A 72,089-nucleotide genomic window follows, 5' to 3' on the forward strand; every position below is an offset into this window, starting at 1 on the left:
ATTTTTTCCTGTTGCTTCAACTACTGAGAGCTGGTTAATATGTACAGTACTGCGCCAAAGTTTTAAGCACTAAAAGTAAAGTGAGGATACTTTAAAAAATAAAGCCATGAACAGTTTTTATTTATCAATGAACTTCATCCAAAGTGCAGTAAAGAGAAAAAACCTCAATCAAATCAAGCTTTGCTGGTACCACCTTTTGCCTTTAAAACAGCACCAGTTCTCCTCAGTTTCTTCTGTAAATTTAGGCTATCTCAGTGTCTTCTGTCTCTTCATGTAATCCCACACTGACTCCATGATGTTGAGATTAGACAAATATAGCAGATAAACTGATAGCCGATGTGGATGGGATATTTAGCCTTAATCCCATTTTATTTTCATTGATGTTCTGATTCACCTTGTATGTAATCACAAAAAACTGTCATTATCAGATACATTTGCAGTCAGGATATGCATTTCTTTCTTTTGAGTTGTCAGTGAAACTGAAGTTCATTTAGTGCCCTTGTGCCCCAGCAGATGTCAGTAGTGCATCATTAAAAAAAAAAAAAAACAACCCTGGTGTTGAGGAAAAGCTCAAGGACAAAGTAATGCCACAAGAGAGATTTGTCTCGCTGGCATATCCTTAGTGTTACTGTACTATTACTCTACATCACCTGCTATCAAGGAGACTTTCATTTTAGTCCTTATAAACTCTACCATTGGGACAAGTCAACTGTTAAGGCTGGTAAAGGCTGTTTAGTCATGGCTGCAATATCAGGCTATTGCATATTTTAAGGAGAGGATGTTGCCATTCAAATTAAACAGACCAAATTTGTGGTTGTAATGACCAGCAACATCTGTTAAAAGAATGTTTTTTTTAAAGCTATCACTTTAAGGGACACTTCCTCTTGCATTTTGGTCTCATTTGACCATTCAATGTTGCCAACACTATGGCTGGCTGGTTCAGGGGCATCTCATTTTAACAACAGGGTGATTTAGAATTCTTGCCATCAAGATAATTTTGGATGAAGTTTCAAACCTGTCAGCTAAAACATAAACAAACAAAAATTTAAAGGAATAAATTACTTGACTTTGTCCTGCCTATAACATATATTTTAACTCCCCAGCAACCAATTTGCAAAACACAATGAGTCATGTAGCTTACAATCTGAAAGCTCTGCATGGGTACTCTCACACTTAACACTACCACCGATGGCCTTAATCCTGCAACACAGACAAAGTAACAAAACCTGCCTCTGCTACCAAAGGATAGTGATGGTATACAAATTAAAAAATGGCTTATATATTAGATGTGAGTGTGTCTCAACTTATTCTTGAGAAGGTTGCAGGATGACACATCAGCGTGTTCAGAGTGTGTGTGGTCGTGAAATACTGAGTTGGTGTTAAGCATGATTAGTGTGGAGTTCCATCAAGCTGTGATGTCTTTCTTCCTGTAATCCTATTTGCTTTTGTGTTGCTTCAAGCCATTCTTAGGCAGTGGTTCTTTCTCTTTAATTACTATTATGCAAGTTTAACTGCTACATAGTGTGCCACATTCCTCTAGGTAGATGAAAAGCAGGCCAAGAGATGAGAGGAGAGCTGTTACTCTTTCATGGTATTTTGCAGGTGTACAACCCTCTGTAGTTCTTCATGTCCAGTAATCAGAGGTGAGGCAAACTTACTCCATCTTGGATATCAGTTTGTAAATTATCTTACATTTGATATACAAGTTCCAGGTTTCTTCTGCTTGCTAGGATGTACGATGAGTCAGGAACATTTATGTTTGTGTCCTTCACTGTGTGCCTTTCACTCTAGAGTGGCTGAAAATCCCATGCTATCACTTTCATAAATTCTTAATCCAAATGCTGTTGCCTTATTGAGCCCACAGGTCTTTTTACAAAGCCAGACATTGTAGTTGTAGGTCTTCTGTTTAACAGGTCCTTTACCTAAAGAAATAGTGCTTGTGGCAGGAGCTATACTCTCTTCCCAAATGTGGACCCTGCAACATGTGCAGATGAAGCACCTGAAGCAGTTGCCGAGGTGGATGCTGTTCTGCAGATCTGCACTCTCCTTCTGTCCTCTCTCTAACAGATTGACTGTGGCATGCTGGTTAACCAAGTGTCTTTGCTTTTTAGACATGGATCCACCTTTGTAACAACAGTTGCTTTTGCAAATGTTGCAGTTTGCAAACATTTCTGTAACCGAAAAAAAAAAGAAACAAACTGAAATGACTGATATATCTTTCATGGATATGTCCATAGTGCTGTATTTTGTCAGTTTAAAAGACCAAATAGATTAAAAAACTAAAAATATTCCTGAAGAGGAGAAATATAAAAGCAGTCTGGAACCAAAACTTCACGGTCACCAATTTCAATTTTTTTTGTCTGACTTCGTATTACATTTCTTTTTCATTTTTTGCCTGGGACACAGACAGTACATTGTGTAGAGTCTAAAGGCTTTGTGCAACTGCTATTTGGAAGAACTCACATAAACACTCTGATTCTGGCACAAGCTAACAAATAGTTTTTCCCTCAGTAACTGCAGGGGACCACGCAGAGTGTAACCAACTTTGCCGGGCTAAATCCCATTAGTCTGACGCTTAGTTGTCAGATGCAAAACTGATTGAAAGCACAATAGCATTTTCTCTCCACTCAAGCATTGATGCATCAACTGAAGGAACTATGTATAACCCACAGACTAATGAGCTAATTGGACAGTGCTGATTACTGGCTGATTGAAGGCAGCTGTGACGAATCTTATGACGGCAGGTACAGACCTGCAAAATGAATTAATTTTTGATTCTTCACATTTTCCACTATTAAACTACATGTTTGAAATGTTCCTATGCATTTAAGATATAGAATACTTTGATTGCTCACCAAAGTAGAGTCCATTGGACGCAAATCTGTCAGGCACAAAAAGCACTGTGTACATTATCGCTGAAGTATTTATACATATTAAGACATTAAGACAAGGGGCATAAGAATTTTTTCAAACCAGCTTTAATGGCTTTTAAATCCAATATAAAGCAGAGACATACACCACACACCCTGACTCATCTCAAACCAGGACCAATACATTAAAAATAACTATAGTAGCATGTCAAGTGTTCGTGACTGAGAAATGCCAAAGGAGGACAATATTAACTACTGATAGCTGCGATCATACTTCCTCAATTGTGGCACTTTTGTTGTCCATCTGGACTACATGTACATGCGCCTTGATGAAAGCCACACCAGTACTTCCACTGAGGAAAGGAAATCTAGTCCTATGGCACTTTCAATGAAACGCATAACAGGGGTGCTGAATCTAGAAAATTTTTGATGGGGTAGTAATTGGATGGCAAGAGGTTTGGGTAGGTAAATGGCAACAGAAAAGGGAATATAACTTTTACTGATTATGTTAGTGTAGAGGAATTTATATGAGCAGAGATAACATACCATGAGGTCTGGATGAAACTGTCATCACTAGAAAACATGAGTAATTTAGATTTAGATTTTGTAGTGTCAGTCTGTGTTTCAACAGACCTATCTGCCTTTTGGGATTCATGGTAGATTCCAGTCTTATGTTTTAAATTTTGGTTATGTGGTGATCCTTTTGTTAACATCTGGATTATGAATTGTGACGTTTAAGGCTTGTAATGATAATTTCAAGTTTTGATATGGTGTGTCTTCAGATGTCATCATCTAACTATGTTCAGCCATTTTCAACACTAGGGGGTAGTACAGGCCTCCGCATCAACACAGCCTCACTACAGCTGAATGAACTAGAAGCTAACAGATTCATAATAGCTAGTTATGGTGTTTTCTGCTACCAGCTGGCAATCAGACAGATTAGACAGTTTTTTGTCCTCGGGCTGGCACTGAAGGAAAGCTCATAGAGTGTCCAAAATGGTTCAGCCCCTGCCAAACATAATGTGCTTAGTTTAACTGAAGACAATCTGGACATTTGGCTTCTTTTTTACAAGTGCAAATGTGTAGTCTGCTTTTAACACAAGAGAAGGGATTAGGGGAAGAGTCTTCCCCTGGAGAGGATATCTATCTATGTCCAAAGCAATGGAAATACCACCATAGACAAGAATGTTAGAGTCCCTCTCCAGTCAAATACTTTTTTCACTTTTTGCTCCTTCACAGGAAAGTTTTTCTGTGCTCACCTTAAAATCTTAGTTTAAGATGTGCAAGTATGAGCTGTGAAATTGCAACTTGAAGCCAATTACAGTGCAACACTCAATTTACACAAGTGTGATGTGGAAACATGAAGCCTTCAGGTCACGTACATTGAAAATTGACCTTTCAGTGAAATAGGAGACATCTTGTGTCCCACTGTTAATTCTGCTGAATTGAAACATTTTTTGCATATTCATAGACTAGATAGATTTTTCAATGAGAGAAAAGGGGTAGATATAATTCAAGAATTTTTTGGCTAGACCGCAAAGGCGGGGGCCAGCCCTATAAATGCGAATGTTCATGTCCATGACTGAGTAAGTGAGAGAGTGAGTGCTGAAATTACACCATTGGTCGGCCAGCTGAGTGTTGGAGTTTCCCCATTGGCCGATGCTCCTTCAAAATGAATTGGCACAAACAGTTTCTATGACATCATCAGGAGGCATTTACAGGCAGTTTTGCCAAGTTTGCGTATTTTTCAATAGTGTTACCGACTTTTCACACCCCTTTAGCTGCTGTTTTAAAAAAAAACACGTAACGAAAAATATAGTGATTTTTTTGCACTAACCTTACCTACTTTACATAGAAAAGACTTGCCATTATTGCCTCCTGAGCCTGAGGTCATGCTTCCATCAGCAGGCACACCTGTCTGTGCATCTCATTGCCACAGCCCTGGCCTTGACTATGGTTTTTCCTTGTGTTTCCTGTTTTCCCCTGTTTCAATGTGTTTTCTGTTTTGTTTCCCCAGTTGGTTCTGTGTGTGTATGTGTGTCTGTGTCTGGGGTGTGGCGCTCCTACATCTCCCTCTCCCACTCTCTTTGAGTCACCTGCATTCAATCAGCCCACACACCTTCCTCTCATCTGCTCATCAAGTCTGCTGCATATAATGCCTTGTTCTGCACCCACTCTTTGCCAGAGCATTGTTCACATCAGTCCAGTAAACTCCTGGGCTGCTTAGCCCTGTTAGTAGTCTAAGTTTATTCCTTATGTTACTTTCTTGTGATTAATGTGTGTCTCTTTGTGTTCAAGATCATGTCTTGCGTCCTTGTCACTACAACCTGCTGAGTGCCATGCTCCAGTTCCTCTGCTTCCTCTCTCCATTCCTGCTTCACCATGAACAGTCTGCTTGCCCACTTCGCTGTCTCATCCACCTCCCCACAATCCTGCAGCTCTCCCTGCTTCACCTGGCAGCGTCTCCCAGCCACCCTCTTAACCCCCCCCCCCCAAGACTCTGTCCAAGACCTCAACTGGCAACCCCAGGCCCTGCATCCAGCCAGTACCACCAGCCTCTCCCTGTTTGTCACAGCCTCTGCCCTTCCCAACCCTTTGCCCTACACCTCTCCTGGTCACATTCAACTCCCCTAACTTTCCCCGCCCAAAGCCCCACTCCTTTCACTCTTTAAATAAACTTCCTGGTTCTTTATGACTCTGTGTAGCTGGATATTGCTTTTGGGTTCCGCAATCTTTCATGACGCGCTGATCATTTTACAAGTAAATATAGTCAAAATGTCAGCACGGCCATTGACTTGAACTTGTGTCTGGTGATTTTATTTTTTTTGTCGTGATCAACGTCGTGGTTATAAAATGAGAATTTTAGCAGAGCAGCGGCTTGAAAATGGCTTGGAAGTGACTGCTGGTTAATATGTAGTCTTAATATGTAGCTGTGTTTCAGTCATTATTTCATACTTGTTCTTTTTTCTGACAACAGAAATAGAAAAAAATGTAAATGAGAACAGCTTTATTGGGAACTCAGCTGTATTAAATTGCTGTACATGTGAGAACAGGGAGTAGGAGAGAAGCAAACAGATAAAAGTTGGTCCAGCTATATAGTAGGTTTTGATGTAGTCTTAACAAGTTGATTGAACTTTTGATGGAAAAAAACATGAGACAAAATATTATTCAATGCTGAGTATTTAATATATCATAAAACATTTCTGGAAACTATGAACATCCATGCCAGATTTAATAGCATTGTTACCACTTGCTGTTGAGACATGTTGCTTTGGACCAGTGTTATAAGGCTGTGCTTGATGACAGCTGGATACGCCAACCAACCATTTCCATCCCTGCAGTAAGAAAAGCATAATATAGTTTTCTGAAAAATATTGTTAGCTGTGATGCATCCTGAGAATCACTGAATGGTCATCAGCCTACACTGTTTTTAACAACCACGAAAGTGCTGCCTATGCAGGACAAGTTCCTAGCCTGTGTGTGAGTGAGGATGATTGAATGACCTGATCTTCAGAAGGTTGAGGTGAACATGAGAAGGGTCAGTAATCCAGCGTTTTAGGTTTCCTGTTAATCGCTCTTAAAGGAAGTGTTCAGAGGTTCCCACACACACAGGACAATGAGACCAGTCTTGGCTGCTGGAATGCTGGTAAAGCTACCTGCCATCTATCTATGCAGCCATGCATCTGTCCCCCCCAAGTCTTCATTCTTTCATTCCTCTACTTGCCTTATGTCTCTCTCACACTCTATATATCTCTGCAGGGCCTACTAATCATTTTGATGTTCATAATACATTTCATCCCTTGTGGACAGTTTCATTTAAATATGAGTGAGTCTCAGTCTCCAATGCTAGACATGCTCATTTAAACACTCAGCTTCATCAGGAAGTGATGTGCTTGACGTTTCTAGATTGTTTGGGTGGTAGCTGGTCACCGTGGGCAAGTAGACAAAGAAAGATGGATTGTGCAGAAACTCAAACCAGCTGCATCTGCACAGGTGAAGCTGGTTTTCATTGCTTTATATACTTTATCCATGGTTATGTAGAATCATCACATTTTACAGACTTTTTTTTAATGTAAAATCTTAATCTGCAAAGTAATAACTACAGCTGTTTTGGGTCTAGTGGAGTAAAGAGTCCAGTATTTCCTTATGTGTCATGGAATACAACTATAAAGTAGAATAATGTGGTAATACTAGAGTACAAGTACCTCATAATTGTACAATACTTAGTGTACCTGGATACTTACCACCAGAGGGGAGAAGACCAGTGAGTGGTGCTGCACAAAAACACAATTTCATATGGCACTTAGAGACAAGGATGCAAAAAAGAGGAAAAAACAAAACTAAAACGAAAAACTAAAATTATACAGTACAATATGATTATAGTACAGGGGAAAGCTAATTGGTTTATGGCTTTGGTTTTCCCACACTGGAGTGACTCATGTAGAGTGGGGGGGAAAAAAAAAAGTTTACCACTGCCACAGTGTCATGACAAGTTCTAAATTTAAAAAAAGTCATCATATAATGTCAAATGTTAAGATGTGTTTCAATGTTTTTGCCCCTGACAAAATAAAATGTAAGCTAATTTTACTGTTGAACACAATGAAAGAATTAAACTTAACTAATTAGCATATTTAATGGAATAATATTTATCTCCAAATATACTCAGTGTTTTTTGAGTGATGGAGAATAAATATATATTATTTCACTTAAGTTTAGTTCGAGTATGTCACATTCGGATTGAGGGGGTTTCAGATGCTGTACAGGAATCCCAGAAGCACTTAGTGCTGACAATACATCATATCTAATAAAAACTGGTTCTGGGGTCTACTGCAGTGGTTAGAGGTATTATTATGGAGGCTGCTGTGGTTACTGGGCTGGTTGTGGTGGTTATCACAGTGTTGATGTGTTACACTAATGTTATGGTAGATATTAAAGCAGCTATTGGTTTTGGCATTATTACAGTGTATTGGTGTGGTTATGTGTGCACTAATTGTTTTTTGCGTTGTTGTGGTTAGTTTATTAAGTACTAATGCTGGTAATTATTACACTATTGATGGCATGGCTCAGGGGTCAAGGAGTACAAGCACACCAGATTGGGGGGGTTGGACTCTTGCAGCAGATTTAACTGGGATGATGTGTTTGTAACCACATTAGTCTTCATTCTGCTAAAACATGGGATTACTGTAGCACCCTAAGGCAAAGACAGCACCTTTAACACTGTTGTCTGGTTCAGACTGCTCTAATCTCGGTTTTCACAAGCTCAGAGCAGCTAAAATAAGCTATGGCAAGCTTATTATCTCAGAGCTAGCCTTTGCCGCAAGCAGTCTGTGCTGGCGCTCAGGCCCCGGGTGACCTTTTTTAGAGGTCAAGGGTCAGCGTCCTCAGGTCACAATTGGGGGCTGGTGGGTACGAGGGCTGAGGATGGAAGTCTATACATGTTGTCTGACATGATAAACGTCAACTAAGAGGAACAATCGATGGCCAGGCTAACGGCCCCTCTGTGATCTTGATCTAGTTCATTGTGAAGTATAAATGTAGAGTAGCCAGCCAGACTAACTAACGTTTAATGAGGATAAAAAGCAGCATAGAGATGCTGGGGATGGGCAGTGCTTGGACCAAACTAAACCTACAAACTAAAAATTACCACCTTGTTGGCTGGCATGTACAGAAGAGGATCAAAGTTTTCTGACCATTTAAACATGAAATGGCTTGCACTAAGTTTACTGTAATGTAATCCTTAAAATTTCGATTCATGTTGATATGCCAAAATCCTTGGTTACCTTGGTAACAACAGGTGGTTTAATACTATAGCAAACAGTGCCTGACAAGCTACTTAATCAGAAATCCAGCGTCAGAGCAGCTTGTGTATCTGTTTCCAGTGCAGCCAAACAAACTCAGTTTGTTCTAATAAAGAAGCTAATAATAATCACAGCCTCCATCTGATTTCATGCTTCACACATAGCCAGTGGTTTTCTACAGAACAGCAGGACACAGTGAACGGAGCTGGTAATGTTGCTGAGGAGTTGAAGGTGTGCAGCCTGTCACCTGCTCTTCATCTCTCTTCATCTAACAGCTCACTGTGGCTGCTCCTCATTCTGATATGACTGCTTGACATCACTACAAATGATCTGCTGATGAAAAGATGCAGGACAACACTCATGTTGTGTAGACGCATGTTTCATGAATAATCATGTATGAATGATTGTTTCTCCCGTGGCTGCTTCACAATAAGCCAGCCCATGTTCTGCCAGTTGAAGTGTTTTTTAATGTGAATCAGTGGTTTTCAGCTCATTGTTTGTTTATCTGTCTGGACCACAATTTTACTGTTTTTTGGCTGCAGCAGCAGCTGTTTTCAGAGAGAAAGCTGTAAAAATCGACTCTCCACTACCTGCTCAGCAACAAACGGCAGACAGTCAGATACCAGCTGGTGAACATAGTGGAGCATTTAGCACTAAAGAACCAGATATGTCCCTCAGGAGTTGGTAGAATGATAGTAAACTGTCAGCCTGTTGTTGTACAGACTGAATGAAACCGACTGGAAGACCTCGAAGAAGATGAACCCATTCTGTAGAAAAGGCAGAAATACTGAGATTGCAGGGAGGTGGGAGTAAGACAGAAAGAAAAGGCAGAGAGAGAAAAGACAGAGGGAGAAGAAGATGGACAGCAAGAGGAAGAAAGAAGGAAGACAGACCAGATCAAGAGCTGTGTGCATGTGTGTATTTGTACTTCTCTCTTTGCGAGGACCAGTTTTAGTTATATACCTTACAGTATATAACTAAATAATAGTAGCCGGTCCTCACAACTTAGACTGTTTTTAGGGTTTAGGTTAGGGTAAGGGTTGGGGTTAGGCATTTAGATGTGATGTGTATGTGTTGGGGGGCAGTGGCTCTTGAAGCTGTCATGAGGGTCAGTCGGGCCTGGGATGTCTGTCATCAACTAGTTTTGAAATCAGTCCTGCACAACCCTGCAGTTTATATATAATATAATATAATATAATATATATTACACACACACACAACTTCCTTGGCAGTTTCAATTTTCAAGCATCTCTGTGCTGTATGTAACAACTTTGTAACACCAAAGTTTTTTTTTTTTTTTTGATCAGTTCCACAAAGCCTTAAGGGCAGGGTTGGGCTCTGAATGGAATTAAATTCCTGTAACCTCTGATGTCTATGTCCTACTAAAATGTCCAGTCACACCAGTTTGGCTTTGAAATCAGCCTTGTTCAGATGTGATTTTAGTCATTCACTGAATGATGAAGTTACACCATTGGTCAACTGAATTCTGTGTGACTGAGTGACTGATGAATTTACACAACTGGTTGACTGAGTGTTGGAGTTTCCCCATTGGCCATTACTCTGTCAAAGTGAACTGGCTCGAGGGGGTTGTTGCCAACTTAATGCCTTTTTGTTGCTACATTTACTGAATTTTCAGACCCCAAGAGCAATATTTTTTCACAAAGGCACCTTGGAAAAAACATTAGCTAGTTTCCATAGAAAAGAGTTGCCAGTATTGTCCTGTGAGCACAAGGCTGGGCTTTTCCTCCACAGGCACACCTGTGTCTCATTCAATTGCCGCACAGCAGCTGATAGACGTGAATCAGCTTCAAACTTTCTCTCTAGTGATTTCATAAGTAAATGTGACTGAAACAACACAGTACACCAGTTGTCTTTAACTTTAACTAGTCTTAATGGGCCACGTTTCAGTAACTATTTCATACTTATGAAATGACTATATATGTGAGCAAAGACAGTAGGAGAGAAGCAAACAGATAAAGGGCTAAAACTGGCTGACACTAGGATGAATGCAAATATGACACAATGATGTCATGATTATGCTAATTAGCGTATTACGTCATCTAGCGACATTTAGCGACTTTTCTGCAGGCTTTAGAAAGGTTACTGATCCTGACATTTTAATATTCATAGTCATTTGACCATTTTATGCCAGAAATCACGGCATTTAAATATCTATGCAGTTAGGGCTGACTGATCAATAGTGTTCATGTCTAGAGTCACTTTCAGACATGCACACAAAAGTCACAACGCCAGTATAAAATATCTGAAACATTTTTGTTTCCCGACACAAGTCTGAACTGAATGATGACTTATGACCGCCACAACTTAGGGTTGTGAAGCAGTTTGTCTTGTCAGTCTGTGAAGCTAACATTTACATTGGCTTAAGCAGCTTCGTCAGAGCTGTCGACAGTATCTTTACTCAAACATTAGAAATGCTTTAGTGAGCTAAATTGGTCAATTTTTCTATAGAAATCTGGGAAAAATATTTTGACTTTGACTTTTTTCATAATTGAATGGGTTAAAAAAGAATCTTGGCACATTTAAAACAATCAACTGCATTATTTTATCAGATGTATTGTTGTAAAAACTAAATATGTAGTTTAATTAATAGAAAAATAAATGTAATATAATAAAATATATAAAAATATAAATAAATAATTAATTTTAGTTATTTTTTGTAGTCCCTAAAGTTAGTTTTTTTTTAAGGTAGTTGTTTTAGTGAGAAATTTACAAAATATAGATTATTTACAGAATGAAACACAAACAAAAAAGTGAAACAAATCAAAGAAACAACAGCAACATCATGGCCAAATCAGACCCTACACTTTCTTCTGCATGCTTACACTTTCTTCTGCATAATAAGCTTAAAAAGCTTAAATACTACAAAAAAACTTTTTTTTTTTCGAAGTTTTTTTTGTCTTGTTGTTGCCCTGTGTGCCCAACAGTGCAGCAAAACAGGCAGGGCCACCAGGCCAGGCAGCCCAGGGTGCAGCTGCATGCTGCCACACGCACACACACACACACACACACACACACACACACACACACACACACACACACACACACACACACTCCCAGGCTACAGTGCCATGTTGTATGTGGAGTGTGCCACCCTGCACTGATCCTGGCTGTGGAGGTTGGTAGCTTGGCTGTCAACTTTGGGCTTTGAATGATAACCCAGACACACACACACACACACACACACACACACACACACACACACACACACACACACACACACACACACACACACACAGACAAATGCACACACACATTCCTTGCTTTCAGGTCATGCCAAAACAGTCTGCTTGCTCCATGTGGCTGATTGTCCAGCTACTTCCTCTTCCTTTTTCTCATCCTTTCTCTCCTCCCATCTCACTGGTTTTCCACCTCTGAGTCTGAATAGAAAAAACTATTAACTCATCCTCTCTGGAGAGTTAATTAACAGGTAAAAACTGGGAAACAGATACATTAACTTTTAAACATTTAGAGGTTTGATAATGGTGGTGGAGAGCTCTGTCTGACAAATGCCTCATTGGAGTTCAGCTGGGTTGAGATTGTGAGGAAAAAGTTGGTTTATCGAGTAAACTTCAACAACAAGATGTAGAGACTGTGAAGGCCATAGATCATATGATTTGCATAATTCTGGGAGCCCTTGTGCCCTTCTCCTGATGGAAACATCTTGATTCTCCACTTATTTATTCAGGATTGTTCTTTAATTTTTCACCTGTCGTATGCCATATCCCTATGTTGAATTTTTCTGTATACATAAATTTGCTTCATGCCTCATTACTTCCTTCACATGAGAGAAATCAAACTGTACTTACTAATTCTGAAATTGGGCAAAAGATGTGGGAGGTCACATGTTTAAATGTTTTAGCAACACCTGATGACCAGACAACATGAAATTTGTTCAAAGGCTAAGATGATATTATGTAAGCAAACAGTAAGCTAGTACACTTGACCATACTTAAAATTATTTACTGAATTTTACATTACAATGAATGCATTCTAGTCAGCAGTCACATTTCCAACCAAATGCAGTGCAAATTTAAAATGATTTCCAGATAATTATCAAAATGAAGTGTGTGTGTGTGTGTGTGTGTGTGTGTGTGTGTGTGTGTGTGTGTGTGTGTGTGTGTGTGTGTGTGTGTGTGTGTGTGTGTGTGTGTGTGTGTGTGTGTGTGAAGTCTTGTTTCCATCCTCTCCTGCTGTGTGAATATGAGTTGATTGAGATAGACAGCTGGTGGTGCTAATTCTGCAGTCAATGCCATTAAACCACTTCAGAAGAAGAGGACAAAATGAGGTCATTAAAAGAGCTCCAGTCAAAGCTCAAATGATGGAAACACGTGGAAAACAATGGTTATGTGGCTCGAGTAGACAGCTGTAGTATTGTTTAAAATATGAGCATATCTGTTCTGTCAGAAGCACGTGAAACAGATGATTTTAAAAAGCAGCTCAAAAATAACATTTTATTCCAATTTCAGTGTGTGTTTTTTACAACTCCTCTTGCTCTGTTGGCCTATATAATGATATAAATTAACAATTTTCTGAAAAATGTCTTTGGGCTATTGAGAATTATAGAAAGAATTACAGGACAGTTTCCCAAGTTTAAAGGTCTCCGTATGCTTAAGACAAAGTACTTATTGGATTATCTAACATCATCCGAACACCCAACAGCAAATTTGATGGGGGCTGCAATTAGCAAGTTATTTAACTTCCTGACACAGACAATCCTAAAATCACAACCACTTTACACTGTGATTTTCCATCTGTGTGGAGGTCTCTCAAGCTCTTTTTTTTCACACCTCAAACCTCAAGTCATTTCTCAAGTGTAAAGCCTAGACCATCAGAATTTTGTGAATGTGAGACTATTTTATTTCGGTGCTTGTACAGTTCCTTGCTTTAACAAAATTTTAACATTTGAGGATTTAGGTATTAGGTCTGGGTATGGCAATTTTTGGTACTATTTGTGAATACTTAAACCATGTAGATGTCAAATGGACTGCTCTTTTAGTCTTATCAACTCTAAGTGCTTTACACTACATCCCACAATCACCCATTCACACACAAATTCCCAGATCACCTTCAGACGCACACACTCACAAATACTGATGGCAGAGCCATCGGGGCAATTTAGGGTTCAGTATCTTGCCCAAGGACACTTCGAAATGCAGACACCCAAGAAAACTTAGACATGCAGACTGGAGGAGCCAGGGATCGAACCACCAAGCTACCAGTTAGTTGATGACCCGCTCTTTGTCCTGAGCCACAACCGCCACACTAGACCGGCTAAATTCATAAAAAAATCCTTTTTGTCCCTTTTTTGGCCCTCCATCTAGACCAAAATTTTTTTTTTCTCAACTGAAAACTGACCTTTTCTTAACCCACCTCAAGAGTGTATAAATCTGAAAACGCTGGCTACCATGTACAGGCAGCATACCTACCTAGGTATGAACATTAGTTTTTGTACGTTTTGTACTCAGTTGCTGTGAAACAGATCTAGACGAGGTCATCATCGTTGTAAACTGTACAAAGACTGGCAGTTTTGGATAAGACCTGGACAAACCAGTGCATGGTGGGACAATTTGTGAATAAACCTGTGGTCCCTGAAGAATGGCATGAAAACTTCAGACTGCCCAGGAGCTTCTTACTTTTGTCTGAGCAAGCTTGGTCAGACAACATAATTGAGATCACCGGGGAATGTAGTTTAAAAAGGTTGCTTGCGTTTTATAGTACCTAAGTGATGAAGGGAGACTCAGGAAAAATGCAGGTGCATTTGGATGATCAAGGCAAGTGGTGTCCAATATAATCAGAGAAGTGTGCAAGGGCATTACAGTACATCTAAGCCCAGGATATATCAAGCTCCCATGCAGAGGCTGAAGTTAAAGACCTGGTTACCAGCTTTTACCAAACTCACATGCCACAGTGTTTGAGTGCAGTGGATAGAAAACACATTGACATTACACAGCCTAAAACAAAGTCCACCGAATACCTAGACAGACAGGGCATATTCTCTCCGAATGCACAGGCTACTTGTGATTTCAGCACAAGTACAGAGTAGTGCTTTATAGACGTTGTGAAATGGCCAGTTAGTATTCATGATACCCACATATTTGTAAATTCAAAAAATTAATGGCTACTTGAAAGACAAGAGCATCCAACCTCAGAGACGAGCCGCAGTGGAGGGTGAAGCCGTCGTTTCTGTTTTTTTGCCGGGAGACCCTGCATACCCCCTGATGCCCTATATGATGAAAGAATGTTGGTGTGAACACACAAGAACAGTACTTTGGCTTGTCTCTGTGCATGTCAAGAACAGTCATTCATGCTCTTTTGGGTGTTTTGAAGGCAAGATTTCGAGCATTGTGCAGAGCAATGGACATACATATGGATGACCTGACCTTTGTTATTTATGCCTGCTTTGTGCTGCATAATTTCTGTGAGACAGAGACTGTCCCTGAGAAAAATGCAGGGCAGCTTTGCAATATAACAGAGACTATCAATCACCTGCTCATCTTAATAACTTCAAAACAGACTGCAATGAAATTGAGGCCAGAAGAGTAAGAAAGGTACTGAAAAAATTATTTGATCCTTAGTTAACAAAGCATATTTGGTTTCGTCTGATCTGTTGTTTGTCCCTGTTTTGACCACGATGGTTGCTTATTGATAGTTATAATTGTAAATACAATAAGACAACACTAAGGCAGACAGGTTTTTTTGCTTTATTTTTGTGAATATTTGGAACCAAAAAGCATGTCAATATTTAAAAGGTGCTAAATTGTTGTCATTAACTGTGCAAAGTGTAATTTTTCTAGTTGGTAGCTTATGTTTGGTGAAGTTTAATTAAAATAAACATCTAAATTTATATTAAAAAAGTAAAGGAAAAAATAACACAAGTGTTAAACAACCACCAACAAAAGAAAACATTGCACTGGAAAAAAAAAAAGTGCCTTTTACTCTGCAAAAACCCGTATCAGAAAATGTCGTGCCACATTTTGTTATTGCACACAGGTTTCAGTTAAAACCTTCCTTGTCCATTTCATAAGAACAGGACAGAACAGGCTCTGAGTAAAAAGTGTCCACTATTGCATTGTGGGACTGGTGTTGATGTTGGTGAGGCCATCTGAGGCTCTGTGTCTGTGTGTCCATAGCTTTAATGGCTGTGTGTCAGGTACGGTGGCAGTTATTTAATATGGGGGGTGTACCATCACCAGCCTGGTCAGAAAAATTCCTTCTGCAATTGAGTTGGTCAGTTTTTTTAAATGTTGGATATTAACCTAATCATACTGTCTGTAAACTCCTTTTCTGTGGCCTCCATTCGCTCAAATTTTTTTTTTCTTTATATACACTTAAATCCTCCCAGGCGAGTGCTATCAGCTGTCTGTTGTTTGGCCCTCTTGGCTGTAACTGGACAAACATGCGCTCAGTCTTTCTCGACGAGATCTGACCAGTGTGGACATGTTGATGTCATCAGCTGTTGCTTTGTCTACATTGTCAAAATCCAGCATACTCATAAAAACGGATGAAAAGGTCGAATGTTGTCTTAGCTGGTCACTGCAATCTTCCTCGAGTCTGTTGCTGTTCATGTTGCATGTTTCAATGCCACCTAGAATTTTCGTGTAACTCTTAAAGGTAGTTCAACCTTATTGTCTGTCCAGGCAAAGAAGTCTGATTTGCTTTTTTACAACACTGTTCTGTGATGAAGCCGTAACTCAAAACTTTCGCTGACTTTCTTGTAGTCTGCCAGCTAAAAACAATGCACAGAGCAGAAACCGATAGAGTGTGTTTCTTTTTCGCTTCTGTGGCTGGCTTTCTCATCTGTTGTCCACGCATGCCCAGTAGGAGAATTACCCACCCATTTTGGCACTTTAATGTGGACGGAGTTAATTGCAGAAGCAAACTAAAATGCCTGGTGTGGATGCATGCCATTTTTTCACGGATTTAGCCAGCTTAATGTAGATGTAGCCTTAATTATGAGCACAGTGTGATAAATATGGCCCCAGGTCTGTAAGCACCTTCAGGTTAGGATTTTTAGGGTCATGCCTCATGCTGCTTCAAAGGAGACTTTGATGATGGGAAATGAATAAATAGTTGGCATGGGTAACTGCGGTCAAACCACAAAGCACAGAGGTAAAACAGCCCTCCAAACATGGTTAGCACTATGGATAATTCCCAGAAGCAGTAGCTGGTCCACCTTTCTCTGAATGTAACAACAAACAAGCGACTGCTTGACCCCAACCTGCTTTTACACAAACACACACTGCATACATACCTCTAGGACACCATATGTGACCTCTGTGGTCCTTCTAACATTGACTGGGAAGTACAATGTTCAGTTAGAGGCATGACACCTAGACAGGCAAAAATAAACACCAGTGGCCCCTTTAAGACACACGCACACACAGACACACAGGTAAGTGGTTTCCGCTGCTGGTGGTTTCCTTCAGTTAGAGCAGGGGTCAAGCATGTTGGGATAAACTGTGCTTCTCAGATTGTGAACTGAGATTAGAGAGGAAATGCAGCTGCAGGAATCTCATATGTCCTGCTTGTTGTTTGATAAAGTTACAGGTCAAATAATGGACTCAAACGCACAGTTAAAAAGCTGCCTTACGTGACACCTTATATGATTGCCTTTGGTGGTTCATTATAAATAAATTGGAGAACTCTGTACTGTTTTAAAGAGGTATTCGTCAGATTATTTTTAAAGCCACTCTGTATAACTTTAAGCACATTAAAATTATTCTACGGAAAGATGTTTTTTGATTGTAGAAAACTCATACATTGTTGCAATCTGTGTGTTGCTTTCCACCCATTCATTTTAATTGAGGAATTGCTGTCTGCCCCAGTTTTTTTTTTTTCTCCCACAATGGGGTGGCAAAATCAGAAATTTTCAAATTTAGCACATGGGGGCTTTAAAACTACACTTATTAATATTTCTTCAATAACAATGTTTGACTTTTTGTAATATGAAAGGTCTTGCAAATACTGATGAGCCCACAGAGAATTCTCACCATACTCTGCAGTTCGGCTCTACCAAGCATTTTAGCTTCTTTCAGCTCATTGCTTTGTTTTCAAAGCCTGCTTGGTTCAGTGCTCTCATAATAACTGTTTCCAGCAGCAGCAGGAAGCTGTGGTCAGTGAAAAAGCTGTAAAAAGCCACTATGCACTACATGCTCAGAAGCAAACAGCAGACAGACACAGTTAGAGACCAGCAGGTGAACATAGTGGAGCCAGATATTTCCTTCAGGAGTCAGTAGGGACTAAAAACAGAGCTAAAAGAGAGAGGGGAATATACTGTTCATACAACCTGCATTGAAGCCACTCGTAGAATGCTGTCACAGGTTCATCTCTTACAACAGAGATGAGGCGATGTAGTGTAGGTTCAGTAATTTATATTTCTATTTATGTGTGAATATACTGTAGATGCTCTGATAATGACTGTTCTTTAATTCTCTTTTGTGTTATACAGTATAAATCTGTCAAACTGACATTTATTGTGAAACAAGTGAAACTTGTTTGAGGTTGTTGCTTTGTTATCTGTACTGCAGTTCACTTTTTCAGTGAATGGCCTTCTAATGAAACATGTCAGATACTGCTGGTCTGGTATCTGTATCAGCTGAATGTTGACATACACCTTATCAGAAAAGTCAAACCAAGGATATCAGTTCCCACCCCCAGCGCGTGAAGTGGCAGCTTGATGTAATACAAGTTTTATTCTCAGCGACATTTGTGCTGGAAACTAGAATTAATGCATAACCCACTGGGTGTGAATTTATGAGATTTTATTCAACCTGGTTTTTGAAGGTGAGGCAAATCTTTAAGTTGTTTTTTCTTTTTTCAGTACTTTTGAAAAATTATCATGATTATAATAATGATATAGTACATTCAAAAGAAGTAATTTATCCTAAGATATATTTTACATCTTTCTGAATGCATTTTTAAAGATTCTACTGACTCCTTTGAAAGATTTTCACCAAAGTAGTATTGCCTAGCATTATTGATAGGTGATCAACTGATACAGTATACTGATGTCAATATCATGTTAATTTTTTTAACCTTTTGTGGTTAATTTTCAAAACCAGGTTCACTGATCAGTTTTTACTATATCAAAGAAAACCTTTTTTTTCACCTAAGGACCAATTGAGTTTGCCAGTGTTAATATTTGTTCTAAGTTTTTTTCAAGCTTTCAGCCACATCTTGCCTTCCTTATGAGCAAATGGAGCTGGCTCAGATTTCTGTGACATGTGATTAAAAGCACTTAAAAAGATAGTAAGCAGACCTAGAGTTTAGAAGATCTAAAATAAAAAATGTTATCCTAAATTCATCAAAGCCACGATAAAGAGCATGTACTTAACTACTGTAGGGCCTAAAGGTGGGGACGGTGGTCAGTCAGTTTGTGTGTCTTTCCATCATGAACTTTGTTTCAGAGCCAGATATCTCAGTAACCAACAGATTGCCTATAGAGGAGGATTCCTGCAGTGTTTTTGGTGACCCCCCCATGACTTTTCTCCCATGCTAAAATTTCCATTCATACACAATAAATATCAAAACCTGATCAACAAATTGCCATCAAATTTACTGAGCAATCTGCCCAGAGGATGAATACTTTCTATTTTGGACACTCCATCAGCTTTTCACCAGCACCACTCTAAGGACAAAATGTCAAATAGGCACGCAGGGAATGATCTAGTTGGAAGATTGTTGAGTACAGTCATGGTCCCAGGTAGATAAACAATGGGATACAGTGATTGCCAGAACCTTTCCTATAGCACCATCCTCAGGACAAACATAACACTTTAAGCCCTACACTTGGAGCAAGATAACTGTCAGTATGTCCTTTATTCAATCTAACACTGGTGTATTGAGCATTGCAGCCTGTAAGGGCTGATACCAGCAGAGCTTTAGACTTGTTTAAAAAAAATCATGGGCAGTTATAAACCAAAACATCACAATTTTCTTAAAAATGACTTCTGGGCATATTCTAATGTATGGATTCTACTAACTTAGTAAATAGCATCACTGCGCAATGCTTACTATGGCGATTTTGGGGGGACTGGCTGTGGATTGGACTTTGACTGATGCCTTTCATGTATGATTTAAACTCAAAGGTGTTTGTAGGTCAACTCCACAAATTAAAATGTGGATAAAGTCAGCTTTAGTACATCCCTGCTCACACTGTTGTTTAAAGCCACCAGTGTTTGACTGTAGCTAAGTTTGCTGTCTGGCTTCAGTATTTATGTGCAGTTGTATCTTTATGCTGCCCTTTCAGCACACCAAGACACTGTGCCACTGCACCCACACACCAGCCTGCAGTACAGTAGAGTAGAGGGGCGACAGAAGGAGATGTGAGGCGATAGCCCCCTTTCTTCAGGGCAGAAAAAGACCCCAATTGTGTCTGAACGCCCTCCTCTCCCTCGCCTCGCCTCGCCTTGCAGGCCTCTGGAAGTGCAAAGAAAAGAGAGAAAGAGATTTAGAGAAAAGGAGAAGGAAGGAGGGAATGGTGGTTCGCTGTGCAGCTGCTCCTGCAGAGGCCTTTGGATTACATCAGAGTGGCTGAGAAGAAAGGAATGAGAGAGAGAGAGAGAGAGAGAGAGAGAAGGGAGAGGGGGCACCCACAGGAGGGTGTGAGGCACACTCCACAAATCAGACCTCCTTTTTTTCCATGCTCTCTCTACACTGCTCCCTCTCTCTCTGTATCTCTCTATCAAGGGTTGTAGTGGAGCTGCCCTCCACAGAGCTATCATTGTACAGAGTGAAGAGGACACATGACACACACACACACACACACACACACATACTCACAGGGGAGGAAGTAATGAGTTACTTTTTCTCTGGCAAGCCATTTTAACATTTAATCAGTAGCAGTAATAGCAATTGTATAGATCACCAATTGCTTTTTGACTAGATAGAATTTCAAGTCAACATATCCATAATGTAATTTTGACTGGTAGCAATTCTAATTAAAAATATCTGTATTTCATTTCTCACTGGTCAATTCATGATATCTTACTAGTGGAAAAGTTCATTGTAGATATCTGTAATTTAATTACAACTAGTTGGCTTGTACCATTCGTTTCTATTGAAAATCAGTGACATATCTAGAACTCAGTTTTGATGTTATAATTCCAAGTCGACATATGCAGAATGTTATTTTGAGTAATTGCAAATCTAATTAATGGCATTTACAACTCGATTTTCATTACTCAAATTGTTAATTATTGATATAAACAATTCAATTTTCACTAGTGTAAAAAGCCGGTTGTTTTTTTTCTTTTCTTCCTACTACCGGCAATGTTCATTACAGATATCTGCAATTGTTCTTACATTACAGATATCAGATATGTATGGAATTCATGATATCTAACATTCAATTCTGACTAGTAGAAATTCAATTATCAAGGTCAAGGATCAAGGTAATATTTATCATCTCCGAGGGGCAAATTGTTACACAGCCTGCAGTAAATAAATAGAGTAAATACAATCATCAACACATACCAACATCCACTCAAACAAATTATACAAAGAAGACAAAGAATTACATAATTCCAATTAAAAAGCCAATTGTAGCAATGGCAAATACATTTTCAAGTCTGTTGGTCCTGCACCTAGGCAGAATATATCTGCAACAAGATGGAAGAAACTTGTACTCATTTAACAGGGGGTGACTACGGTCAGCTAGGACTGAGTGGGCCTTCTTTGTGGCTCTGACTCTGTACAGTTGGGAGAGTTCTTCCAGATTTGTGCCAGTGGTTTTTACTGCACCTTCTTACAATGCCTTCCAAACTGTTCCTGTTTTTCAGAGTAAGTGACCCAAACCAGCAGATAAAAGCAATGGTTAAAACAGACTCAATAAATCGAGAATAAAACATTTTCGTAAACATTAAAACTTTTGAGGTTACGATAAAAGTATATACGCTCCATAAATGTTAGAGTCAAATGTTTCTTTGTTGTCGGTTACACCAGTCACTAAAGTCATCCATCACATGACCATGGTCAATGTCATCATCACTGAGCAGGGACCTGATGAAAATTAAAGAGCTGAGAGGACACACCCCTGGGTGGAGTCTGTTCAAATAAAAGGACATTAGATAAGATGCAATTGACTCTGACTTTCTGAGATCTATCAGTTAAAAAGTCCACCAGACAACATAGCAAGCCAGGGTCAATTTTGTGGATGTTGGTAAGACGATTTACTAAAATGTGAGGTTGGATACGGTTAAAAGCTGAAGAGAAGTCGATTAAAAGGTAGCCATGCAAAATTCTTTGTACTGTCCAGCTGACCCAGGACCATGTTAAATAGTGTGCCTATGGCATCCTTAACACCCCTAGCTGCCCTGTAAGCAAATTGGAATGGATCTAATTATGCCTGTTTCCCCCAAAATCTCATCTTTTATAATTTTCTCAAAGGTTTTCATTACCAGAGAAGTAACTGCCACAGGCTGAAAGTCATTGAGGGACTAGACAAGGAACCTTGTGAAGTTGGAGTGACTTCATGAAAATGAAGGAAAATATGTCAGCCAACGGCTCTGCAGAGTTTTTAAGAAGTCGACTGCCAATATTGTCTGGGCCAGGACTTTTCCTCTCTTTCACTCCCCTGAAGAGTTTAAAAAACATGTCCCTATAAACATATATCTCCATCTGCTCTGGGCAAGCATTTCTGATCACAGTTCCTCACTAAAATCATGAATATTAGAACAATTATAAAAGATGTTCAGATCATTAACAAGTTCAGGGTCAGACTTGCCAGGAAGGGTAATGGAACACCTCTTAGTTCGCATGGCCAATATAGACTTTACGCCCTCCCATGCAGGGTTTCAATTTTTTTCTTTATATCTGAGTTTAGCAAGTTTAAGTTCCCGCTTAACTTGTTTCTGCAACTCCCTGCTGCGAGTGATATCCCCCCTGGTTAAAACTGATGTTTCTCTGGTAATTATGCTTTTAACAGATTTGGAAACCTAATACTGTTAGGAAAAATATAAATTAGCTTCTTGGGAATTACTAAATCTTAGTATAAAATTATATATGCAATAACAGTCTCAGGTTTTATTTCCTTCAGGACAGGTTTGTAGGTCAGAGCTAAATAAACAACACTATGGTCGGACATGCCAGGAGGTGCTCTATGCAGGGATTTGTAAACTCCCTTAATTGAACCATAACAAAGGTTTCCAGGCTTACAATTAGTGAAATCGCCAGTGACAAGGTTGGGTCCATCCGGTGCGATACTATGTAGCCTGTGTACTGTTTCCACAATAACCCTTGTTGCAGCATCAACAATAGCCTTTGGGTGGATATATACAAGTGTAATAAATATCCGTGGAAATTCCCTTGGTAGATAAAATGGTCGTAAGGAGACAGACAAAAGTTCAGTGTTAGGAGTGCATAGTGATTCTCTGATCACAACAGTCCTGCACCAGTTTTTATTAACAGACATACACCTTCAAGTGATTTCCCAGTGACTGCTGGGTTTCTGTCAAGTTGCAGCAGTCCTCCAAAGCCATTGGTTTCCAGATAGGATTGTAGGTCCTGCTGCTTGAGCCATGTCTCCATCAGGGCAATAAGGCAGGCATTTCTGTATTCTGAACTTGAAATTTGCCTGTAAATTGTCAACTTTGTTACAGAGGGACTATCTAAAACTGCATTACTGATATCTGAAATATAATTGTAACTAGTTAAAATTATATTCATACTAGTAACAATTATAATCAGGATATCTAGAATTCCTTATATCTGAAAAGAATACGCTAATTACGATAACAATGACAGTGTGGTGATGTCATTTGCGACTCTCCCATCCTTTTCTGGCCACTGCAAGCACTGGTACCATAACAACACAGATAGACATGCATCAATATAAACATCCAGCAGCTGGCTTTTTGCAAGGGATGATTTAACCGCAGTATGATTACAAGGAAAATTTGGAGCGAGATGGAATTTCTAATACTGAGACAGCAGTTTCTGTTTTTGACAGCATTTTTAATGTGATGAATCAAGCCGGACAACAGTTTCTGCAGAGTGGTAACAACGACATCCTTGCTACTATGAGACGCCTGTCTCGTCGATCCTGACATCGACTGTCTGGTAAGCTAACTGTAACATCAAGAGCTAGCGATAGCCATCAGTTAATATTACTAGCTTGCTAATGGCGAACAGTTCTGACTTATGTTCTATGTAACTATAACACTAGCCAAAGAACAGCTAATATACAGATTAAAATAGCTAACCAGACTATAGCTAGATAGTGTCATTAAAAGGTGCTATATTTAGATACTTAATTTTAAAAGTTCTGTCACTGCTAACAAGCCCGTTGTTAGATTTTAAACAGCGAATTGGCTAACCGCAGCTGGCGAAGGTTGTTACTGTTGAACTACCATCACCAGCTGCAGTCCAAGACAGTGAAGTTACAGTCCGTCCACGGGATAACAGACCTGCCTGCAGGCAGGGAAACACGAGACAGGACAAGCCAGGGCTAGCTGGTTAGCAGCGACTGAACTTTCAAATTAAAATACTTACATTAAGCACCTCATAAATAAATAACAGCGCTGTCCCAATGTTCATGCTTTAAAAAAATAAGCAAAAAGTGTGATTGGTTTTGTTAAAATTTGTAAATAGAAGACAGCATTGTGGGCGAAGGATAGCGGTGAGCAGAGAAACATCCATAAGAAGTGTCAAAGTGTAGGAAAGATAAGTGACAACTTCCAGTCAGGACTTTCAGAATAAAATCCGAGTGAAAAGAGGATACACAGATTCATGAGTGGGGCCTTTAGCCTTGAGATGAACTGACAGGCTTTGTGTCCAGGCAGTCATATTCACAACTAATCATGTGCTCACATGAGTTCAACTAAATCTGTGGGGAGAATCGATCCTGATTCTACCCAAAAGATTGTGATATGATCTTTAGGCCAGATCGCCCACCCCAATGGGTAAATATAGTTAGACTACTAAAAACAAAATTAATGTCATTCTCACATGTAGCCAACACAATTAAAAGCAAACATTATTGCAGTGTTCTGGTTTTTAGTAATAAATCATAGTAACAAAGCCCTATTATTGTAGGGGCAGTTGGAAGGAGGGAAAACCCAGCATGGCATGTTGCTCTTTTTCTGCTCCCTGGTCCAAATTACACACATCTCCCAACACCAAGGCAGCGAGAAAAGCTTGCTCAGATTGGATTTGGTAAATTTAGGACTTTTGGGGTGTGAACCCATTGAAGCAACTCTTAATCAAAATGAGACAAAAAAATCTCCAAACTAATCAGCATATTTACTTTATAAAATGTATTTCAAAGTTTGCTGAATTTTTACATTAGATTAAACAATTACAGACTACAGCGGTAAATAATCTTTGCTCAATGAAAATTTTATTTTTACCAGTCCTCAAACAATTTTCATTTCATTTTAGGGATACAGTTGCATAAGAGCGGGAAGGACAAACACTCAGATTAAAGTGAGAGTGTTTGAGATTATTAAATCTGATATTATGCAACCGAGATTATGCAATCACAGCTGTGCTCTCTTATTAACTGAGATTAATCTTTGCTTTAGACATTGTTTGATTTCACTGGGCAAGAGGAAATGGCCAGTGAGATTTTCTGTCTTAAAGAAGCAACATCAACCAAAACACTCGAAAGCACACTGTAAAGATCCATTCAGCATTACATCGTAGGGTTTTCAATCCTCTATGTTCAGTGGATTGCTACACCTGCTGTACAGGTGAACAACTATGTCATATAGTACATTTTCATTTTCTGTAACTATGAAGCTTCTCAACACAGTGGATCTCACTGCTAATCAAATGAGCAATCAAACAAACATTTGATGGGACAACATCTTACAGGGTACTCTTCAAGCATCTAAACGCTGCCGCTTTGACCAAGGAGCAAAGCTGGATGTGATTTTTGACAACAGTGAAGGGACAGGAGAAGGGGCTGTGGATGATGGTGGGCCAACAAGGGAATACCTGCAGTTGTTAATGAGGGCTATACAGCATTCAAATATGATGGGCCTGAGAAAGATCTTTGAATGTTTGTTTATAAAATCTTTGTTTTTCAGTTCGTGAGACCGGACTGTCTGGACTGGGGTGGCTGTGGCTCAGGAAGTAGAGAGGGTTTTCCACTAACCGGAAGGTCGATCCCTGGCTCCACCAGTCTGCATGTCAAAGTGTCCTAGGGCAAGATACTGAACCTCAAATTGCCCCCGATGTATCATCGGTGTGTGGGTGTGTATGTGTGTATGTGTGTTTAGAAAGCACTGTATGTATAGAAAAGAGCGCTGTATGAATGTGTGTGTTAGTAGGTGAATGTGGCAGTAGTGTAAAGTGTTATCATCTTTCTTCAGCGTTTGCAGTGAATCTCAACCTCCTCATTCATTGGGTGAAGTAGGAGAACGCTCCTACAGCAAAAGATGATTAAAGGTATGCATTGGAATAAAGGTGAAAGTTGGTCATTTTCAGAAGCCTGGTTTCTAATCAATGCATTCAAAAAGTTTTCACACCAGATCATCTTTTTTTTTTTTTTAAAGTAAATACTGCCACCAGCTGCCTGTAAGGATGGTGATTGTTTGCAAGAACCTTGAATGTAAAACACTTTTTTTCTTCAAAGTAGGACTACTTCATTATTTTATTTTTTAGATAAAAAGAACTGAGACTGTCCATGAGGCAAATGATGCAATATAAGACACAGAAGACAGCTTGAGTATGATGGGATCTCTGAAGTAAATCTCATTATTGGAGCAGAGGGATTCCCTGGTCTAGTTTGCAGCAGATTACTTTGCGTGAAAGAGTGAAGTTGTTCATACAACATTGATTTGTAATGTTTTATTATGTGTGTGTTCCTCTTCAGGTTCAAGGAGGGTGTCAAACTCTTGGTTTCCTTGAGGAGCCTAGGGGTCACCCTGAAATCTTTGAGGCCATGCTCACTAATGTACCGAAACCACTGGAGGCAAAAGACTTGTCCAATTTGTTTTAAATTGACTCCTCAGCCCCTGGAAGTAAAAAAACATCTGGAAAATCAGAACATCTGTTTCTGGAGGGATGGTGTATTGATGATGAGGGTATGATATTTTAATATCCTATATTTTTTTTTAATGCCCTCTTGCTCTTTGAGGTACATATAAATTACATAAGTCTTTGTGTTTTTGGGTGGACCACTGGGCCAGGAGTTGGGGTGGGTAGGTCTGTCTGTCTGTCGATTATTTGTATCACTTCTATATCATTGTGCAATCACAGTTGCGCTAATATGCCACAAGGTAGCGTTAGGTATGTCGAACCGCTACTTGAAAATAGTCTCACACATCTATTGGAAGATTGTTTGGAACCTATTTTTCATTTTGGACCCAGACGATGATTCAGACACAGCAGTTGTAGGTGTAAAATGTGAATTTATTAAGAAAGCAGTTTCATGGAAGATTGAGAGGAGCACTGGTAATGGTAGGGGACAGGCAGGTGGAGGAGTAGAGGGAATGGCGGAGTCCAGCTAGAGGTTAGTTGCAGCTGAAGAGAGGCTGGAGGATATGTGGAGGACATGTGGGTGGCAATGGCTGGGCAGTAGATCTGGCACAAGAGGCAAGCAGGTTAGCGAGAGGTATTAAGAGTAACACAAGAAAAAGAACTCTAGAATGTGTATGGCCTCCACTGAACAAGCTGAACAGTCTGGCAATGAATGGAAGGCGAGTAGGAGTACTCGAACTGAGGGTTGTTGAGCTGATTGGAATCAGGAATTGATGTCTGCAGTCTTGATTTAACATACAGGCCAATTACTTAAAAGGCACATGTTTCTGTCTGTGCCATACGCTGTTGGGATGCTGAACTTGGTACACCCTTCTGGTCATGGTACTACTCCACCTGCGTACAGCTGCAATAGGATTTATCTCGGTCAACACGTCATGTACCCTGAATTGTGTAACCAACAGCCCCTCAGCATGCAAAAATCCTCTGTCTTAAGAGTAAATCAAAAACCTAACCAAAAATATTTGCTGCTAATTCTATTTGCAAGACAAATTAAAACAACATTTTTATAGTTCATGGGAACATATGATGATGAAGTCAATGACCGTGAACTCTTGTAATTTGTTGAATGAGGTCCTCATCTCTCACTGGCAGAAGTCTCAACCAAACATGCCAGCTATTTGCTTGTGTGTCTAACTCTATTGCCCTAAAATATCAGTGGCTAGTCCGCCACAGACTCCTGAAAAATAAGCAACAAACAGGATTAAACAAAATACTTCTAAATATATGTAAGTGCTATGAGAAGGTAACCAGACTTCCTTGAAGTTCTTGAAGTCGTTTCGCCTCTCATCCGAAAGGCTTCTTTGGTTCTACCTGAATAGTGTGGAGTTCCAGGTAAATATCCTCTGGTGAGATCAGCAACAAAAGTGAGTTGTTGTGGTCACATGAGTCGTTTACCCTCCTGGTCATCATTTGAGTTGTTAGGATGACATGGGTCAAGGTGTGGATGGGTGCTAACACCTTGAGGGTCGTTAGGGTGACAAGTGAGTCGTTGACCCCCCATGCCATCATGTGAGTTGTTGAGGTTACATGAGTCCTGGTGTGGATGGGTGTTCAGCTTTCTGGGGAGTGATGTTAGAACTGCATTGTCGGTGGCTGACAGTGGGTGTCTCAGACCACTTCCTCTGTTTAGTGACGGTTGTTCCACATTGACAAAAATGGCTTCTTTCACTCCTCTTTCAAACCATCGGTCTTCTCTGGCCAAAATGTGTACATCACTGTCCTGAAAAGAGTGTCCTTTGTCCTTAAGATGCAGGTGGACTGCTGAGTCCTGACCTGAGGAAGTGGCTCTCCTATGTTGTGCCCTGCACTTATGAAGTGGTTGTTTAGTTTCCCCAATGTACAAGTCTGTGCATTCCTCGCCTCATTGGACTGCATAAATTACATTGTTCTGCTTGTGCCTGGGTATTTTGTCCTTAGGGTGGACACGTTTTTGTGTGTTACTGAGCTTGAAAAGCACAGGGATGTTATGTTAGTAGAGCATCCTCCTGAGTTTTTCAGACAATCCAGCAACGTAGGGAATGACAATGCTGTTTTGTTTATTGCAGTTTTCTTCTTTGTCTGTTCTGCCTCTTTTTGTGGTTTGACAAAGGCCCAGTTGGGATAACCACAAGTTCTAAGTGCTTCCTTGATGTGTTAATGTTCCTTCTCTTTCCCCTCTGACCTTGAGGGAACATTTTGAGCCCAATGGTGTAGGGTTCTGATGACCCCCAGTTTGTGCTCCAGTGGGTGGTGAGAGTCAAACAGTAGGTATTGAACTGTGCACATCATGTTTTCAGAGTGGCTAGGCCTAACTGAAGGGTTCATGTAAACGTATAGTGTAAAAAGTGTAATTACTTTTGAAAAGTACTTGTACATTACCAAACAGAAAACCTCTTGGTAACATGCTGTAATCAACCACCTAGCATGCAAATTAAGCATAATGTACATTTTCATCACTTTAAATGAATAAATTCAACAATATAATCATGTTACTTTCAACACATTGTTGTTCTTGATTACTCATTGTCCTGTTTCATTTAGTGCTGTTCATGTGTTAATTTTACCAAACTGTATTTTATAGGAAGTAGAAGTGGATTCTGTCAGATGAAATGTAAAAGGCATTTTAATTTAAAAAGGTTATAGTAAGTATTGAGTTTGCATTAACAGCATAATGCTGTTACTTATGGTGATATTACCCAAATTCTCGAATTCACTAGTTATTTTACAAAGACAGTAATGAAGTTTTATTTAACAAGCTAGATTAGCACATCCAGTTTAGGATACATAAACCCCTGGTTAAAAAGTTTTTGACTCGCTAATCCAACACTTACCTGAACATACTCGACCAACAGAGAAGGCCACTGGGGCATCTTGTTGCAAATGAAAAATAATTTCTCTGATCCCCAAAAGGCTATCTCATAATTCATTTGCCGTCTCTGTAGAAAATTGGTCAGCATGGCGCATAGTTACCTCTGACCGCATACACCTAGTTTATATACCTGTTAAATGACAAAACATTTGGGCAGGATTTTAATAATCACTTGTTCCACCATGTTCAACTTCTTAAACTCCAAAAAAAAAATATTGCGCCAGTGTTTCCACCAGAAATCATACGTTTTCAAAAAGCCTTACCATTTGTTGAATCGCCAAAACATAGGCATAACCGTCTTGAAAGTCAACCAATGGCTTTGTGGTACTTTAATGATATGTACCCTACATATCCAAAATGGTTTTTCAGGAAAAAAATTTGCAAATTAGGGTGACATATCCAAAATGGTTTGTTGATATGTTGGATATATCAGAAATTGCAACTGTTGATATCTGAAATGGGAAATTACATTTCCACCTGTCACAATCCTTTTTCAACATGTGAAAATTCAATTAGATATCTGTAATCATTATTCTTGCTAGTGACAAACTGATATCAGACTTATTGATATCAATAATTAAATTAAGATATCTGTAAATCAGATTTTGACTACTTGAAATTTAATTTCTACATGCAAAAAAATATATTTTAACATGTCAAAATTGTTTTACAGATATCTTAAAGTAACATTTCAACATGTTATAATCACATTTTGACATGTTGAAATGTAATTTCTACTAGTGAAAACTAAATCACTGCTAATCGGCCCTACTTATTAAATGTTAAAATGGCTTGTGATACTTTTTCTCCTATTACTGTATTTGCTAGCTTCTGTTCTACTCAGCTGTAGAAAGCTTTGCCTAAGGATATAAGACAGGCAAACTTGGAATCATCTTTTAAATCTCCTCTTAAAACTCACTTTTATCTAATGGCTTTTTCTTAACTGATTATATTTGTTGTAATTGTTTTAATTATTTACACTATCTTATTTTAGATTCATGTTTTTACTGTAAAGCACTTTGTAATTGTGTTTTGAAAAGTGCTCTATAAATAAAGTTTTAGTATTACTGTTAATATTATTGTCATCATTAAGATTTTCTGCAAGTTGTGCCACAGTAGCCATTCTGGCGGTTGGATATGATATACTTTGTTGCCCTTGCGTATCATTGAAGTTAAGTTTTTGTCCCTCCTTGGACCATGTAAAGTATATACACCCAGTTGGCATGATGATGATGATGATTATAATAATATAGAAAATGTCACAGATGGTCTGAAGGTATATTCACTGAAATATGAATATAAACACACAAGTTGAAAAGATATCAGGGAAGTAGGGAGATGCAGCGGGGGAGGACAGTGTGGCAGGGTTTTCCTTCCACCTTCAAGTGTGGTTATTCAGATAAGCTACTTTTGCCTTCAGACATTGGCACATCATATGACCTTTATGACCATACATCATATGACCTAGATCTTTTGAAGCTTACTGAGACCTAAATGGCCACTGTGACGAATATTAGGATTCATTTTTGTATTGATAAATTGTTGTATATGTTGTAGGTTGAACCATGTTCTCTGGGAGTCTTGTGGTGGTGCTGCTCATCCTGCTCCTGTGTAGGCGTCTCCTGTGGCATGGATTATGCATCTTCATTGGCCAGAAATTGTTCAAGAGCCCTGCAAGGACTGGTGGAATTGCCAATAAGTGGCTGAGAATTGAAAAATGAATAATATGACCCTTCTGCATGTCATTCTGCTTTGCCTGCCCCCCCCAAAAAGAGACCCTTTTGATTATACATCAGTAAAAGAGCTACTTGCTTACCTAAATCAGATGACACAAAAAACACAGGGAAAGGCAGGAAATACTGCAGACTGTAGGAAAGTATCACCTACACCTCTGTGAGGGTGTTCTGTTTGCCAACTTCAGTGTCAACATGCTACTGTTAATATCTTCTTAATGTAAAGAAATCAACACCAGGCTAAATGAGTACATAATGTGATGATACATTTGTATTTTGAGACCTTTAATTGACTTCATGCAGTCAGGAGGTTTTCAGAGACATCTAGTGGTATTTTTCTGGCATCTCTATTTGGTCTTTTTCTTGTTTCAATTTCAAACAATCCAAACAGGTCACTAGTCGTAGAGCCAAAAATACATTTACACACATTCACAACTATGGGCATTTTCAATACCCAGCAGACTTTAGATGAATGCCGTTAAATTGTGGGAGGACACCAGGGTAACCAGAAGAAACCCACACAAGCCCTCCACACAGTGAGGACCAGGGTGGACTCGGCAGCCTCTGAACCTCCATGCTGCCCACATTTCCAACTAATCACATCCTCACTATTGGTTGCAAGTAGGGTCTGCTACACCTTAAAAAGGAACAAGCCTACATCCACTGTGTTTTATTGTACTTCACTGAGAAACACTACACTACACAAATACAGTTTGTGTGGAGCAAAGGGGAAACTTCATGTTTTGCTTCCATATTGGTGACTGCCATTGTTTAAACCTCCATTAGGCTCTGACTTATGTATAAATAATATGTCAGGTTTTTCTAATGGAACAAATGTGGAGTGATTATAGGTCACCAAATATATGGTCTGGTATACAATTCAGTGTTTATTGATAAGCAGATACATTATTTGTTTATTTTGATGTAGTACTTGATGATTGCATTCCGTGGATACCAGAACCCTGTTCTTACCCATGTAGAACATTATAAACAATACATTTTTTGACTCTCTCGGTATTTGTCCTGTCTTACTATGGTAACTTACTGGAGGTAATATATTACCCACCATATCTACCTTGATCACAACTGAAATATATCCCACTGTTGTTTTGTTTCTGCCACTCTGCTGAAGAACCAAAAAAAAAAAAAAAGACAGTCATTGTTCCTCTCTGCTCCTTTGCTTTCAAAGAGAGGAAAAGTGAAATTTGATGGTTCACACCTTTGTGTGTAAGGAAGAAGGTGTGAATCATTATGAAGCCATATTGCTCAGGTTAGGGACAGATTGCCATTTTTATGAGGTGTTATGGAGAGAAAAAAGCATTACTTTCAGTGGGTACTGACTGAAATCTCTGACTATTGGCCCTCTTGTTGGAGCTTTGTTTTGTCTAATGCTGCACAGAAGTTCCTTTATTTGGTATTGTAGGTACTTCCTAACATATGCGTTTAAGCCTTAATTGAAATCCAGATCTAAATGTACAGTAGTTTTGTTGAGCCTCTGGCGGGCCATGAATATCAAATTAATCTTACATGGATGGTCTTCACTGTCACGTGTGCATGTGCAGTGTTGTTAAACCTCTGCTTAGACTGCTCCTCATAGGTTAGGTTTCTGTATTGATCCATTCATCCGTCCATTTGCTAAACTGCTTATCCTCTGAGGGTCAGGGCTGAAGCCAATCCCCGTTGACATTGACCCATAGGTGGGGTACACCCCAAACCATTCGCCAGTCTATCACAGGATTTTTACTGTATTAAAAAGTTTTTAATAAGTCTAAAAGGACTACTTCAGGGGAAATAATGCACTTTAATGAACTTTAACCCACTGTCCTGTATGTGTGCTACATACGGAGCTGCAGCCAGAAGGCAGTTAGCCTAACTTAGCATAAGACTAGAAGAAGGGGGAAACAGACAGCCTTATTCCAAAAGACCCACTGTCCTGTATGTGTGCTACATATCGAGCTGCAGCCAGAAGGCAGTTAGCCTAACTTAGCATAAGACTAGAAGAAGGGGGAAACAGCTAGCCTTTTTCCAAAAGGCCCACTGTCCTGTATGTGTGCTACATACGGAGCTGCAGCCAGAAGGCAGTTAGCCTAACTTAGCATAAGACTAGAAGAAGGGGGAAACAGCTAGCCTTTTTCCAAAAATACTTATGCATGTAACTATTAGTGAGCTTTAAATGTGCTGGTACCGCAGGCATATTTTCTCACCTTGGACAGAGCCAGGCTAGCTGTTATATAATATAATCATTTAATAATTGATATATAATAATTGATATCTTAAAATGTTTTATTGCATGAAAATGTAACCAGTTTTTACCAAATTTTCCATGTATTTACATGGACAGTATGACATTATATGGTCAGTTATTCAATTACAGGTAACAACAGACTGTGTAGTACAGGAATATTAGTATAGTACCACATAAATAGGACCACAATTGTCACGTAGGAAACTATGGTTCATGACATTTTACAACTTCAAGTATGTAAGAATGTGTTTTTGTCATTCAGAGAAAAATTAGCTTTTTTGTGTTGAACCAGCATGTATGGATGAGGAGACATGTTTGGAATGTGGTGGACAGATGTCAACATAAAGGCTCTGAGCCCAGGAGAAGAGGAGGAGGAGGGGAGAGGAGGCATTAGTGGGGGGAGGTGGTACAAGGGGGAGCAGAGAAAGGCCTTGGTTCTTTGAAAGTGAATTTCCTTTCCTGCAGCTAGAGATTACCAGGCCCTTCAGTGCTAATGGCCGCTACAAATGGCCACAGATAAGACTTGGGGGACTTAGGAGGTTAGTTTAAAACAGTACTGATTTTGCTATCATTTTCATTTTCACTCCTCTTTCGCTTTGGATTTTCACATCACTCTTTGCTATCCGTGGCTCATCAGGTCTTTAATTGTTTGTCTAAATTACTTTCTTGCAGATTTGGTGATTATTTTATGTAAAATTCTGAAAACAAATCTTGTCATAAAACTCAACTTGTACAGATTCAGAACACTATAACAAAAATTAATAATTCACCAGTCACTCATAAAGGTTGTGATTCACTGCAATAAGAGGTCGTTTCAGTAGAGATGTGAACTGTTCTCTCTAGTATGTAATGGATTGAGTCTGTGTATTTGATGGCTTTTGTTCTGACAGGTTGTTTCATCTTGAAGATGGAGTTTTTTACATTTTGTGTAAGTTAGGTTTATGTGTTTGTAGCTTTAAGAAATTAGTGCATAATATTAGGAAATTTGACAACTGGTTTTTGCTTCCAAGGGACATGACTGCATCAGCAGCAATTCTCCTCCATATCAATCAAACATCTTGGATCTTGTTTCCATGGACAATGGCAATTCAGCAGCACATAAAATCCTGATGTACTGTTTTATCATATTTCATTTTAAATCTAGGAAGTAGACACAATGAAATTCAAACCAAATAATGTTCATTTTTGAACACACTAGACCCTCTTTAGCTTACAGCTCTAAAAACATACTCATCATCATTTTGAAACTTTATGATCTTTTCTAATTTTATGATAATTGCTAATAAAATGATTTTAAACTGATGATGATGTTTCAGAATTCCTTCAAAGAAAATGCCTCACTACTTCTGTTGTCTAGGGTCTCAGAGACCCTAGATATAAAATCTTGTTAACAAAAACAGCAATAATATACATTTCTTCATGCATATCCCATATAACATGTAAAACATTCAATATTTCCTTATTCGATTTAATAACATTTTTTTTATGGTCAGTTTAACATTTTGTCACCTTAATCTAATGTGTAGGGCAATTTTTTTACACATGCAGCAGTGGGTTCTGTGGGATCCCAGACAATCAGGAAATTAAAATAAATAGAGAGAAATGACACCTCAACCATGATGCTACCTCTTATTGTTTTTGTGTGATTTGTGCCATTTGTGACTCCATTTAAACAGTTTGGATCGAAAACTGGCAGCTTAAGGCTGTATGTATATGATTTATTATATCGGATATCTGTGTCTAACTAAATAAACCTCATCATCAGCAATGCATCTTAAATAGACTAGGTCAATAGACTTGACCATGAGTAGTGTGAGACAGTTGCAACTCTGACTTTATTATTCTGTTCACTAAAAGCCCTCCCCTTCAACACACATACACACACACACACACACACACACACCTCTTTCGTTGCCTTCTTATGTCTTTGTTGCCTCCAAAGATCGTTAAAACGCTGTTAAGATTCCTCAGATGCCACTGGCTGGATTCTGTCAGTGGCAGCTTTATCTGACCCCTGTGTATGTGTTTAAGTGTGCATTGTGTGCGTTTGTATGTATGCATATGTGTTAATTGTGTGTGTGTGTGTGTGTGTGTGTGTGTGTGTGTGTGTGTGTGTGTGTGTGTGTGTGTGTGTTCGCAATGTGTACATTGTATGTGTATGTGTGTCTGTCTGTTTCTAGCAAACTACTTTGAAGTACCAGAAATGTTGTCTTGTACAATGGACCCATTTAGCCTCAGTGAAGGACCATTTTAATACGTTTGAATAGAAACTGGTACAGAAAGTGGAAAACACCCTTTAACACTGTAAGAATTGCTTTCATTAGGTGAATAAAAGGGACCTTCTGAGAACAATCTCTGAATATGTTTTGCCTGTGTTTTGTTTTGAGTCAGAGTAATAGTTTAGGTCATCTAGGACGTCGGCCCTGTTAAGGAGCACTATAAAACTAATGGTCCTTAATGGGACCACCTTGAAAGTCAGGACCCTGTAGGCCTTCTTTAGACCTGCAACAACCACTATTCTCACTTTCCTGGTCCAACTGACACAGAGAGGTTGGGGAATGACATAAAATGCTAAGAATTCTCTGATTGAGAGGGCCCTGCATGGTTTATAGAGCAGTGTCTGTTATCCTTTTATTTGAGAACAGGCGGCGAGGAATGTATTCTTTGTAGGTCCTATTGCCCTGACTTACGGCATATGCAGTGGTAAAGTTCATTCACTGTCTCAGTCCTTCAACACTTCATAAGTGTTGGAGAAAACTTAATGTTGCGCCACTTGTTGTGCTAAACACAAATTCATCCAAAACATGTTAATAAAATCAACCAAGGACAAGATCCTCTGTACCTAAACATTTCTGGAATGAATTAGATGAGAATTTTGTGTTTTGGATCAAGCTATACCTCACATCCTGTGAAACAGTGAGGTTTATTTTCAACAAAACTCTTACTGGGGGATCCCATGAAATAACAAGACTAAGAAACAGTGCAGCTTTGGGCTAAATACTAATGTCACTATCCTAACATGCTGATGGTTAGCAGGTGTAATGTTTACCTTGTTCACCAGCATGAACAAGGTAAGCATTACACATTTGCTTATTAGCAGTAAAAACAAAGAAAAGCTGATGCTGGTGGGAATGTCATCAGTTTTGCAGGTATTTGTTCATAAACCAGTGTATTGGACAAATTAAAATGTTGACTTGATGATTATGCTAGATGAAAAGTCAGAGATATTATAATTCATCCTTAGTGGAATATGAATGACCAAACCACATTTCATCATAATCTACCCAATAGTTGTTAGGAGAGTCAAAACTTGTCAGAGGATCACCAAAGTCATTAAGATGTATCTTTTGGGCTCCATGGATATCTGTACCAAATTTTATGGTAATCTATCTAATAGTTGTTGAGATGTTTCAGTCTGGACCACAGTGGGGGACTGATTGACTGACCCACTGACTGACAGACCACCATAACCTTCCATAGAGCCATGCAGCTAGCATGGCTCATAAAAACCTATATGAGCAAACAGACACACAGAAAGTAACACACTTTAAAAAAAAAAAGCCTGCTGTATATTTGTTATGGTTGGATGAGTATGGTAAAAAGTGGGTGTGGTTTGGGATGTTCACAAAATAACTCAATGGTCTTAGACAAGCAAAGAAAACTCATACATTGAGGAATGTGGGAAGATGTTTGAAGCAGTGGCTAGAGAATGCATGAGGCTATGTTCAAAACCAGTATGGATGTCTAATGCATGCAGTGTGCTTAGTGACTCACACTCCTGACATCAGATGCAGATTTTTTGCCGAAATCCACAGAAAGGTAGTACCCAGTGAGTCATGACCTTTAAACACAAGAGGATGTATTTCAATGAAGTGGTGCATGCTCCAATTGCTAGCTTGTTAATTAATTACCCAGGCCCTTTGAAGTTCCCTTTGAGAGTTGGATCTCTTCAGGCTGTATAACTGTATAACCAGTGCACTGGATTGTTACATTGTGCATTTTGGTTTTCATAATACTATATCCTGAAGTTGTACCAATGGACATCTCTGCATGGAGTGTTGCACAGGCAGTGTTTCAAGGTACTGCCCAAGTCAGAATCCCAAAACAGATTCAAGGCTGGCCCTTGCACTTATTCTATACTAGCAAATTGTGCCAGTGCAGGCAAAATAAACAGAAGTGACTGTGAGCTGCCAAAGGGCCCGATCACACCATAAAGTGGAACAGAGAAATTAATTTTCCTGTCCTTTCAAACTGAATGGTGCTGGAAGCTTGGTAACAGAGCTTCTACTTGTACGTTGTGCAACACAGCTAATATGAGACTATCAGAGGGCAGATGCCAGAGGGGGGAAACCGGTGGAGAAAGCAGACTGACAAAGTCAAGTGAAACTAAGTCAAGCTCACCTGGTTTTCAAGTAAGGTATGCATCCTTTTCTTGTTGATTGACAACTGAGGCATTCAGTGTTTGTATGACCTGTTAGTAGCTTGTACAGCTTAGTGGTGATTAAATCCCCTAGACCTTAAAAAAAAATAATTTTACCCATACTGCCTGTGACGTGACACTTGCCTGTCAAAGATCAGAAAAGATACTTCAGTGCTACATGAAAGCACTGCATGAATTTACTTTGCTTCTAGAGGTGTGAACCAATTCATTGTAGCCATTCCATTTAATTTAATTGATTTTGGTCTGGAATTTTGTAGTTATACTGCTGTGAGCAAGGCCCAACAAACCCTTTTCTCAAAAACGTTGTAGAATGAGTCTTGAAGCTGGCCTGGTACTGCAGGTTTGTCCTAGTTTAGCATTCTTGTAGACCCGACCAGCACCCTGAATAAACTGAAAGATTGTCTCAAGCCCCTTTTATACAGCCTGTTGCGCCTTTATTCCACCTTGCCATTCTGTATAAAAGAACATTGAACAAGGGGCGGCATTGTTGTTCAGCCTTTAAACCAGCAGCGGAGGTACTCACAGAGCCGAATCAACGTCTGTGTAAAAGGGATTGTGGGCATGCTATGTAAAAGCACTCATGAGAGCAGTATTATGCCAGCTTTGTTTGGATCAGTGTAAACAAGAAAACCCAGTATAATGAAGGGTCTTCTTAATGGCAATACAGCGGGATCTCTGTTTAAAAGGGGCTTCAGATCCTATCCAGTAGACGGACTGCCAGCAGGAGTTTGTGAAGGTGAAAATAACTCTTTGTAAGTAGCCTGTTTAAACCTTACTTCTGTTGCTTCTGTTCCTATTAGTGTCCTTAGTAAGCAGTAACCCTGACTGAGTGATGAAGCGAATGTTGAAGTGTGGCCATTAGATATTGGTTCTAAAACATTTCTAGCTGTATTTCCCTCATTTCCTTTCCTATTCAGGAAGTCCAACACCTTCCCATAAGAAAGTTTATTTTAATTAAGTAAAATATCTTCATCAGCTGGATGGATTGGCAAAAATGTTGGCACAGGCATTCTTTGGTGCAAACATTCATGTTCTTTGTAAACTTTAGTGATCTCCTCACTTTTTACCTAGTGCTATCATTGGGATACAGTCTGTCAGTATTTTGGTTCATGCTGCTACATTTCACCCTCTCCCTCAAACCACTGGCTCAGTAAGTCAGACAGCATCCATCAGGGCTCCCCATCACTTTTTTGTAATACAGAACAACGGATATGTCAAAATGAAGTCTGGAACTCAGGGGAAAGGATCCAAAAGCAGACACACAATATAGGCTGATGCGGTTAGGGTGTTTAATTAAAAAAAAAAAAAAACAGGCTTACAGGTAAATGGATGGATGAACAGGTAAGTGAGTTGAAAGGCAAACCAGCAGGAACAAACAATAGGATACTATACACAAGGAACGCGAGGGATGATACACAGAAAAAATATCGAGGAGTGAAAGGAACACACAGTTGACAGGCAAACCAGCAGAACAACCAAAAGGATACTAAACACAAGGAACACGAGGGATGATACACAGAGAAACTGGAGAGGAGTGAAAGGGGGACACAGTCTTAAATACACAAGCGCAGCAGGGGTAATTGGGAGCAGATGAAACAAATCAGGGTAGGGCAGACAATCACAGAAGCGGGAATAAACAAAGACAGAGAGTAAAACAACCATAGAAACAAAAGAAAGCTAATTTCAAAATAAAACAGGAAATAATAAGAGTCCAGGAATAAAGTCACTCAGAGGGGCAGATGGTGACATGATATCGTTGTATGTCGATGACATCCTTCTTTATGAAGGTAACGCTGGTTCGTTAATACAACATCTGCTCTCTACTTTTGAGTCATTCAGTTTGCTATCTTGATATAGAATTAACTGGACTAAATAAACGCTGATGCATTTAAACTTAGTCACATCTCAAATTTCCCTGCTCTCCCACATACCATCAGCTAAGAGCATCAGGTATCTTGGCCTTGATATCTTTCCTTCTACCCCTTCCATTGCAATGCAAAATTTTCAAGGTATATTCAGCCATATTGAGAAAGAACACTAATCTTGAATACTAGTCCAACCTCCGAAATTTACTCCAGGCCTGAATATTGATAGTTAAAATGGATGCACTCCCTTGTGTTAATTTGTACTCTTGTATGATCCCTCTTGCTCCCCCTAGGGGATATTGGGAAAAATTATTTGCTAATTTTAAAATTTATATAGAAAGGAAAAGGGCCTTGTTTAAGCTCACAACACACCAGCGAGACAAGACACAGGGAGGGCTGGCTCTGCCAAATTCTAAGATATTTTTTGTCCTTTGTGCGGCGTCCTCTCCATATCTGATTCAATCCTAACTCCTCTGTTTCTTGGAGACCGATGGAGGAGAATCTCTCATTGCGTCACAGATTGCAGGACCTAGTTTATTCCAACATGCCATTGAAAAAAGCTAAATTACATTTAGGCCATGTAATTTCATACTACTTACAACCTGCCACACCGTTATGAAGCAAGTGTACAGAGACTTCAAAAGGCATAACTATTCCCCGATATTCAATAATTTTTTACTCCTCACTGAAAATATACTCTTCTTTTTCCCTAGAATAGGGGGGTTAATGTTTTAAAAGACCTTTATGATTAAAATTATTTATGAGCCTTTAATACTTTACAAGCTGAGCTTGGATCATCTTTTTTCTTCTACCTGCACTTAAGATCTTTTGCAAGGGCATACAGTGTCCCATGGGGATCAGCACTCCCTACACACCCTCTTCATAAATTATAAGCCTCAGTAAGACATACAGCAATGCAAATGTTTCTAAAATCAGCATCTCTACATGTATGACAGCCATTCCATTCCATTCCAGTGTCTGTTGAATACCAACACAAGCACACCTTATTCTACTTAATGAGGTACTGATTACCTTGTTAAATCTTATTTAACAAGGAAAAGTATAAAAACCACTGCTGTGGTCATTTCTATCCTCAGCTGGATGCCAAAAACAGTGCTAGTAGTACCTCAAAAGTAATTGGAATCAAAAAATAACTATTGACCATGCCAAAAGAAAAGTTCGAGTGAGGAAAAGAAGGATTAAAATCTGGTTTTACTGGCAGAGGGATACAGTGAGCGTCAGGTTGCTTCCATCCTTAAAATTTCTGTTAATAAGAACAAGGTCAAGCAGAAGACATTGGGGACAACAAAGCTACAGACCAGCAGAAGGTGAAAACAACTCTCCACTGACCGGGATGACCGTCAACTCATTCGAATGTCACTCAGCAACCATAGGATGACATCCAGTGACCTACAAAAAGAATGACAAATTACAGCTGGGGTGAAGTGCACGGCGAGAATGGTTCGAAACAGGCTCCTAGGGGCAGGCTTTGCAAAAGACCATAAGGATTGGACCATAGAGGACTGGAGTAAGGTCGTCTTCTCTAATGAGTCCAATTTTCAGCTTTGCCTAATGGTTAGACAGAGACCTGGAGAGGCCTACAAGCTACAGTGTCTCGCACCCACTGTGAAATTTGGTGGAGGATCAGTGATGATCTGGGGGTGCTTCAGGAAGCCTGGAATCCGGCAGATGCATCTTTGCGAAGGACACATGAATCATGCCACGTACAAGGTTATCATGGAAGAAAACTTGCTTCCTTCTGCTCTGACAATGTTCCTCAACTCTGAAGATTGGTTTTTCCAGCAGGAAAATGCTCCATGCCACACAGCTAGGTCAATCTAGGTGTGGATGAAGGACCACCAGATCAAGACCCTGTCATGGCCCAATCTCCAGACCTGAACCCCACTGAAAACCTCTGGAATGTGATCAAGAGGAAGATGGATGGTCACAAACCACCAAACAAAGCTGAACTGCTTGAATTTTTGCGGCAGGAGTGGCATAAAGTCACCCAACAGCAATGTGAAAGACTGGTGGAGAGCAGGCCAAGACACATGAAAGCTGTGATTGAAAATCAGGGTTATTCCACCAAATATTGATTTCTGAACTCCGAACGTTAAAATATTAATTAGCATTGTTTTGTTTAAAAACGAATATGAACACGACACAAACAATGTTGTCAGTAGTTTATAGAATAAAACAAAAATGTTCATTTTACTCAAACACATACCTATAAATAGTAAAATCAGAGAAACTGATAATTTTGCAGTGGTTTCTTAATTTTTTCCACAGCTGTACATATAGGATTTTTTTGAACCTCATGGGCCATTACCAGTAGAAGGTACATGGTGTAGGGACTTATATGTTGTAAATGAAGAAAGGGATTTGCTGCAACACAGTGTGGAAAAAATTTGTATCATACATCTAATGATGGATATGAAACAAAACCATCAAAATGTGTTTGAAGTGTAGACTTTGAGCTTTAATTCAAGGAGTTTAACAAAAATATTGCATTAACTGTTTAGGCATTACAGTCATTTTTATACATAGTTCATTATTTTCAAAGGCTCTGAAGTAACTGGACAGTTGACTGGCAATCAGTTTCATGACCAGGTGTGGCTTGTTCCCTCATTATTTCATAACAAATTAAGCAGATAAAAGGTCTGGACTTGATTCCAAGTGTTGAAATTGCATTTGGTAGCTATTCATCGGAACTCTCAATATGTGGTCCAAAGAGGTGTCGATGCAAAAGAAGAAGGCCATCATTAGGCTGAAAAAACAAAACAAACCTATCAGACAGATGGCTAAAACTTTAGGAGTGGCCAACACAGCAATTTGGTACATTCTTAAAAAGAAGGAATGCCAGGTCAAGAACACTCTTGAGGAGCTAGGTGTATCATTGTCAAAGTCTACAATCAAGAGATGCCTTCATGAATATAAATACAGAGGGTTTACCACAAGGTGCAAACCACTGGTAACACCCAAGAACAGAAAGGCCAGATTAGACTTTGCCACAAAACATATAAGAAAGCCTGACCAATTCTGGAACCAGATTGTTTGGAGAGACAAAACCGAGATTAACTTGTACCACAATGATGAGAAGAGAAGAGTATGGAGAAGGAAAGGAACGGCTCATGATCCAAAGCCACCACATCATCTGTCAAACATGGTGGAGACTTTCATGGCATGGGCATGTATGGCTGCCAATGGAACTAAGCCACTGGTTATGAATGCTGTGACTGCTGATAGAAGTAGCAGGATGAATTTTGAAGCGTATCTACACTATCTGCTCAGATTCAGCCAAATGCTGCAAAACTGATAGGACGGTGTTTCACAGTACAGATGGATAATGACCCAAAACATACTGTGAAAGCAACCCAAGAGCTTCTCAAGGCAAAGAAACGTAATTTTCATGTTTTTCACTCAAAAACTAAGGGCAGAAATACACAAAAAACAAGCAGCAACTGAAGGTGGCTGCAGTGCAGACCTGGCAAAGCATCTAAAGGGAGGAAACTCAGCATTTGGTGATGTCCATGGGACTTCAGGCAGTGATTGTGTCATCTTCATTCAAGTATTAAAATAATCTTAATATTGATATCTATGTTGATTTGTCCAATTAATTTTGAGCATCTCAAAATCAGGGACTATGTATAAAATGGCTGTAATTCCTAAATGGTCAAAGTGATATTTTTGTGAAACGCCTTGAACTAAAGCTGAAAGTCTGCACTTTAATCACATCCTAATGGCTTCATTTCAAATCCATTGTGGTGGTGTGCAGAGACAAAATTACGAAAATTGTGTCACCGTCCCAATACTTATGCACCTAATTGTACATATTGGGAATGCCTCAATGTGATAAGCTTGAAGTTAGTATCTCAATTTCACCAATTTTGCTTCTACTTAATGATGACTCTGCAACAGAAACGTGCCACTGGAAGGATAGGTAAGGTAATACATGGGTTTGGTGACTAGCTCATTGTATAACTATGTGCCTTCGGGGGTAAGGGGTTAAAAAAGATGAGAAAATGTACGATGAACAATGTGTCTTTCCTGTAATTTGAAAAGAATTGGTCAAAAATTATTTTGGTTCATATAACAGTCTGGTTTTACATTGAGCATAATAGCCCATAGATGCTAGTGTGGCTGTAGAATGTTTTGGATTCCGATCTTTTCACTTGGTATTACAAAGTGGATGACAAACTTAGGTGCTGTTGTCTGCCCAGGAGGACAACCACAACAGAGAGGAGAGGGAGCACTCAACCTTATTCCCTCCTAGGATGCTCATTCAACCTCTTGTCAGACAGGTCAAACCATGCTGGGAATGTATTAAATATCAAATATCAAAAATAATTTAGTTTTAAATATCACAAAACTTGTTAAACAAATTTAATTGAAGAAAAAAGTCTCCTGGAATATATTCTACTTTCTCACCCACAGTAGAATGATGGATACTAGCTGTTGGTTTTAGGAGTCTAAAATTGTACACCAAAAGGGTTGCCTCAGATTCTGGCATGTAACCGTGGAACCCTTTATTTTTTCATGCTGCATAGTCTAACAGAAGACAACATTTTCAGATGTTTGCATTTAGTGAATGTGTAATTATAGCATATTGTGTCTGGAAGCTATGGCAGTAGGTGCCTGTCCACTTACATTAGGTTGACTTAATTGTGTGAACATCTGAAGACAGAAATGGTTGGATTTTGTCCTAGGTGTGTGTGTGTGTGTTCACATTTAGGTTACCACTTTGGGACCTTGTCCGGTACATAAACCAACTTTGTCAAGACCAGTCGTCCTCATGGGAACCAAAGCCCAGTCCTAATGAGGAAAAATGTGATTTCGGAGGTCCTGGTTAAGGTTAGGGGTAAAGTTTGAATTGATGTTAGGTTAAGTTAAGGGTTAGGCATGAGTGTTTATGATTAAGATTAGGGTTAAGGTTTGGGTTAGGCTGTCCACAGTGAATGGAAGTCAGTGCAATGTTATTACTAGGATAGCTGCACAAACTTGTGAGTTTGTGTGTGTGTGCGAGAGAGAGAGACATTTACTATGGCTAGATTTATAGAGATACAGTATCTCTCTAATATATGTACATTTGTGTGTATATATATATATACATATAGTTTTTTTTTTTGCAGTATTCTTAAGCGTAAATGTGTTCTTGTATTTCTGTGTGCTTACTGGTGTGTCCAGAGCTGCAGAAATGACTGTATGTATACATGTGTTTTAATCAATAGCTATTGTGTTTTTGTCTATGTGTTTCTGTGCATTTTTATATACTTTTGTACAAATATGTTTTACATAGAAAACAGTGATACCTCCCTTTTCATTTACACTCCTCCATTCATCCTTCAAAATGTCTCAGTGTAATGCAACACTTGTAGGAGGGCGGCCAATATTCATGCTATATGCATGCAAACACACAAATACACATCCACCTACCGCCAGACGCTATGAGGTGTCAAACGATTCACACACTACAGACACCTAGGTTTGATAGATACCTAGGCGTGCGTATAGGTACATGTAGTAAGTGGAATGCATGTATTATGTGATGAGTGGCAGCAAACACCTACATACCTAACCTAGAATTTACTCTAGGCCTATGGATCAGGGGTTTTTAATACCTGCACCCGCCAGATTGTTATGTGAGCCAACCCGCTTCACTTGACCCAAAAAAATATGCGTTAATTGGCCACCACAAGCTCTCTCTCTCACTTTCTGTCTCTCGCTCTCTCTTTCACTTTTTTGTAGACAGAAACAGTAGATACAACATTTATAAAGCGCTTGATTTAGCTTTTATGTATTATTATTCCTATTAATAAGAATCAGAAAACAGATAAAAAGTAGCCGTTGATTCGTGCTGTGCGTCTTTCAGCACCACGGAAGTGTGGAGAGTGGTGAGGGGGAGAGGGAGAGAGAGACGCTGTTTATTTCAGTAATAACAGTAGGAGGCTACACTTTATTGCTAATACAGAGAGAGACCATTTTACTAATCCACCCTCCTGTGTGGAATAAGAAGAACTTTGTATTCCTGAGTGCTAATGTTCACATATTAGTTAACTATTTTATTTCCTGTTTTACAAAGGTGAGAGAGAAAACCAAATAGCTTGCGCACGCCTCAAAGAGAGGACTGACTGTGACCCTTGTTGCAAAGAAACATTCATAGCTGCAAGCATTTAGGCCTGTGTCAGCACATCTGATGTATAATAATCAGATTATGACCACATTAAACCTCCAAACAGGAATCAAAATCAAACACGGCATGATACACATGATATAGTTCGGTAATGCAGATTATTGACTGCCAGGGAATAAAAGTACCTCCAGTGTGTGCATGTATATGTTTGAGAGCAGTAAATTCTAGGTTAGGGGTGTAGGCGTGTAAGTGTTTGCTTACAACGTGTACCTGTACGTATGCCTAGATATCTATCAAACTGTAAGATTTGTGTTGATGTGGCATATATGTGTATATGAAATTACATGTACAGGTTGGTGTGACATATATTGCACTAAATCAGGTGTAGCATAAGTTAAGTGCACACAGCCTGTTACTTCATGTGAACGCCACATCTGTGTGGCATCCATGGAATGACCACCGCCAGCAGAGGTTTAGTCAGATCTTGGGCATCTTAAGTAGGCGCTAGTGAGGTGTTTGACGTTAACTGGCTGAATCTTTTGAAACCTCATAAGGCACGTGTTCATGCAAGTACTGTGCATGCACATGTCTGCATGGCTTTCTGTTGAGAAATGTTCAGTTTAAAGCGGCTTTAGTTACTGAGGTGAAAATAAACAAGTATTAACATTAAAACGTGTCAAAAGCACATGGTCCATTTCAGATGTGTGTGTTAATGTGTAAACAGCATTTTGATGTAACTGTCTCGTAAAAAACAAGCCCATAGGTCGTCTGTGCAGCAGCTATTACGACCCATAGTTAGGTTTTATTGTTAGGCCATAGTATTCATGACAGGAGCAAAGAACAAAGTCAGGCGACATAGTATAAAGAGTGACAAAGTCCATGTTAGGAGCAGGTCGGAGTGGATGGATCGGTCGACAAAACAGAACTTTCACACAGGAGATAGCTGTTTGTTTCCCTTGTGAAACAGAGTCAATGTATTTTATCCATGACTATTCCACAACCTTAGGCATGTGTTTATTATTGTTACCGTGATGACGAAGTTGCAGTATGCACACCATTGGTATGCTCCTATGGGTCATATCCTAAGGTAGTGACAATTTTGTATACAATTGTGAAAACAGACCAGTATAAACTATCTCCATCACCACATTACAGCATCACTATATGATAATATAATCTATTTAAAAAATGTATAAAAGAGCCAGTTTTCTGAGTAAGTGTGCTTTTTGTTTTAGATACTTCAAGTACATTTTGCTGCTTATACTTGTAATAAATGCAGGACTTTTACCTGTAATGAAGTATTTTTACATGGTGATAATGCTACTTTTACTTAAGTGAAGGATCTGACTATTTTTAGTAAGTGAATACTAGTTATTGATTAAACAGGTTAAACTACTGAAATACATTTTCATTGAAATAAAATTTTATGAACTTAGTGGTTTTCAAGTATCATCTAAAGTATCCAGTTATTGCAGTTGACACATAAATACAATGAAATGAAAAGTTGAATATAAAGTTGCATTGTAGATATAAAAGTATAAAATCTCAGATTTGAAATGCACAAAGACAGTACCATTATGCCAGAGGTTTTACAGGACTCAGCTATTTTTCAGCTAAATTGTCTTATCTACACATCAAAGCAAAATTAATTCCTGAAATGTGTTGAAATACTTAAACTCTGCTGATATTTCCCTCATCCATTTTAACTCACTTTGTGTTTGCATTTAACTGCCGGACGTTGGTTGTGATGTCCATGCCAATGCTGTTAGAGCCCTTGTGTGGGAGGGTGGTGGTTGGTTGTTCAAAGTCACCGCCAGTTTATCACTAACCGGTCACTGTTTGCACTCCCTAACAAACAGAGATACCAAGTCACCTTGTCTCACTTTGTTTGCACTTTATGAACGTTTTTGCAAATTCAAGACCTTGTAAATGGCCTTTATACAAACATGAAGGCTTTTATATTTACTGTTGCTAACACTCATGGGTAGGTCTTCTCAAGAAAATGGCATGACTCACAGGAAGTATTAAGATTAAATACTTTATCTCAATGTTTTATGCTCAAGTGGTGAAAATCTACCAGTGATTGTTTAGAATCAGTCATAAATGTGGTGTTATCACAGGCAGAGGTGATGCCAGATATCTGAGTGGGGAACGTAAAAGAGCAGCACTTGCCCCTTTCTTATTACCCTCAGTAAGGTACCCTTGAGCAAGACCCTGCCGCTTGCCTGCTTACTGACAGGTAGTGCCACTTGATTATTGTTGTTTTAGTAATAAGTAGTGTAAAGGATTAAAATTTGAAATTTAGTCATTACAGTACAGTTACTCTTCTCAGAATTGGGGCCTTTTTTTCCAACATTTTGGGAGGTAGGTTTGTTTGCTATCTTGCTGGGAGATCGATATGGGGATCACTTTCAAATATATGTTTGTGCCATCATTGAAAAGACACTGATGGTCATGGGCTGGAGCTAGGCGGCTAGCCTCCAAAAACAGAGCAGGAAGAGGCCTTCCAGTAGGCCTTCCACTCCTAAGTGTTCTTATTTACATGCTGTGTCTTCTTAGCTACGTAGTTATCCAGCTAGGTACACCCGGGAACCACCTAGGCTGCAGGTGGGGGGTGTCTCTGAGAACAGGATTTCTGGGGTGCTGCATGCATGCATTCACCATACTAGTAGTTTATGTTTTATTTCATGCTAAGTGTTTATGGTCAGTGAGGAGCTCCAATGCTGCTCCATAGACCAGGGTGTCCTGTTTTCTATTTCAACATGTTAATGCAGAATATGTGTCATGTTGGTGTAGCAGCTTGGAAAGCACATCCGATGGAGCTGGACTGAGTAGTAGTAATGTAATGAGAAATTTAAGTAACTGCTATTGTTAAGCAATTAAATAATGTGATAACCTTCCCCGTGCATAATAAAGTGTAATTTACACAAAACGGGTTAAAGAATACAGAAAAACCATGACTTTAATATGAACTGCTGACCTTATGCCAACAGGCTTTCCAGCTCATTTTTTGGATTTTAACAAAATAATCTCACCACAAGGTCCACTTAGTAACTCCTCCAGAGCTTTCAGTTATATAACATTATCTTTACAGACTTAAAAAAATCATTTTTTTCTGAGCATTTCACTTCCATGTTATTTTAAAAGTTGAGCTTTAAAGTTCAGTCTCAACATTGCAAACAGCAGTTCACAGAATCATTTCACCACAAAGTTTATTTAGTCTGCTGGTGAAGATCATGTGATATGATCAAGAGCTCCGGAACATGTTCTCATCTGGTAGTGAGATTACAATCACTGTTTCCAAGGCCAAGAATGAACATTTTGTAGGCTATTTTATTGGGTGCAGTCACCACCATATCACTCTGACCCTGCTGAGGACTAACTGTACATTTCAGCCATGAAGAGCAGTTTCAGATGAGCTGTTTTTCACTTTTCAGTGCTAACTGCTGTATAGACGAATCCAGTGGCTGATTTATACCGATCACCCATAACATTAACCTGATGGATTTTCTGAAGCCTGTCACATTAAAACACTTTGCTTTCCTAGTTACACTCATGTGTATGAATGGGGTTTGCTATCAGAAAAGCTCCAGTGCAAGTAATCTTCCTTAACAAATACAGTTTGCAAAATGTCATAGATGATTTGTTTTACCATTACATTAATAAAAATTGTATCTGATTTTCTTCAACCTCACTGCCTGACATGGGGGGATAAATAATGATACTCCCCTGGTGAAGACTAGTATATACAATTATCCTGACAGCACATGAATGCACAATTATTCATCAGGGCCCACAGGGATGGTGAGGCCTGACAGCTATGACTGAGTCTGCCTGTGTCTCTCTGGATGACTGTTGGTAGAAGACTGGTTGAATCAACAGAGCCTCTCTTTGACTACAGGAGCTGCTCATTGGACACGCCTTGGAGGACAGATGCGCAACAAGTGTTTTAGTGTCGCCTCTGCTGCTCATGTGCACGCACACTCAAACACACATACACAGATGGACAGATTGACCTGTTGTTAATTGGGCACATGCCAACATGATGCCTTTCTGTTCCTCACAAATGGCTGGATGAACTTGTGTGTTTTTTTCTGTAGCGTGGTGCACAGCCTGGCACACTGCTGAACAGATGTAAATCCAACAAGCCTGACATTCCCGCCGAATTGACCCGCTAGAGTAAAGCCCCCCCCAGCATACACACACACACATATACATACATACACACACACACACACACACACACACACATACACACACACACACACACACACACACACACATACATACACACACATATACACACTCCCCCACCTCTCTCCCTCTCTCCTACCAATATCTATAATCTAAAGACACACACACACACACACAAAATCCTTGAGTGTGTGTTACATGTCCAGCCCCACATCACACTCCCCTCCTTTGTAAAATGGGAGGTTATGGAAACACAGTGGCCTTGTGTCGGGCACATGGCAGACCAGTGTGTGTGTGTGCATATGTGTGTGTTTGGGTGATCAGGCAGGTGCTTCTTTTGTCTAAGAGACAGTAGCATTCGTCCAGACAATAGTCCAGAATGGACAGTTGCTCTCAACACAATATCATGGCCCATCAGCCCCGTGGCCCTCAGCTTGGCGCCTTGTCATGTTGTCACATTGTCAAAGCCTCAGCTAGAGGGGGTCAAAGACCCTGAGCAGACTGACAGACAGGATGGCTGGCAAGCAGACTTTTGAGAGACCATGCATTTGTAATTGTATAGGATATGTTCTGATATACTGACTGACGATGTTAGTAAACTGCACTTAATTTCCTGGAGGAGAACCTGTTACTTTTTGTGAAAAGGAAGTAATCCAAAAGAAGAAATGAATAAGCATTATGGATATCCTATGGCAGAAAAAAGTAGAGGTGGACTGGGATTTACAAAGATGGAAAAATCTGCCTATTCTCATTTCACTCTCACATATCTGTTATTAAAATGAATGTCCTCCCTCAAATCAATTTTCTCACTTCTATGTTACCTTCACCATCACCTAAAGACCACTGGAAAAAGACATCTACTCTTTAACATCTATCTAGATTCCAACTCGTCATGCTCGAAAAAAAAAACCCCAAAAAACAAAGGGGGATTTGGTTGCCCTAACTTACAGTGTTGTAACTGGTCATTTATAATGTGCCCGGTCTCTCCAAATGACTGTGCCTTGGACCCTCAGAGGTTACAAAACCTGATCTACTCCAACACCTCTTTTATTACAGAAGAAATCACCTTTTGGCATCTTGCTGAAAAGCTCTGTAAAATTCTTTGCAACTGGTATCTTCAATCACCCATGTTTCATATTAATAATTTCAGATTGGGCAGTAAAACAAATTCATTCCCTCAGTGGAGTATTAAACGTGAATATTCTCTATGATATCCAGAATCATTTCCATTTACCTGCCAACCCTTTCTTTTTTTCTTTTTTTTATCTCCAACTTTGCACAGCAATGCTCACTTATTGTGTACAATGGACCAGACCTCTCTGTACACACTAGGAGGCTCATGGGACGGGTCTCTGCAATATATTATGTCTCGCTAAAGGCCTCCTGTTAATCTTACCATACTGGTTGTAGTATTGTAGTTGGTTATTAGGCCATGTTAACACAGACGACAGGGCTGCATGAAAAACTGTAGCCTCCTCATTTATATGGTTACATTGGCAAATCAAATATATACAAATGCACATTCCAGGTAGATTACTTTAGCACTTAAAGGTGAAATTGTTATAGTTAACTTTCAGTCATCAAAATATTCCCACTGTGATAACTTTTCTAAGTTTTAGAATCCTTCCTCATGGTGATATAAACCACTGTATACTGTTTTGGTCTCATGGATCAGTTACTCAAAGTGACTTTCTGATTATCCAACTGCTTATTTCCAGCCACACATTAGTGTTTTCCCAGATCCCAGAAATGACTTTGATGTTGCTATATTTTATTATAATATTGTTATAACTTATAGAAACGCTGGACAAAGCTACAATAATATGACATCACTAGTAACAAAGAATAAATGTTCTATAAAGAAACAGTGTAACATTTTGGGAGATAGCGTAGCTCAGCAAAAACTGGGGGAATCTGCAAATGAATGAATACAAATCAGTAATTTGCATTTAATTGTGTAATTTAGATACTGGTCCCAACACCAATATCATGTTTAAGGATCATTATATACTGATGAACTGATGTACACAACATTTCTGAATTAACCTGTTTGGTGGTAAAAAAACAAAAAAACAAAAACACAGAGGCACAAGATTAGCTAATAACACAGAACCTGACTCAGTTGATATTGTACTTTAATGGGGCAAATGTTTAAACAAACTCACTGAGAGGCAATGAACATGGGGCTTTGGGGGGTCCTGGTGGTATGAAGACCCAAAGGAGTTGTCTGTTTTGCCTGGGTACGAAAACTTTGCTAAGTGGAGTCACACTGATAATGGTTTCATTTTCGTTTTTACTGTAATGTGCTGTTGTAGTAACTCATATATCTGCCTCGGAATCATGGCTGTAAGTGATGAAAATAAAAAAGTCAATGGGGCAGTCACTGGATCTTTGTACAAAAGACCTACAAATCTCAATAAATGATGAACTTCTGCTCAGCCTGTTCAAAAGCCAAACCAAATTTTTCATCCTTTGTTCATCGTGTTGGCACCGTTCCTCATTCACCACTGTCTGTTGACCAAAACATGACTGACCACCTGTTGCGCAAATGGCAGGCATGTGTCCAGCCTGTGGTCACTTCTGCAGAAAAATATGGATCCATGAAAAAAAGTAAAAGGGCTTTTCCCGCCCCCCTCGTTGCCTTGTGTTCTCACGCATTCTCCTCTTCCCACACACCTCCCTGACCTCATTGCATACACTTGATCAACTTCCTTGTATGTGTGTGTTTGTGTCCTGAAGCGTGGCCATCACGAAGTAGCCACCGCTCCTCTCCAGGAGGCCTCTATCTTCATGCAAAGCTGACCTGCTTCCCAACTTATTAGTAACATCCACACACACGCACACACAAATATGCCGTCTGTTATATGTTTCACAGCTGTACCAACAGTACAGGTCATTAAAAATAAAGCTGTGTTTTTAGCAGGGGCTACCTTAGTGAGGTGGGATCTTATTGTTAGTATGAAATTCATTTTCCTTCATCAACTGTCTAGGCCCAGAATTCAGTCTGGCCATTGCAGGTTAAGGATCTCAGTATGCTTTGAACACACACACACACATACACACAAGAACACACTTTTTCGATGCTGGAATTTGGGGGTTGCTTCGGACAATTTTTGCAACTTTCTGAAACTGAAAAACTTAAGAGCACATGCAATGCAGTGATTGGCCAGGTGTATGGAGTTGAGAGAGTACACAGAATTTAAAGTTCTCTCTCAGCTTTTTCATTCTTCAAAACATCTATTTCTGTCACTTTTCATTTGAAAAACTGATTGCAACAATACACTGAACATCTTTGAGGAAAGACTGTCTGAAAGTGTGCACCATTTGCCAGTGATACCATTTTGTTTTATGTCCACTGAGGATAAATGTCAATCTATTTAGAAATCATCAATCCATTTAGACATCATCTGAAAAAGTGATCATTATAAGTCCAGATTTTGCCACGCATTCATCAGATTTAGACTTTTTCTTAAACATAGAGACTAAACCAGTGACTGTTGTCTGTTGATCCATGGTTGCAGTGCTAACAGGACCTACTAATAGTAAATGTAGCATGTCTTTACATGGAGCAGAGTTGAAAGATGTAAACAGCTTTTGGCTTGAGTATAGCGGTGAGACTCAATCAATACATTTTTTGACAGTACTCAGGAACAGAATTTTCTATCAACATGCTTTTTATGTACTTGCATCAATGACAGTGTCCATGCTGTATTTATATCTAAATATTTGTGGTGTGCTGAAAACCTGTGGACATGCAGGCAAAGAATCCTAACAATTGCATACTGCATACAAACCTTTTCCATAAAGGATGTCCTAGGATTTCTGTGGCCGGTATAGTACCATTTACCCGCCAAAAGATTGGCATTTCTGAGTATCCTAATTTATCTTTGAACAATATATAATAAATATGTGGTATTTAGCTAAGACATAGTTACAATTAGTTACAAAGCCAAAAGCCCTTTAAACAAAGGGAGCGAAAACCTAACAAAATAACATGGAAAGATGGAAAAAATGGAAACAATTATGAATGTCCCTGCTGGTCTATTGGTATTGATGATTTGATGATGAGCTTGCATTAGGTTGGAGGTTACAATGCAAGAATCACAGCCCTTCCAAGTTTTGATAACTAGTCTTTTAATTACATCCCCAAGCCATTTACCCATCCGCAGCATGGATTTACCATGCATGCATAAGGCCCTCCTAAAAATTACAAGGAATCCTGTCCTGTTCACTGTTGTATCCCAACAACAGGCACACAAACACACACACACACACACACACACACACATGTAAACACATGCATACCACTGGGCATATGCTTCTAAAAGTACTTGATGGACAGTTTGAGGACACACACACAAACATACTCTTCTAGTACACACACAATGTCAAAGGGTTAATTGGGGTACTGGCCAAGCATTTTTGTGTTTGTGTGTGTGTGAGGGTGAGTGAGACTTTTTTTGAAAACTTTTTTGAATCCTCATTTTCTGTTGTTCCTGGGGTGAGGTTAGGACTCAGTTTTATGGTTCAAGTTAAAAAGAGTAGTAGCTTCATTTTGTGTTGTCAGAATCTTTGGTTATATTTTTTGTTGAAGGCAGTATTGGGTCATGGGTGCATGTGCATAATTGCTCTGCATGGCTTGATATGAAACTTGCAGCAGGCTCCCGCCTGGCAGGTGGCAGGCAGGCTGGACATTGTAAGTGTGCACATGCACATAAGCAAGTCATGTTTCAGCCTCACGCTGCTCAGTCACACATAACAAATGGGATGCAGCTCAATTAGCTGGAAGGCAACAGTGTGTTAAACCACACAGAAACACTGTGGTAATATCAGAGTCATCAGCAATGTGGTCAGTGGATCAGCATCATGCTCATATGCAAACACTGCGTATACACTCCTGTATTCCTGTAGCCTCTAGGCCATTAGGTTGCACGTGAAAAATGAACCAACTTGTCTTCCATGTTGTTCTCCTCAAAGTCTCAGTCTCCTTCAAAAAAATACTTTGTACGAAGTGCTGTCAGACCATGTATACAAGAAAAAGTCTTTTGTTCTGAATGGACACACACCAATATCATGTCCTCCTCCAGCCAGCATCCCAACAACTCTGTTTGGTTAATGTGTGCTGGATTTCTGTTTGTAAGGGAGCTGGGTTGTTTTTAACATTATCTGCCCTGGTCAGTGATTTCAATCATCACCATAGTCAGAGAGATTTCCTGAACGATGCTGAGGATCAGAGTTAAGATTTCATCCCCCACCTCCCCCTTAATGAAATGTATATGGCGCAGGGAAATTAGACTACTGAGAAGCCATAGCCAGCAACTGATTTAGCTAGCCACCCACTCTCCAAGCTAGGCTCTTCATTTGACAAGCATCCCTATGTTAGTCACTAGCATTGCTAGGCTAGCAAAAAAAAAAAAAAAGGCGCCAAATCATAACAGAATTTATTAGACTGTACTCTTTATAGTTAGATGTGGCCTATGAGGCCTATGAGGCCTTGCTTCGACGGTGCTCAATACTAAAGTTTAATTTTAATAGATGTAGGCTAGATATATTTAGATAGTGCTCGTCTCATTGATGCCTATTTAGCTAGTGTTAGTATCTGGAGCTCAATGAACCTTGTTATCACCAGTGTTGCCAACACTTGATGAGCATGAATTTAGTTTATCCTACAATGTTATTTCAGTTACACAAACTTATTAGGTACCCCCATACTCCTACTAAATGTGATTCCAATAATTTAGAATACATTGATTGCAGTCTAAGTTATTGCAATCATTTCTGTAGTAAATCCTGTGTTTGGAAGGATGGTTATGTTATCAAAGTAAGCCTAGCACACCTAGGCTGATGACTAGCCAAGGGATGCTATTCACCAGCCTAGGGACGCTCGTGACCAGCCTAGGGATGTTAGTGACCAGCCTAGATATGGTAGTGACCAACCTAGGAAGCTAAGGGTGTGCAGCTAAGGGTTGCAAGTGACCAGTATCAAGATGCTAGTAGCCTAAGGATGATAGTGACCAACCTAAGAATGCTTCTTACCAGCCCATGGGTGCTAGTAATGAGTCTAGGGATGTTAGTGAGCACCCTAAGGAGGCTAGTCACTAGCCTAGGGAGGCTAGTGACCAGCCTAAGAATGCAATTGATCAGCTTAGGGATACTAGTACCCAGCCTAGGGATGGTAGTGACCCACCTAACAATGCCAGGCTAGGGATGCCTGTGAAGATCCTAAGAATGTTACATACCAGCGTAGAGTTTCTAATAACAAGCCTAGGGATGCTAGTGACCAGCCTAGGGATGTTAGTGACCAGCATACTTATGCTAGTGACCAGCTTAGGGATACTAGTTACTCGCCAAGTCCATTTTTCATGGGTAGACTATGTATCTCCCCAACTCCCTGTTTTCTCCTCTGTTTATTTCCCTCCCTTGTGTATTTGTTTGTCATCAGATGGTGTTTCCCTGTGCTCCAGATTCATCACTCCAGTCTGCCGCAGTATCCTGCCACGTCCAGCTCCGCTCACGCTCAATTTTCTTTGGGTCCTACCTTGAGTCATTTTAACCCCATTACATATACAGCCGCTTGCCAAAGTAGGAACGTGAGTGACCTGGCTCATCAAATAAAGAGACTCATCCAGAGAGTGGGTAGATCACCTTGGAGAGTGATAAGGTAGAGATACTGCTGGCCCCTCATTTACCACTGCTGTCTTTAGTGACTAAATCAGTTGCTGGGCTTAAACATAGACATGGGCTCCTCTGGCTTCTCAGAAGTATCGTTTTTGGCATTTTCCCTGTGCCATAAATGTGTAGGTATGGCCATCAATGCTCAGCCAACCAGCTTGCTAACATGCTAAGATTCATTGGTTACACAAACTATTTTCTTAGGTAGTTGTACCCACATCAATTACAATCCAATGCAACTTTAACCTTTAGACGTGATCTTTTTTTTTTTTTTTAAATTGGTGTTTTTACCTCAATTCTACTTAGTCTAAAAATGTAAGGAAGTTGTTGTTTTTTTTTTTTTAATGCATCACTTGTTTTAAGGTTCAGGTTAGAATTAAATTTAGGTCAGGGTTAGGGTAAGGGTTAGGGTTAGGCATTTATTAGAGATGGTCAAGGTGGGGGGAGGGGCTAGGGAATATATTATGTCAAAGTGTCCTCATAACTATAGAAACAATATAGATGAATGTGTGTGTGTGTGTGTGTGTGTGTGTGTGTGTGTGTGTGTGTGTGTGTATGTGAGAGAGAGAGAGAGAGAGAGAGAGAGAGTCCAGGTTGTTGGAGATGTGTTTTGTGTTCTTACTGGAGTGAAAATCAAACTGGTACTTTAATTGATTGTTGTGTGGAAAGCTGGTAAATATAGAGGCAGTTTTTTAGTATTATGTCCACTATGCCCACTGTAGTAGGACTGGGGGGCTGAATATATCGGTCTTTATTGCCAGATACTATGCAACACTCCACAGTGTCTCAGTTCTTAATAAAGATGAGACGAGAATGCAGCCATCGCCCTGAGCAAACTTCCTCTGTCAATGAGCAGTGATAGGTAACGAATGGGCTGCGGCCATTGTGTTAACGTGCTTCCTTATTCCTTTATTAGCATTCGACATCTGAGCTGTTTTAGGGGAAAAACTAACAGGTGACTAGAGGCAGCAGAGCAAACAGAGAAAAACAATGGAAGCAACTACATCTCATGGGCTTTAACTGACAATTAACGTTACATGAAAAGTAGAACAGACTGTACACAATCATCAGTGTTTACTTCTGTTTTATCACCTTGTGCAAATTTATTGGAAGATGTAATGATCTGCCAAAAATGACGTGGAAATAAATACAAATCCATGTCATTTAGACACTGTAAAAACTGAAACATTTTACTTATTAAAATACCAATTTAAACATCTATCACATATAATTCCTCAACACAGAGATGTTGTTCTGTCCAGTGTACATTGTGGAAAATTACATTATAGCTTATATGTAAACCTTATGCTGAATGGTGAGGTTTTGAGAATGAACAGTATTGGTGAAGCGCTGCAGTAATGTGGCCATTTTACCACACTGTCATGTTGAAGAGGTTGATCTATGTTCTAACCCTCATCTATGGTGGTGGGGTCTGTGTAGTGACCAAAAATATAAGAGGCTGGATATAAGTGGGTGAAATGAGTTCCTGCACAGAGTGGCTGGGCAGCCCTTAAAAACGGGCTGAGGAGATTGGAGATGTGGAGGGATCTCCAGGTAGAACTGCTGCTCCTTTGTCATAAAAGGAGCCAGATCAGGTGGTTTAGGCTCCTGATGTATCCCTTTGGAGGTATTGCAGCACGTCCAGCTACCCCTAGGATCACATCCTGGGCATACTTAGAACATACTGCAGGGTCCACATACACCTGGGAACACCTCAGTATCTTCAGGAGCAGCTGCAGGATGTTACTGGGGAAAAGGTCTGGGTTACCCTCCTTTTTTTTCCCTTTGACCTTTATGTTTGTGATGTAATAGAACTTAGTCGCAAAAAAGTGCATCTTAGCTGTCCAGCAAAAACCATGTACTGTATGTCCATATTTGATGATAGATGGTCAAGGTTTTGTAGACCAACGCAAACCCTCTAAATACCAATGGCCCAATCTAAATTATCAAAAAAGTGTAAAAAACTTCTACATGTTTCTTCTTTCATAAATAGTTGGAAATGGTTTTTATTAATCAGAAGCTAGGTTATAAATTTCCATAGAGCCATCGATCCATCCACTGGCTATACTACTAATCCTTTCAGATTCACGGGAGGGCTGGAGCCAGTCGCAGTTGACATTGAGCGAGGGGCTGAGTACACCCTGAACAGTCTATCACAAGAATGACATACAGAGATGATCACCCAGTCATGCTCAGTGGTAACCACCACACCACCATGCTGCCTTATATTAAATTTATATAACAATTATAACAATGTATATTATATTTAAGTAACAGCTACATACAAGCCTGATGAGTTATATAGAATATAATATAAACTGATTATGCTTCTTTTCATTTAAACACTCTATGCTTTTAAAAGTCAATTCAGACGTTCAAGAGGACAGGTGGCGTTAGGGTCATGTGGTGGCAAAATTACTATCACTGATATTTGCATAATTGTTATTTTGACTTTCTCTTCTTTGCAAATTAGGATCTAATGACTACATTGGCACTCTTCCACATGAACACAGAAAGAAAAACAAGCTACCACTTTCTAACAGTGTTTCTGCCTGTCTGTGGACTCTAACCAGGAGTCACAGCACAAATAAGACAAATAAAATATACATTTCCATGCTTCCCATCATGCCCTGTGGTGCCTGGCTCCAAAAACTGCAGCTGCTTTGATTTCGCAAGGTTATAGTTGTTTATGTTTGCCTGCTGGCCAAGAGAGTTGGGATCAAGTTGGGCAGAAATGAATGAAGAATCTACAACTTATTTCCAAAATATTTTCAAATCTTGCTTATGTCTGGGGCAAAAACATTTTGCTGTTCTTGTTGGAATTGTTATGAAGAGGCTCAACATCTTCTTTTAACATAAGAGCAAAACTATTTTGAAGTATAATACTGTATTATAACCTCCTCAGTCAAAAAAAGCAAATAATTGCAAGCACATGACATTGATTTCTTTATAGTGGTACATAAAAGCCAGCGATGAAGGAGATTGTCAGTGAGTTATGCAATCTATGACATAAAGTGACTAAACCCCTCCTTTCACTTTCAAATTGAAATTTCTCAAGATATCAAGAGCCTTTGACTTCTGTTATCCCCATTTATCCAGCATGTGCAGCAGAAGCACAATGATTGATCACATTTCACATATCATTATATACTACATCCACAGTCTGACAACACAATTTGACTAATGACCAATGAAAACCTCATTGTTAGCATGCTAGTGTTGTCTATGACAAAGAGAAAGCAGTAACGTTTCTGAATGCCTTTGGTGAAAACATTGCTACAATATATTGTTTTTCTTATCTCCACAGCAAAAATTTATCTTTGATTTAACAACCAGTGGGAAATAATACTGAGACAGGACACACAGAAACTCTCACACACACACACACACACACACACACACAGCAATAAGTGATAGCACAACTTAGATTGTCAAAACAAAAGACAACTAAACAACAAAGAAAGAAAGAGACAGAGCTGTTAGTACCAACACAGCTTTCAACCAACTATAATAATGCAAAGGATAAGAAATAGAAAAACAATGGAGATCATTCCACTTTGAGGACAACTTTCATTTTATCAATAATTTAATCAGTATGGTCAAGTTCAACACCCTAGTGATCATGCCTCTGAAGGAATACTGTATTTCAGTAAGTACAGACATTTGTAAAATCAGCCTACTGACACTATAAGGGAAACTGCAAGTGTTAATCAGGAACACTGACATTTTAAAAACCTTAATCTACAGCGGAAAGTATAAGAATTAACTTTAGCTACAATTTGTAACTGAGGTTTGTCCTTAACAGCACATGGATACCAACAGCTGGGTTTTGTGGTCATTACTAGTTCAAAGTTGTTCAGATAAATATAACTAGAACAGTGTAATTAAATTGTTTACTAATCTACCACAACAGTCAAGGAAAGTCTACTGTATGTCTATATGTGCCACAGTTCATTCTTGCATTCAGTCATTCTCTGCCTGCCTTTTCCACACATTACTAAATCTCCTTTCATTTCAGACCCTGCGACTCCCTCCTGCCCTGCAATTATCCCAGTTTTCCCGCCTTGCAGCCACTTGACTCGTTCCTGCCTACCTACTCACCTGTTCTCAATCTGCTAATCACCTCCTAGTATATATACTGGCCCATTTCCACTTATTCCTTCCCAGACTGTCTATTGTGCTTTCCATTCCATATTCTAAACACAAAAAAATATTATAATGGTGTATTTTGACTCTAAATGCACTCATAAATCATTATCAATAAAAAAAATGATTAAAATACTTTTTTAAGTGTTATATTATCTGTCCATTCAAATGGATGGAGAATCTAAATGCAACAAACAATCCAATTGTAAAAGTTACAATAAATAGTCTTAAGAGACCCTTTTTCAACACAAAAAAACATTTATTTTACATGAATGGTTGACTCATACCAATGAATAAAGTAATGCTTTAAAACACACTACATATATATTTTGTATTATTTTAACAAAACTTTCTGAAGTATGTCCAGAAAGCAGTAGGTTCCAGGCCTCCTGTGATGAATATTCTGTGTTAATAATCAATAGGATGCAATATAAGCTGGTTGTATCATCAGGAAATCCAAAGAGAAAAGTCAGAATCAATCACAACATTTCCCTATTTCCTATCTGGTGACATTCAGTTCCCCCAACCATTCCAGTGGAAAAAAAATCTATAAATCTTTCATATTGTATTTTGACATGTACTGTATAAGTAATATAGCAGTATGATATACAGTGTTAGACATCAACTAAAGTGGACTGCAGTAGAGCCACACCCCTTTTTTCAGCAAGCATGGCCAACCGTGAGCCCAGGGAGAAGCGTAAGGCACATTTTAAAGTACATAATTTGTGTTTAAACTGGGTTCAATAATATTGAACAGTGTTTAACTTTTACCAGTGCCTTTGAGTCATTCTTTTAAATTCTCCTAAACCTGAGCCATGACAGTACAATCTGGCCAGTATGGATTCAGCTGACTCCTTTCTGTCCACAAAGAGCTCGCAGCTCAGGCTGACGCTATTCACAGACATGAGCAGCAACTCTCCTCACTAGCTTGAGGTCTGCAGGAGGTTTCCATACACCATGAGCACATTTTGGGGTCCTTTAATGAGCGGATCCAGCAAGTTATGGTCAAAACCCGGTCTCTGCCTGCAGCGTTTCCAGATTCCGTTCCTGCTCTGGTGGTATCCACGTCCAAACCCTTCCTTTCGCTGCCTGTCGAGAGCTGGGAGCCTGCAGGCCCTTCCTAACCCAGTGTTCTTTGGTCTTTGAACATCAGCCTTCCTCTTTCCCCAGCAAAAGGGCCATAGTCGCCTACATCCTCTCCTTACTCTCCGGCTGGGTAAGACTCCGGGCAACAGCTGTGTGGTAGAGGAAGTCTCCTTTTGTTGGCTCCAAGGTTACCGCTCCCTGTACTGTGGTCACTCCGGCCATTTCTTCAGGACCTGTCCAGGGCCAGGGCTTACCATTAACGCAGAGGGTGCTGATGAGCTGTACCCTGAAAACCCTCACACCCTACTGTCCGCTTCAATATGCCCAGCTCATCTCTCCTGACCAGGTGCACGTAGGACCTCTCGGCCCATTCTGGGGTGGAGTCAGCTATGTCACTCTGCTCGTCGAGTTCTGAGTATTGAGATTTTCCCGACCTCTCTAATGTTCCCCCTGAATGTCTGGACATTAAGGAGGTAATCAATAGGGCACAAGCCACCTCTCTGCCCCCACAACGTCCCTACCACTATACCAATGACATCCTGCCTGGCACCAATTATCCTACTCCCTACTACTACTTGCTTTGTCCCAGCTCATCTCTGTTCTGAGGTGCTCCAGTGGGACCATTCTAACGACTGACATGTTATCCAGGGGCAGTCTGCACCCTGTCCATTATCCATCAGCGCTTCTGGTGGTCCACTATCAGGGCTGATGTCTTGGAGTTTGTGGCTGCTTGTCCTGTCTGCCCTGTTAATTTACATATTTGGAAAGTCAAAAATATGTTTATAGTGAATGTATCAGTAAAATATTCACAGACAACATATTTTTTTTCCACCCAAATATCTGATCTTGCAGTACAATATCCACTTGTAGTGTCTACAGCATTATTGATATGGTTTATGGTTCTGTTTAGACTCTCATAGCACTTGGGTTCAGGTTTGGGAAAGATCCCGGTCTGGTTTAATAAAGAAAAAGTTCACAGTGACTTCAGCCACAACGTGTTTATTTACATTTAACCAAAGCCACCATCTTTCCTTAACCATTACCAAAGTGCTTTTGCTGTCTAAATCACAGATGGGACCAATGTGGAACCTGGATCTCTGGTGTGACAGTCGTTTGCTTTATACACCCACCATCCACTTCCACCACCTCCTGGTGACTCCTCTGCTGTTACTAAATGTAACGCTTCATTCATTCAAAAAATACGTTGCCTCTGAACATAATCAAGCCAGAGATTATGTTTCCTACAAAATGTATTTGCTGTTGCAGTTTAGTTATTTTGATACATCGGAGACAGGTTTGGGCCACTGGAGAAGAGGAGGAGTGCACTTCTAAGTGGCTAAAGCTTATACCATTTAATTTATTGCAATGGCCTGGGAGGCTGAGGTCAGGGTGAACGGGGGAAAAAAGCAATTACAGAGTTACATATAGTGCTAGGTGCAAAGTCTATGGAAGACAACTGTTATAAATTATTTTGTTCCTCTCAACAGGATAGTTTGAAACACTTACACCTAAAAAGAGAAACAAGTACTGCACTAAATGGAAAAATTATTTTATTATATTAAGGTATTTAAATGGATTGTCTGTATGAAACCAATCAGAGAATCCAAATAACATGGAGCCATCCATTAATTTATAACTTAAAAGACCTTAATTTTTCAGATGATGTGAAAATTGGCTTTGATGTTTACCCCTTAAAAACCTCTTAAATTACAGAAATAATCCATTACAAAACCCGTAATTTATTAAAATCCATTCATTTATCCATTAATTCACCCTAAATTTGGAATGAACCTTTCAATTTGCATCTTAATTGAAAAATTAGGGTCCATTTAAAGGAAAGGTTTAATTTTTTTTTCAAGTTTATCTTATCTAGTCAAAACTCATATTCACTGAGAAACTTTTTGGCTGCAATTTACATATGGACATGAGTATTGTTTTAACACAGAGTTGGAAACATTATTACAAAATTAACATTATTATTTTATTTAGTTATTTTGTAAGATTTTAAAAACAACGCCAATATACTGCAAGCCATTCATTTATCCAATATTTTTTTATCCAATAATCTGAGGTAAACCTATTGAGAATCCCTTAAAACATTATTCATTTAGTTTATTTTTTTCTGTTTATTTCCCAGGGACAGTGCACATTAATAAACATTACTTTAAATATGCCAGAATTAGCCAAAAGACTAGTTTTCATTCAGTTTTAGTTGTAGTCCCTGGCCAGGTGTGAAGTTGGCAGCCTAAAATCAAGAAATAAGTATAAAACAATAATCATAATGTAATGCATGTCAGTTGCAATAAAAACAGAACAAAGACAGACATTAGCAGAACACAGACATGGGCAGCGAAATAAAACGGAGCAGATTACGGTTCAACGAAACAACAACAAACAGTTACAGAGCAGCTTAAATTTCAGAACATACAGACATAGATATGAGTAAAGACAGACATAAACAAAAACAGATATGAGCAACAGGAAGCAATACACCCACCAAGTTTGAAGTCAATTGGACGAGCAGTTCTCGAGGAAATCAACATACAGACAGAAAGACAGACAGACAGACAGACAGAGATTCTTCCATTTATAGTTAGATTACAGTGTTTTAAGGTGTTTAGTTTCCACCTTTTTAAATTAACCAAACCAAACACCTTAGACTTTTGGTGTGTTCAGGGTTGAATTACAGATTTGTTCAGGGCAGAGTTGGACTGAAAATCTGGACATTTTGTCAAACTTAAGAATGACTGATGAATCGAACACAGTCATGGGCCGGTGGACCTGCTGAACTGAAACAACACTGGCAGCTGCTGGCCTAGATTCTAATCAGTGTCTGTCTTCTAAAGAGAAAACAAAACTGTACAACAGAGAAAAAAACCCCACTAAAGTATAGTTCCTCTAAACAATAATTCATATTAGGAGTTTCTTCTGGTTATCCCATAAAACATGAAGATAAATATATCAATATTTAAACATTCTCTCAAAACATAGGGTAAAATTAAATAAACAAAAAACAAACAAAAAAAGGAATTGACTGTTTCAAATGAAATCTAACAAGTTACCCCAAACTATACAGAACTCCTTAGGGGTTTTCCTCAAATAATACATTTGTTTATTTTATTACATTTCATAAGGAAAACAGGAGAACTCATTGATACAGAGAGGGGATTACTATCTTTATAACACAGTGCAACACATTTATTGGCTGCCTTAAATCTTCATATTATAAGTAAGAGCTATAAGCTTTGAAGTATCACCTAAAAGAAACAAACAAGGTTCTAAAAGTATATTCTCACTGATAATTGTGGACAAGGTTTCCCCAACATTTCAAGAACATATGCATACATTTCCCACTTCCAGTTTACCTCTTAGACATACTTAGAAGTACTTATTAAGTACTCATTAAGTAAAGCCTCTCTGGTGTCATATGTATTCTATGAATCAAGTTATATTGTAATTGCCTATATCTAATGTTGAAAGAAAACCATAACAAACTTTCTAGTTTTAACATTTACCTGTGCAGTAGTTTCATCATCTTTAAATGCTCAGATCTTCTATACTTTTTGATTTATTACCTTTTGGCAATACTCTCATTCATGGGCGTAGGTTTTCGTTTGAATATTGGGAGGGGGACATTAGGTGGATTGTCTGTAGGACCTCCCCCAGGAAATTTTGAGCATCAAACATTTCATTTCTTGCAATCAGGTGAACTTTTATGTACCTGTTTTTGCCTTTTCTGCATCAATTTATGGTGGAAATTCCTTACTTTATGTAAAGGAAAACAAAATCCCTTTTTTATACTGATTTGATCGACTATGGACATGTAGGCTGTTTTCCATTTCTACCATCCCCAGGCCTGGAAAACCATTTTTAAAATGTCATGCTGCCTCCATGACCATGAGAATCATGACCATAGTATATGAACTCTTACCTGTTTGTCTGCTTCTGCCTCTTTCTCTCCTTCTCTCTCTCTCTATGCCTCAGTGACTGATATCTGCATCAATATGAAGTTCATATTTTAGCAAGATTTAAACTGCCATTATTCATATGGTCATTCTATGCCTTAGTTGTTTAATGTAACCCATGCACAAGTCAAATGAGAGGGAGAGAAAATTCTGTTAATACTTCACTCACTTCAACTGCACTCTCCCTGCCTCCTATGTTTTATACTGAAGGAAGGAATTAAGATTTAACCTACAAATAACTACAGTTAGGTGACTATTGTTACGTCACTGCTTGTGGTCAGACTGAATTGAATAAATGCTTTCCATAGTTGTAGGCCTAACTCACAAACTTTCCTTAATAGCCTAAAAACATTTTCTAATCTCAGAGTACACAAAAATGCCTCATGTTCATGTTGAAAACATATATTATTTAACACTGTCATATGAATTTCTAATATGTAAATAAATCCCAATTGATGAAAATCAAATTCAAATGTCAACAAATCACATGCTGCCGCTCTTTTGACTGTCTTTGGACAGCTGACGCGCAGCTAATGGTGGATTGGTTTGTCTGCTGCTATTTTAGCTACCTAGCAAGCTTTTATGGGCAGGCAACATTACCTCAAGATTAGATAGCAAATCAGCAAACAACACTTATAAATGTAAACTACTTCTAAGATAAAAGTAAACCTTACCTAGTGCCTCACAACTTACTTGGTTTTGAGAATTTTTGAAAAAAAAAATCCTAATATTGGACCATGCTGCAAGACATCGCTGTGGCAGACTCACGGACAAGCAAACTCCTGATACCTGCATTAGCTGAGACACCGAACATGATCAGGGCTGGGTGGAACATGACAGCATGGCTGCTATAAAAGAAATAAGTTTCAAAAGACTTCATCTATTCATCTATAGGATGAGGAGAAACCAGCACCATAACTATCTCTGAGTGAGTGTTGCTGTTCAGCTAGAAAGAAAGAACAAAATATATTCCACATGAAACACAGCATCAAATGACATCATTGATATTTGTGATACTTCTACCGCATTGTACTCACATGCCAACATGCGGTGGGTAAAATTCCAGTGCTGTTTTTATGCCCCAGTCTGTCCCTGGTTCAGGGTATTTTAAGGAGTGTTTTTTTTGCCAGTGGTGCCATCCGAAGATTTGGGGGGATGGCCACAACAGAGAGCTGAAAATATGGACGAGGGACTCTGGAGTTATGCTGAAGTTGTTTGTTTTTCTCTTTGATATTTTATTAATCATTGTATACTCACCCACTACAGTACAAATCAATAATTTGATTTATCAGTAGACTAACACAGTCCAGAATAAGTGTCATATTGGCTGAATGTCAGGAAGAACCTTCAGGGGACATCTGAAAACAGGCAAGTGACTCCTTTAAACTATATAATTATGCAAATATATAACTTTTTGACAGTCTTCCTGGTTATCATCAGGTTTGTGTAGGATCCTGGATATATGAAATATTCTATCCCCGGTTTGAGAAACATGGATATGCTAATTCGAGGGCTGAAATAGAAACCAGGATACTGTGACCTGTAAACACCTGATCCTGAATGATGATGAAAACCAGGAGAAGACTCCAGACCAGGATTCTAATGTGCATGTAGGCACACTCATTGATAGTGAACATCTCCATCGCGCATGCAGCCACTGCATGCACTGCAGCAACAGTAACTGATGACTGCAGGTGTTCTGTGTTAGCTGAGTGAACACAGAGTTTCAGCTTTTATGCGGACTGGGTGGCCTTCAGCTCCAAGACAGACCAGCAGCCCCCATGAAGAAGCCCAGCTGGGGGGTTGAAAGTGGAGGGCTGCTGTGTGTGTGTGTGTGTGTGTGTGTGTGTGTGTGTGTGTGTGTGTGTGTGTGTGTGTGTGTGTGTGTGTGTGTGTGTGTGTGTGTAGAAGATCAAGGGTAACCCTGGCCATAGAGGAGGTCAGCAGTGTGACAGCGGGCCTCTCCTAGCGACGGGGCCCAGGAATGTTCTCAGGGCCTGGACCAGGGGAAGTCGGCTGCCCTGGAACAATCACACAAGAGTTAATATTGGCCCTGCAGGTCAGAGGTTAAATGCCTGTAGGTCATAGGATGGAGGAGGGCTGCAACCAGACACAGGGGAGGGGAGCCAAAGACTGGGGCCATGCTGCTATATCTGTATGTGTCAAGTCAATTTGAGTTAATTATATTTATATAGCACCAAATCATAACAGAGGTTATCTCAGGGCTCTTTTCATGTAGAGCAGGTCTAGACCGTACTCTTTATAGTTATATTTACAGAGACCCATCATTGCTCCTTGAGCAAGCACTTGGTGACAATGGCAAGGAAAAACTCTCTTTTAAAATGTACAAACCTTGAACAGAAGCAGACTCATGGTGGGCGGCCGTCTGCGGGAGAGGGGGAGGGAGGGGGAGAGGGAGAGGGTGGGGTGTGTGTGTTGGGGGGGGGCATTATGTTCTGTGTTATCCTGCCACACCAGCACTCTATAACAGGTGAAGGAGCAGTGATAGAGAGAAGCAAATCCATGCATTCCCATCCCACCTGGACTCCCCCTTTTTCTCTCCCAGTCAGGATCCTTCTGAACACTTAAGAGTGTGCTGTTGGAGAGAAGCTTGTCATGGATTCCAGCCTGATTATTTACTGCAGAAATAAACCAAGATGGCGTCATGCTCTTTTGATTGATTTAGAGTTTTGGTTAGAAGCAAGAAAAAAGAACGTGGTACCTACAAAACAACCTACTCAAATCTACAATCTAAATTACAAACATTGTAATATTAAGAGTAAAATTACTTGAAACCAAAACTAAGTAGAATGACACTCAGTAGAGGGCATACCTCTGCCAAGGCCAAACAATCCTTCACATCTGTCTAGCTCTTATAATAGAAAAATTAAAGGAAAGAGGAAGTAGCCTGATAGTAGTCTTCATCAAAAAACATAGTAAGTAAAACTCTGTGTAATGTGGATTCAGCATTTTCTTCCACTATATCTGGATTATTATCTGGATCACCAAACTGTACAAACTCATAGATCTCAACACCATAAATATGTCTGATTTTTTTACATTAAGATCCAGACATGATTTTCTGAGAAATTGACGAAAATGACAAAAAATGCCATATCTCACAATGTTGAGGAAAGAGATAAAAGTTTTTGGGTTCTTCCCTGGCCCATGCACCATCCCTCCACCAAATTTGGTGCAAATCTTTTCAGTACTTTTTGCATAATCCTGTTGACAAATAAAAAACAAACCAATGAACAGACAGGGTGAAAACACAATCTCCTTGGCGGAAGTAATTACACAATCAGATGGTAACAAAGACAGAGACAGGTCTTTCGACAGTAAGTGCAGCAAAAACTACAACTACAACAGTTGCTGACATTTCTGAAGTTAGGAGGAATAATTTAGAGTCAATTTCCCAGATCGGAGGAAACGTAATGTTGCTCTGTAAGAGGCATCATCCATGATTTTTTTAATGTCAAGATCAGATGTTACAACATTTTTGGCTTGTGTCCCCTTAAAATGAAAGAACATCTACGTGTGACACCACATAACAGGTTTTTATGTTATTTTCCTTTTCAAATTCTTTGATTTGATTAATATTCGGGGTAGAATTATCCATTATTTCATAAGAAAAAAGAAACAATCAAAAAAAAAATAAACACAATTTTGTGTCAACTTTATGTATTTTTGATTCTGTCCTCTGGCTACTTTTATGTACCCCCCCTTAGATTTATCTTGCGAACCCTTTGGGGGGCCCCAACCCCCCAAAAAAACCTGCTGTTGTAGTTCACTGTAGACTTGAGATCAGAGTCATTGTAATATATCATATATATATATATTATATATAATTTTTAAGACAGTGCATTCATCCATTTGAAAAATTACTACAAGGATTTTATTATATCATATTATATTATATTATATTATAGGGCCATAAGTAGTTTTTCATAGTACGACCCTTCATAGTTATACATAATGGTAGCATTTCTGCCAGTACGTGGTAAAGGTAAAGACAAAGCTGAGGGCAGAAAGATCCACAAACAAGCAGCAACTGAAGGCAGCGGCAGGAAAGGCCTGGCAAAGCATCTCAAAGGAGAAAAGTCAGCATTTGGTGACGTCCATGGTTTCCAGACTTCAGGCAGTCATTGACTGCAAAAGATTTTCATCTATGTATTTAAAATAATCCTTATATTTAGAATTATGTTATTTTGTCCAATCACTTTTGAGCCTCTGAAAATAAGGGACTATGTATAAAAATGGATGTAGTTCCTAAATGGTTAATACAATATTTTTGTTCAACCCCTTGATTTAAAGCTGAAAGTCTACACTTCAATTACATGTTGATGACTTAATTTCAAATCTATTGCAATGGTGTACAGCGGCAAAATTATGAATATTGTGTCACTGTCCAAATACTTATGGACCTAACTGTATAATGCTGCCGTGTTTGAGTGTTTCAAGCTTCCTCACTTTACATTTCCTCCTTCTCATCCATGAAATATTGCCTGTTCTCTCTCTTTGAGTTGACTTGGCAATATGTTTAGTTGAGTCATGCAATCTGGGTCAATGTATTTTATACAAGTGCTGAGAAACCTGTATTGTCCTCATAAGAAGTCAGTGAGACTCCACCCTCTCTCTCTGTGTGCTCTCCTGCTCCCCACCCCTCCCTCCAGACTCAGGTTACTGTGGGAATAAGGAATGTATGAATGGATGGCTCACACACATGCCCGTGTGCGTGCACACACACAAACACACACACGCACACACACACACACATACACACACACACACACACACACACACACACACACACACACAAACTCATACACAGATGCCCTCATCCCTCGTTCATTCACAAATATCTGGCAGAGCCTGTCACCTGACCTTGTCCAAACAGAGGAAACCCAGAAAGATAGAGCTGTTGACTCATTGCAGATTGTTTTTAAAGGCTACTACACTTATCGTACCATACAGTCCAGATATGAAGCCTTTGGAACAGTTACCCTGTTGGGAGGGAAATAAATCTTTCACAAGAAATACTGATCCCCATGGTATACCAAATTCAGTTTTATGATTTCAAACCCTGCTCCAGATGTAGAGCTGTGCCTGAGGTTGAAATAGTCTCATTGTTTGATTTAATTATCAATGGACAGTCCTCAAACATGTTAGTTGATGTAACTTTGGATACACTTTGGATTTACAGAACATGTTCTACATGTTCCCATATGAAGGCAGAACTCTCCTTGTTGAACAATGGTGGATCTCATCAGCGCTGGAGTGTTTGGTTAAGGGGAGTGTGGGTTGTTCACCATTATCTTTTTCAGTGAAACAGAAACAACATGAGCCTAACCACACTACTGTAGTAATCACTGATGAATGAAACGCATGAGAGGCCTGTTCGCACCTAGGCTTTGGTGGAGATGAATGAGGAGGAGGAAGAGGTGGAAAATGAGGTCAGGTCTGGTTGCTTGTAAGATGGAGAAGGTTCTGAAACAGACATATGGATAAATCATTAATGATCAGTGTCTTTAAAACCTCTGGCTCATACTGTATCTGCCTGAAAGGGAGCCTGTGAAATATTTTTTAAGAGTTGCACAAATTGCAATTACAAGATAATGGCTAATTCTTAAATTTAATAGTAAATTTAACAGTAGCACAGGTATGACTGGCTCAGTGATATCAGTTACACCGCAGAATCTAAACTTTGTGAACATTAGCTGCAATTGGCTACTGGTCATACCACCACATAAGTCTGGAATGTACGGAACTGAGCAAGGGTGTATTTTATTACTTTTGAATTTAACTTTTCATTGGTAAGGAAAAATGTGTTATTTCTTCTTTCAAAACTCCCATCGTTTCACTTAAAAAGACAAATTTTGACATTGTTGCAGATTGGCCAGTACAGGGATATGGTTGTTTAGCCTAGCTTAGCACAATGATTTGAAGCAGGGGAAAAACTGTTTTTGTGTCAAAACAAGAAAAATATGCTGAAAGCTTGAACTGTCTAAGCTAGTCAACAATAATTCCATGAGTGACCTGGCTTTAGTGTCCTGATGTAGGTCAACCCCACTTTGATACAACATAGCTTACAAC

General features: G+C 39.3%; 2 long non-coding RNA genes across 4 annotated transcripts; both read left to right on the top strand.

Moving 5' to 3' along the window:
• Positions 1-18,384: 18,384 nt before the first annotated feature.
• LOC120796339 lies at positions 18,385-25,842 on the top strand. The gene is made up of 3 exons (XR_005708368.1): positions 18,385-18,472; positions 23,637-23,746; positions 25,717-25,842. It is a non-coding gene; the product is annotated as an uncharacterized LOC120796339 (long non-coding RNA).
• Positions 25,837-32,226, top strand: LOC120796343. 3 transcript variants are annotated; one of them, XR_005708371.1, is made up of 4 exons: positions 25,837-25,882; positions 26,002-26,077; positions 26,505-26,715; positions 31,077-32,226. It is a non-coding gene; the product is annotated as an uncharacterized LOC120796343 (long non-coding RNA). The 3 variants fall into 3 exon arrangements; XR_005708369.1 differs by lacking the exon at positions 31,077-32,226 and having other exon boundaries at positions 26,505-30,488; XR_005708370.1 differs by lacking the exon at positions 31,077-32,226 and having other exon boundaries at positions 25,837-25,874; positions 26,505-30,488.
• Positions 32,227-72,089: the final 39,863 nt, after the last annotated feature.

Source organism: Xiphias gladius, chromosome 1, assembly GCF_016859285.1.
Source record: "Xiphias gladius isolate SHS-SW01 ecotype Sanya breed wild chromosome 1, ASM1685928v1, whole genome shotgun sequence".
NCBI classification, from domain to species: Eukaryota; Metazoa; Chordata; class Actinopteri; order Istiophoriformes; family Xiphiidae; genus Xiphias; species Xiphias gladius.